Source organism: Oryx dammah, unplaced genomic scaffold (genome assembly GCF_014754425.2).
Source record: "Oryx dammah isolate SB20612 unplaced genomic scaffold, SCBI_Odam_1.1 HiC_scaffold_18, whole genome shotgun sequence".
Classification (NCBI taxonomy): Eukaryota; Metazoa; Chordata; class Mammalia; order Artiodactyla; family Bovidae; genus Oryx; species Oryx dammah.
Genome location: NW_024070202.1, coordinates 65,932,153 through 65,987,911, shown reverse-complemented (window position 1 = coordinate 65,987,911; position 55,759 = coordinate 65,932,153). Strand labels below are relative to the sequence as shown.

The window sequence follows — 55,759 nt, the reverse complement described above, 5'->3', positions numbered from 1 at the left end:
ATCTGAGGGTGAGTTAATTGATAGTGAGATTAAGCACGATGAGATTATGGGAAAGGAAAAAAAAAGCACCGACAAGCTTTTAAAAATCTTTATGAACATTCATTTTAAAATTGAGGCCAGATCTTCTATTTTGCTAAAAAGAATTCTGAAGCAGGCTTGCAAACTGGTCCACTCCATTAACCTGTCCTCTGGGTTAGTAACAATGGATGCCAGTCTTGACTTCTCTTTCTCATCCATGCCACATCGAGGCCATCAAGTCCACCTTCACTAGATATTCAGAATCAGGCCACCACCCTGGTCCAAGGCACCAGGCCATCTCCCACCTGGTCTACTGGACTCTTCCATGAACTCTTTGCTGTACCTGTACCCCATCACAATCTATTTACACCCAGTAGTCAAAGAGGAGCCCTGTGGATTACAGTCCATGGGGTCGCTAAGAGTCGGACACGACTGAGTGACTTCACTTTCACTTTTCACTTTCATGCATTGGAGAAGGAAATGGCAACCCACTCCAGTGTTCTTGCCTGGAGAATCCCAGGGACGGGGGAGCCTGCTATGGAGTTGCACAGAGTCGGACACGACTGAAGCGACTTAGCAGCAGCAGAAGTCAAAGTGGTCCCATTCATTCTAAAAACTCAGTGGCTTTTCTTCTCACTAAATAACACCCGTGTGAAGCCCCTCTGCCCCCTCCCCACCGAGCACGCATACATACGCACCCCACTGTCCTGTTGCCCCGGCACACCTAGAAGCAGCCCCTTGGCCCTTGCTGTTCAACTGCCTGCAGTGCTTTTCATCTCAATCCTCACATCTTCTCCCTCACCTCCTTCAAGACCTTGTTCAGTCGTCACCCCCATGAGCCCTCCCCCAGCCATTTCACCTACAGTTTCAACACTGAGCAACACCCTGCCTCCCTACTCAGAACGTTCAGATCCATACGCATTTCATACTCTCTTCCTTGTTCTCTTTTTCTCTTTAGTGGTTAACACTTGATAATATATTTTGCTTCTTTGTCTGTTTAATTTTCAGGGTCCCCACTGGAATATAAACTTTTATCAACTACAAATTGGCACTTACTTCTACAAGGATTAGATCATGTGCTGCTGCAGCTGCTGGTTTTCAACACCCCCTGAAGGAATTCAGGGGAGAGAACAGAAATGAGGCACACTGTGCTCCGGGGAGAACTGGCAGGACAAGTCTTCAGATAGTTAGATGTTTTCAGGAGCCAGTTTTATGAGCCCAATATGAGCCCAATTCTTGTATCGCCTCATATCTAGAAAACCATTAAAATCACTTATGGTGATGTCTGTTCCTTGTGATTAGCAGTAACCTTCACATGACTAGCAGAAACTTCTGCAAAAAATATGTGCCTGATTGCATGTGCTCCCCCTTCACCAGAATCACATATATATATATATACTGACCTTCCTCTTTGAAGCAGTTTCTCAGAGCTATCTCCTGGGCTGTAGTCCGTTTTGCCCTAAGTAAAACTTGACTCACAACTGTCACAGTGTGCATTTTTTTAAGTCAACAATTCCATGAGGACAAGAATTTGAGTCAGCCTCATTTAAGTCTATATCCTCTGTTGTGCCCAGAGAAGTGCCTAGCACTCAGTAGGTGCTCAAGAAATATTTGAATGACTTCTGAAAGCATCTTCTCGAGGGAGGCTGCCACATTCAGTATTTTGGTGCAAAAACTGGCTTACTTTGAAATGACTAGCCCAGAGATACATGTATAACTTATGTCTAGGCTTAAATTACATTACTACCATAACGTTGCTGCTGCTGCTAAGTCACTTCAGTTGAGTCCGACTCTGTGTGACCCCATAGACGGCAGCCCACCAGGCTCCCCCGTCCCTGGGATTCTCCAGGCAAGAACACTGGAGTGGGTTGCCATTTCCTTCTCCAATGCATGAAAGTGAAAAGTGAAAGTGAAGTCGCTCAGTCGTGTCCAACTCTCAGCGACTCCATGGACTGAAGCCCACCAGGCTCCTCCGTCCATGGGATTTTCCAGGCAAGAGTACTGCAGTGGGTTGCCATTGCTAAAATTTTGCAAATTCAGTGGTTTTCAGATTCATCCTTTTGGAGTCCTTAGTTCAAATGAAATCTCTCTTGAAACCCTGACATTTCCTTGGGTAGTGACAATCCAGGGCTGGGACAGACAAGGCCCTGCCCTCACGCCCCTCATGACCCAACCTGACACCAACGAGGGCCTGTGAGTGAGGAGCTGCCCACTGCCTGAAGAGGCCGGCACAGTGGGAGATACAGCCAAGAATGGCCTTGCATGCTGGTGGCTCCCAGGGCCCTCCTATGTGAGGGTGGTTGTTAAAAGTGTGAATTTCCACTCTCCATATTTTGGGAGGTCTAGAGTGGGCTCAGAAACCTGTGTGACTTTAAATGCCCTTGTGCTTCTGACCCACACCATCAACGCAGGGACTTCTTTTTTAGCTAAATTGTGCATGCTGCTGTGTGCGTGGTCAGTCATGTCCGACTGCGACCCTGTGGGCTGTAGCCCACTAGGCTTCTCTGTCCATGGGATTCTCCAGGCAAGAACCCTGGAATGGGTTGCCATTTCCCCTTCCAGGGGAATCTTCCCCATCCAGGGATTGAACCTATGTCTCCTGAGTCTCTTATATTGGCAGGTGGATTATTTACCACTGAACCACCTGGGAAGCCCACTAGCTAAATTAGAGCCCTGTAATTTTATCCTGAGGTCAGGGGCTTTTAAACTTGGATCCATGGTTCCTGTGAGCATTTGTATAGACATGCACTATTGAATACACTATATGTTTGTGTGTTATACATTTGTGTTTTTTCTAGGGAAAAGAATCCATCACATTTCCAAGGAAGGAGTTTCTCCTCATTCCTTCAGATGCAGACTTTAACATTCAACTCTGCATGTTGATGGTGCGAGGAGAGCCCAGAATCTGTCAGGTGGAGGAATGAGATGGGTCTGGAGACCCAGGGCTGGGGAAATTCATTTGCTCAGGAACTAGTGACACAGACCCCATAGTGCACCCTTTGGAAACCCTGGAAGGACGAGGTACTTGGGCTGAGCTGAAAGAATAAGAAAGCGAGGAGACAGCTGCAGGGTTGCTTGTGGGCCTGCCACTAATCTTCCCCAGAGAACAAGAGGCCGGAACTGGAGGAGGCAGGGAGAAGTGACAGGTCTTTGAATTTCTCTGCCTGCGTGGGCAAAGGAGCCTCCATGGGGATCCATGATCCAGACTGTTAATCGCTGTCAGGCCTCCAGGAACCAGAGAGGGTCTTACTCAGTGCCCTGCAGAGCTAATTAAGAATCACAATTAATTAGTTTGTTTTATTCACTGCAGAGGCTGAATGCTGATTATCTTCTGGAGTTAGATCAGCACCTCCCTCCTTGCCCCACTCATGGGTCTGTCCAACAAGCAGATACCCAAACTGGACTTGGACGCAGCCTCAGAGGTTCCTTCTCCTCGGGCTCTCTTTTCAAAGTGCAGTGGTTAACACTTGGAAGTTTCTGTACATCTGGCTCTTACTCGTTTATCCAAGCAGCCCTGTGGCTCCTACCACGTACTCAGACAAACGTGATGCAGAGCACCAGTCCTTTTTCCTGATTTTCCTCTTTGTACTGTTCGGGAGCTGTTTCTTCTCAACTAGACGTTGAATTTCTTGAAATGGGAACCTTGTCTGATTTATTGTTACTTCCATACTGGGTAGTAAACGGGGAATGACTCACTAAATGGGGAATGACTGACTGATGGACACGTGTGTGTCTAGTGTCTGGGTCCTCCCCTGCACATCCCTAGGTGTTTCTCTGTCCATCCAGGCCTCCCTTTGCGGCCTCAGTGGTGTCTGCTTCCATGTCTGTGAGCTTGTGTGTGTGTTCCAGCTCTATGTAAGTCCACCTGCTGGCACTCACTTTCTGCATCTTAGGTCCCTTTTCTGTTGTCCTGCTAGTTACTGTCCTCCACTGGAAACCAGGGGTCTGGAGGTTTCTAAACAGACCCTCCCAGGAGGGAAATGTCAGACCAGCCTTTCACTTGTCACCATCACCTGCCACGATTGCTGACATATGTGTCATTACTGGCTCATACCCCAGCAGGCACTTTGTGACCTCACTGTGATGATGAGCCAGGAGGTAGCAGACGTGCTGGAGAGCGTCTGTGGTCTCTGACAGGCAAGGGAGCCAGAAGCCTGGTGTGAGGACTACCATTGTGGTCTCAAGTCTTTCCTAGCTTTATAAATCAGGGGAGGTGAAAGGGTTAAACAGGAGAGCCTAAGGGCACAGGGGTCTGGGAACTTGCCTGCTCAAAATGTGAGTCTGCTAATGAGGCCCCTTTCCAGGAAGGCCAGCAGACAAGGGGCTGTCTACACTAAAGCAGATGCTAACAAGGATGGGCTTGGCTGTGACGAATGGGCTGAACGAGGTTAATGAATGGAGGACCCAGAGACAGGGCCTAATGGCTCTGGTGGCATTTCAAGCCAGAGCTCTCTGGAGCCATGACCAGTAATGAGGGGCTGCAGGGTCAGCACAGGACCGAGGAGGGGCCTTCTCCAAACTGCAGAGGGAGCTGAGTCAAACGGTCCCTCTGGCTAACTTTGCTGTGCAAGTGTTAGTGACTTCAGGGGTGCTCCAGGGCAGGCCCTCCAGGGAGCAGGCTGGCGGGATAATGAGTGGCTGGGACATGGCACTGAGCCTCTGCAGCTGCCCGAGTTCTCCACGCTGCTCTGACGAACACTCAGCTCCTCCAGCAGCAGGGCTCTCCAAGTGGCCTCTTGGGCCTGAGTCATTTGCTGCTCCTTGCTCTACAAGGGCCCACGATGTTGCTAATGGAAGCAGCCATTGTGACACCTCTGAGGGCGCAGGGAGACTTTCCAAGACCTGCAAGGGCTCTGCACATGGGAGTCAGGGGCCCCCACCTCTCTCGGCTGCACAGGTGTGAAGCAGAGCATCCCCCTCCTGCACCTCCCAGGGCTTAACCCCACCGCTCCCAGCCCCAGTGCTGGAGGAAGTCCAGATGCTCTGGTGCTCTGGGACCACCCAAAAAGCATATTCTCCACACAGCAAAGTCCTTGACAAGTCTGAGGTTGTTCGAAAAATGAAATTTTGCAGCCTCATTTACAGAGGACTTAATCATGTGGCCAGTTGACAGATCACCTTTGATGATAAATCACTATGCAATTTTTGGCACACATGTCAAAAAGAGTTCAGAGAATTGGGTGACATCTATTATACTTATTTGTGTGAAAGGCTTCTCAGCATGTAGAGCTATAAAAATGGAAGAAAATAAAGAGGCTGGGTCCTGATGCATCCACAGATTCACAAATAATTTCTTATTTGTTTCACTAAGATGTGTTTTCAATATTTTCCTTTCTAGGTTCAGCAATTACTTATAAAAAATTTTAGACATCTATATTGTTTTAATCACTTGTACATTATATTTTATGTCAAAAAATCAGTTGTAATAACTCAATCCAGAAGACTTAAAAAAAAAAAACCCTTAGAATGTTTTGTCATAGGAAGTTATTTCAATTCTAATTTCTAAATATTTATTTGTGGCAGAAAAGTATGATAAGGTAAGAAATAAACTTTTAACCATAAAAAATGCTGCATTACTAAGAAATTCTGTAGGGGGAATGGAATGGAAGTACAAGTTCCAAGAGAAAAGGAACATCCTAAAATTTCCAGCTGTTAAGGAAGAGCAGGTTGCATTTTTTTTTTAATAGATGAGAGTTAAATCACCACTGTTTGGATTTTATATGATGTAAAGCACTGTGGCAGTTTTATTTTTAAAATGTAAATATTTACCAAATGCCAGAAATCACATTCTTCACAAGTTTTAAAATTTATGTGAAAAATATTAGATGCCAACTTAAAAATGTACAAGATGAGATATATAATTTTTTAAAAATGGGGGGCGGCAGTATACCAAGAGCAAAAGCTCTTTCAAACCCCAGCCTGATGACTCTCCCTGCCCTTTGACTCCCACCTTCTCCTGGAGGGAAGGGCAGATGGAGGCCAAGATGGAGCCAGCCCCGGTTATTACCCATGGAGACTGCAGGGGCCAGCTCTATACCTCCCTCGAGACTCCAGAACAGGAAACAGGAACAGACCACAGCCTGCTGGGGTGCGCCTCTCCTTCATACTGAATTAAAGTGCCTTTGCATTAGCAGGAAGGGCAGACACTGGCCTGGTGAAAATAAGGGACAGACCCGCAGGCATTGGTGGAGAGGGGGAACCGGCCCCAGGCTAGGGCGAGAGTCTCTGCAAATGAGGGTGGACCCCGCCCACCATCCTTGGCCCACAGCACCTTTCCACAAAGGCATGGTTTATTTCTCAGCTAGCACAGATGTTTCTGAAGGGGAGACTGAACCCCAGCCTCAGGTCGGGGCTGAGGGATTAGTTCCAGTCACCAAAGCCAAACTTTGGTTTCTGCTCTTTCTACCCTACTCCTTCTCCCAACCCACCCCCCAGGCTTCTTCTCCTCCCCCTTTTGTCCTGTACTACCTATCTGGTTGGTCTAAGAGTATGTGCCGTCCTGGCAGCATCTTCCTCCTCACCTGCCCCTCCCCCAGGCTCTGAATCTGTGGACCAGGATGAGAAGAGGCCCCTCAGTAAAGGAGACCGCATATCCTTCTAAGAGCCCGAGGGGCAGGAGGATGGGGTCAGGGGTTGGGGCTAGGTGAGGCTTTCCTAGGTTGAGAGTTCTGGGATGAAGCCAGTGGAAGTCATCTCTTCAGCTGCTGTGCCTCCCTCCAACTGCAGGGGGCGCCACTGAACACAGAGGCAGAAGGCTTGGAGGGGCCAGCCATCACCCTGCTGCTGGTGGGAAGACCCTTAGCCGTGAGTGGGGGCAGAGGAGCCCCTGGTCTGTCATGAAAGCTCTTCCTGGCTCTGGGCCTCAGTTCTTCGTCTTATAACAGGGTGACAGTAAGGATCCAGCCAGAGGCCCGTGTGAGCAATGCCTGAAGATCTGTGACCTGCTCGTCTCTGGGGGTCCCTGTGACTTCTCAGCTCGGCTCCTTCTCGCACTGAGACCTGGGGCCCCGCTGGCCCTGGTTCCTGAGACCCCCTTGTGCTTCCCTTCTCTCTGCCCCCACCAGGGCCTGCATGGCTGGAAGAACCCAGAGAAAGGTGCTAAGGAAAATGGGGATGCTGTCCTGGTGGTCAAGTGATGGGCGAGAAGGGGGCACTCAGAGGTCATACAGCAGCTGTCTGCTTGATGCTGTGGAAGCTGATCCTCGTGGGCGATGTGGGGATGGACATGGCCCGGGCCACAGGGACTCGGAGGGAGTGATGGTCCTGCCAGCGGTGCCACCTCTTCCTAACAGCTGAGCGTACCTGCAGGGGAGGGGGAGGACGATCCTGAGGTCCCAGCCAGTCCTCTCCCCTGCCCCCTGCCTCTTGCTGGGCCATCACGGGAGGCTGAGGTGGCCCACCTGACTGCCACCCTCACACCCAGGGACGGGCTGGTTCCAAAAGCAGGGTCCTTCTCACTTCCTCTGTCGCCCTGCTCTTCTCTATGCCCCTGCAAGATATGCCCCGCTTACCCCAGCATGCAGCTGAGGTGGAGCACTACTCATTTCAAGACCTGACTGTCACTGGTGCCACTCTATTCTCATCTGCATTGCAATGGAAGAATTTTCTGCAAAATGGATCATGTCTCCCACATGCTGGCCTGCCACATGGCTAAACAGAATAAATGCTCCGCAAGCATTCACTGTTTGCTTGCTTTAGTGGCTCCTTCTCTCTCTACCCTTTAGCAACCCATCCTGGTCTCCACTGTGGACTCTCCTACCTGGGGTCTGCTTTAACTGACAGAGACCCCAGCATGCAGACCCCACTATCACCCTGTGCATGGGCAGGTGAAGGGGCCTCAGGACGTCACTGGAATTCCTCTGGGGTGTGTGGAAACTCTCGAGCCCTGGGAGGGTGTCTGCTTCCTGCCCCAGCACCCACGATGGGTCCTCACCCATCACAGGCCTGAGTGAGCCTCTCTCCTGCAAGTCTGCTCTGCTAGGATTCCGGGCTTTGTAAAGCTCACCAGGTTTCACTGGAGCCTGGCTCTCTGAAACCACCGGGAGGCCTGTTGTCCCTCAAGCAGTAGGGAGATGGAAGGGTGCACTGGTGTCTTTCTGCTCCCTGGACCATAAAAGCCTGGACGCACAGCTCACATCCTGAGCAATTCTCAGGATGCGCTCTCCTGTCATCAGCCATGTTCTGGCTTCCCTCTCCCATGAGCCCCTGCGGCCTGGGCGGCTGCCCACCCAGCTTGCCGGGTGCATTGTGGAGAGCTGGTGTATTGTTTCTGCCTGCAGAGTTGACCTTCTAAACTGGTTGGAGTCCCTGAGACAGGATTCCTGTCTCCCCAGAGTTGAGTGGTTTCTCTGGCCCTCCCTTTTCCAGAGTCAGGGACTCCCCTCAAATTGCCCTGGAGTGGGGTCTGAGGACCTCAGAGTCCAGGCCTCCCTGGGACGGGTGTCGTACCTCTCCATTGAAGAAGCAATAGAAGACAGACACAAAGAAACCCTGGGAAGGAAGAGGGAGAGGTCAGTGGCCTGCTGTGGGAGCCGCTCTGCCTGGGGCGTGGGGGTTGGAGCAGGGATGGGGTGGCTGGGGGAACACTCTGACTTGGGCCCCCAGAGGCTCAGAGCTGGGTGGGCACCCCCATCATGGAGCAGGTTTACTGGGATTCACTGTGAGCCATAGCCTCGGAGCAGGGGTTGGGGCCTGCAGTAGGCGCAGGCGAGGGTGACCCTGATCCAGTCGGGGGTGGGCCCACCTGACCCTGGGTGTGCACACACTTGTACTTCAGTGTGTATGAAGTGAACCCCGCAGGTGCCAGCCCCACTGAAGTGCTCTATGAGGGCAGGGGTACCTGAGCACGCCAGGTCAGGGAAGCTCACTGCAGCCCCATCCCACCATGCGACCCACCTGGAACGACTGCAGGAAGGAGTTGAAATAGATGAACACGATCTGCGACAGCTCGTCCTCCCCAGGGTTGACGAAGAAGAGCATGTAGGTGATGCCCAGAAGGGGCAGGAGAACCAGGGTGGCCTTCACTGCCTTCCTGGGGGGTGGAGGGGGAAAAGGTGACAAGACCCATCTGAGACCACACTGCAGGTGGGTTCTCACTGGCTGGTGTTTCTTCTCGGAGCCTGAGTGAGGCCCCCAGGTGAAACTCAGAGGGTCCTGCCCAGAGGCAGGGGCATGGCCCAGATGGCCTCCTCATTCCTTCCCTGCTGAGGGTCGAGGCACCCATCACTTACCTGTACTGGATTGTCTCTGATGTGGTGGATGCTCGTAACTTTGTCATTAAGATCCTGACAATGTTGAACAGAAATATAAAGTTGATCTGGAGGGAGAAGGGCAGGGAGGGAAAAAGGAAGAGCTATGAGGTGGGGACAAGCTGAGAGACAGCCTTCTCCCCTGCAGCCCCCTGAAAATCCATGTCCCATGCACATTCCCGTTCCACCTGTTACCCCGGCACCTCCGTGGGGCCCCAAGTCCTCTGCTCCTCCCTTCTAAGGGCAGGCAGGTACCCTATTTGCTCAGCCCCCTGTCTCCTGAGGGTTCCAAAGCCTGCTTCTCCACCCCAGGCCCGAGGGAGGAAACACAGACTTTCACTCCCTCCTAAGGCACAACTCCTCAGAGTCCCCAAATCTGTGCTCTCCCCTGGGATGCCACAGGAACCCAGGGCCCTGCTTGGCCCTCCGCCCACATTCCCCTGCTGCAGGGACCCCACGTGTCAACTGAGGGGCTCCTGGAGGTCCTTTGGACAGAGGATGGCCCTGCCCTGGTGGAGAAGATCCGGCCAGATGGAGCAATTAATAACTCAGTTGCTGGGAGGAGTGATTAATCTCTCACCATTCATTTTTTAGAGGAAAATGCTAAAATATTTACAGACACCTCTGAGGCCATGGGGATGAACAGGCTCCTGGGCTGACTCCGAGGCTCCTAGAAGGGCCTCATTTATCTTCACTCTGAGCCTTCCCTTAGCATCGGAGCCTGCCACACCCAGCCTCTCCCCAGGACCTGTCCATGTGGCCTCCCAGGGCAGCTTCAGGCTGTGTGGTCTCTGTGAGCGTGCAAGCGTCAGCTCGTCTGTGTGCTGCCCTCTCAATGTTCCATGTGGGTCTGTGCTCTGTGCTGGGATGTTTGCCTGGGAGTGTACTCACATGTGAGTGTGTATCTGGGGACACGGACATGCCTGTGTCTCTCTTCATCCATCTCCAAGTACAAGTAGACAAGAAAGTGAGCACTGTAGGCTTGACACCCCAGGAATCTCTCCCAGGAAAGAGGGAGATACATATTAGCCCAGGGGTGTCTGCTGGGTCATGTGTGTATACATGCCTTAGGATGTGTGCACACAGACACCCACCCCTCCTGTCCCAGGCCTGAGACTCTGTCATTTCTGAAGTCTCCTAAGTTCTGGACCCCAGACAGGGAGTTTGGGGATACAGACATCCCTGTGGCCTCTGGATCACCCCTAAGCTTGAGGATGCTCCAGGGGTCTGGGGTGGGGGTGGGGGTCCCTTCTCAGTCATAGCCTGCTGTTCTTGAACTGTAGTGGCACAGCTCGGTGAACCCAGGGTGAGGGATGGTGGAAACTTTCAGCCAGGGCTGCCATGGCCTAATGCACCTTGCTTCCTCTTGAGGCTCATCTAAGCTCTAGCTCCTGGGTTTCTGGTATATTCTCCTGGATCATGAGGTCACTTTGACACATAGGTAGATTCTAATTTTCTCATACAAGTGATACAAAACACTTGACCTTTTCTGATTCTTCCTAACTTCTCTGAGAATAGAGCTTACTGGAATCAAAATATATTCTCATTTCTTCCATATTTCCCTGCATTTTAAACCTTATTCAATATTCATCCATAAACCCTTTAACCAATTCAATTCAATTATCCACTCGCTTTTATCCATCATTCCTTTAATCCATCCATCCAAATATTACTTGACCATCCATTTATTAACTTCTCTACCTACCTACTCACTTATTTAAAGTGTGATATTCATCTACCCCTCCATCCATCCATCTAAATATCTATTCAACATTCCATTCATCAATTTATCTACCCTCTCACTCACTTAACAGATAACATACACAGATTCACTAACCACCTACCCACCCACCCATCTACCCAATAAGCAGTTGCTGTGCACCTTTGAGTTACAGGGCCTCTTCTGTGAGGCAAGAGCAGGACAGGGGCTGGTGTGGAGGGTCTGGGAGACAAGGCCTTATCCCCTTTCCTCATACCAGGCAGGAGTTGGTGACACTGTTCCCACCCCCATCTCAGCCTGGTCTGTGCAGCCCCAAAGTCACTCTTTCCTTTTGAGCTTGGCTCCCAGCCTCCCCATTTACAACATCTTCTCCACTCATTTAACTGCAGGCACCTTCTTCCCTTCCCCAGGGAGACGCTGACACCGCCCTCCCTGCCCCCTGCCCCACCTTCCCAAACCTTCCCTGTCTGCGCATGTATAGAGTCAGGCAGGGAGGGAGGAGGCCTGACATTTCTTCCTTCTTGGCTTCAGACATGATTCCTCTTGTCCTTTAAACCCAGGCCTGGAGAGGAAGCCCCAGCCCTTGGGGGTGTCCTCCGCATCCCTTCAGCTCTGGGTATTGGGGTGCTGCCATCACATCTCTGCTCCCTCTTCACAGCCTCAGCTTCTTGTCATGCACACTCACTGGCTCAAGCAACATAGCCAGCCTGCTAGTCCTGCCTGGATCTATAGCGTCTCAGAGGCCCAGGTTCTGAATCCAACTACATGCAGGGCCCTGTCTGGGCCACGGAGAAAGCCCGGACGACTCATATCCCTGACCACAAGGCCGCTGGACACACCACAGTTCTTCAACTAGAGTATGCACATCAAAGGTGCTTATTCCAAATACAGATCCTGGACCTACCCCAGAGATTTCCAGTGGCAGATGAGGGCCCTGGAACCTGCATTTGGGACAGGGGAAGCTGAGATGCTGCTGGGGAAGACACCATCCATGGAACAAAGAGCCGAGTCTTTTGCCAGACAGACCTCACGTGCCATCCACCATTCACCTATACCTGCAGAGGGCAGTTTCCAGGCTGGGGCTTTCTCTAGCTCAGCCAGAAACAGAGAGGGGCCTGGAAATGTGGGGATTCCAGGTCCCCAGGGCACCCTCCACTGACGGGACATGAAGCGTGTGGGTAAGTAACCTGGCTTCGCAACCGAGGGTCAGTTCTGAGACTCTTCCACTTGTTGCCCCGGGGAAGCCTGCTCATCACTTCACCTCTGTTGGTTTCCTTCCTGTCTTCTGCTTTCACTCTCATCCTTCTTCCGGGGACCACCTCCCACGTGAACACACCTGGCTCTAATTTCAGCTATTCCAACTAGAATCTGCGTGGCCTTGGGCAAATTGCTTAATTAACCTTTCTGAGCTACTGCTTCCTTGCCGGTCTAGCAGGGATTGCCACGGAGCCTGTCTGGGAAGGTCACGTTCAAATACTCATGGAGAGCACTGAGCTTGTGCTTTTCCCACGCCGACTACAGTGTCAACAGCCTCCTGCAAACTCAACCAAGCCAACTCCCTTCCCAGGACCCAGAAACGAGCACGGGTCTCTCGGACAGTTGTGAACTGCCAGGGGAGAGCAGCAGCGGCAGGGGCACCAAGCTCGCATCCAGTGGAAAGGACAATGAGACATGGTGGGTGACCCGCCCCTTGGGTCTCAGCTCAGCTAGCTATGAGTGGTAACACTGTATAGTCATTTCATCTCTCAGGTTCTTCATCTGTGAAACGGGAGCATTATCCCTACCTCCAGGCTTCAAGGATGTGAGGACCAGGAATGAAGATAGAGCTTCTGGAAGGGTTGAATGTAGAACCTGGAAGCCCTGTCCATGCACATAGCAGAGTGTGGGCTGGGTCCACGGGGAAAGACAAGCGCAGGGCCCTTAGTGAGGGTGGAACCAAAGAAGGGGGCATGGACAGGAGGCGGGAATCGGGTCTTGCATTGGGCCTTCCTGGCTTCCCTGCTGGCTCAGAAGGTAAAGAATCTGCCTGCTAATGCAGGAGACCCGGGTTCTTTCCCTGGGAAAGGAAGATTCCCCTGGAGAGGGGCGCAGCAACCCATCCCAGTGTTCTTCTTGGAGAATTCCACGGGCAGAGGAGCCTGGCAGGCCACAGTCCATGGGGTGGCAAAGAGTCTAACATGACTGAGTGACTAACACACACATACACACACTCTCTCTCTCTCTCTGGGCCTTCCAAGCCTGTCACCCTTCTCTGTGCATTTCCTCACTGCTGTCCAGCATCTTTGCAGAGGGGGCTTGCACCCCACCCAGGTCAGCTCATCAGAAGGAAGGCTCATCAGAAGGCTTCTCCCTCCAGAACGGGCTCTCAGCTGCTGGTGGGGAAGGGAAGGGTCTCATGGGGTTTTCATTCACACTGTGGAGGGGGTGGGGATCAGTGACTCATTGCAGCTGGGAATCCAAGGACAATGATCCCTCCACCTGACTGCTGACAACAAACGGCTTCCATTTCTGAAATGAATGGAGCCCTGATGGTAGAGTTTCAGGCAGTGGGTAAAAAAACCTTCTTAGTCATATATATCAAGGACACTCCAGAGAAGGGGTCAAATGAATCCTGGAGGAAGTTACAAAAGGGTGGAGAATAAGGAGATAAAAAGAGATAAACAGTCATTGTCTCTAAGGTAGACCAAAGAAACCCTCATTAGGCACCTGCTGTGTGTGAGAGGGGCATAGCCTTCCCTCTCAAGCTTCCCACAGGGAGAGAGTGGCCCTTTAAGGAAGCTGGTACATACAGGAGCCTGAAATTACCAAGCCTGAAATAAGTCTTACGTAAATGCCAAGTTCTTATGGGGCTCTTTTGTATGTTCCTTTTTTTTTTTTTAAATGTATGATATATAATGGGTTCATTTTTTTGCAGAATGCAGCCTCTACTTAAACTCTACCTTAATTAAAGCTCGCTGTGGTTTAGAGACATGGCGGCAATTATATCTTAGATGTGAATACTTTTGGCAAAGGGCGGGGTGCTGGGTAAGGAACAATTGCTCATTATGCTCTGCTTCCTTTGGTCCCACAGCTCCAGGCTGGGGGCGGTGGGCTGGGCCCTGGAGGAGGTCTCTGCGGGTGGAGGGAGAGGTAGGTCTGGGCTGAATCGAATCCTGCAGACCCTTCTTTCGTCACCAGTTGGCCCCTCTCCCCCCCCACCCCACCGCCTGGCTGTCTCGACACTGAACCTGGCAAGGGGATGTCAGATGTCAGAGGCACTAGAAATCTGCCAGTCAGACCCACTCTCTGCCCAGAGAAAGAACCCAAGGGCCAGAGAGGGGAAGGGGGCTGCATCAGAGTGTTGGAAAAGAGAGAACGGAGGGCCAAGCAGAGTGGTACTGTGTACAGAGTGTGTGGGGGGGCGGGGGGCGGGGCCACGTCCTTCCCCAGCATCTCTGTGGTGGGTCCTCTGCAGTCCTCCGGGTGCCCAGCCCTGTCCCAGTTCCCACTGAGGACCTACCAGGAGCACGAGGATGATGGGGCCCTGGTAGATGTAGTCCACCAGGTCTCCGGGCTCCTTGCCAAACCAGCACCTGCAAAGATGGGGTGGCTGTAAGTGGCCTGCTGAACCAGAGCCTGGGACCACTGCAGCCTTGGCGCCAGGATCCTCTGGCTTGATCCTTTCTGAGACCCCATCTCCATGGCTGCTCCTCCCCCTAAAGCCTGGATGGACAGCTCCAGACCCACTGACCTCCTTGGCTCACTCCTGAACTGCCTTTTGTCCTGTGTGGAGGGTCTGGTCTCCTCAGGTAGACTGAGGGAGGGTCTGGGTCTCTTTCCCCTCACTCCCCTACCCTCATCCCAGACTGCTGGGCCCAGGGCTAGACCCACAAGAGACGCATGAATGCAGAGCTGGATTCCCTCTCGCTGGCCCAAAGCCCAGCTGCCTATACCACCTGTTCCCGCATTGCTTGGAACACACCGCTCCTGGGCCAGGCACTTAACCACACAAAGCCGCAGGTGTGGAAGCAGGAGTCTTCTTCCAGTGGATGCCCAGCCTCATTCACTCAGTGGGGGAAGCCTGCTTCTACGCTGGTTGGGTATTCTCTGGGGATGCCAGGAGTGGAGAAGCTTCAGGGTCTGGGCAGGGTTAGCCCAGACCTCAGAAAGGACTTCAGAAAGTTCAATGTCTTCCACACCCTGGAGGCCACCAGTGCACACTGCCTAGGTGTGTGCGCTCACTGCTGCCCTCCTAGCACAGGGATTTTTTTCTTTGTTTAAATGCCCCCACGATGGGAAACTCACTACCTCTCAAGGCAGCCCTCTCACTCTTGGGCAGCTTTTATTGCTAGGAGCCTGGAACCTACCCCATTCCTGTCCCCGCCCCTAAATCTCATCTGTTCTCTCCAGCCTTGGAGACTGTTAGAAGACGAACATAGAGACTGACGTTCCTTGTCCTCTCTTCTCTCAGCTGGTGGCTCCCAACTTCCCCACCATTCCTTGGCTGACCTGTTGCCGCCATCTGTGCTGAGGCTATTTCAAAGTCTCTGGTGCAGAGGGCCGCAGTGTGGAGCACTGCACCCCAGGCAGAGACTGGGATGCAGAGTAAAACAAGTGTCCACTGGCCTGACCCGGGGCACCTGTGAGTGGCTCGGTGCCACAGTCTTGGATGTGCTCTGGCCTGAAACCTGGGAGTCCTTGGCCTCCTCCATATGGCCCAGCCAGGCTCTCCACACCCAACTCCAGGAGGAGGCCTTACCAAAGGCCAAGGGAGTCATGCATTGGACGCCAACTCAGTTCCACAGAGTTGACTTGACACCTATCACATGAGTACCTCTGGGTGCCGGGGAAAGTTTTTCAATTTTAAAACAATGGAAAAGTGAATCTGTCCTGGCATGGCTGCACTGCCTACCTGCTCATGGCTGGCCAGTCCTACTTACTGTTCATTCTCGTAGTAGAGCTTGCCAATGGCCCAGGCAATGACGATGGGGCAGGGGACGCCTGAAAGAAGGACAGATACAGCTGCAGTGGACAGAGAGACGGTCAGGACACCCTCCTGAAGAGCAGAGTCGGGGGACCACACAGGGCTAGGACATTGCTTCCAATCATTCAACTGCAGGCCATCTAGGACCTTGGGGGGCCCTGTTCCTAGACCCCTGCCCCAGCCCTCCCCCACTCGCAGCTATCCCCTCCAAGCAGGTCAGAGAGATGAGAGGACAGTGTGATTTTCTGAGATTTTTTGATACAGAAGTGGAGCTGGCCAGCTTCTCTTTTGAGGCGAGAGACAAAGGTCTTTGGATCAGCCATTCCAAGCAAGAAGAGGAGGACCATTTGTGGACTGTGCTCTTGGAGGGACTATTTGCCTCTCCCTCGTCTATGCGGAGGAGAGCGCCTGCCTCCTCAGGCTGTCCTGGGGATGGTAGACAGCAATGTGGTCCCGTCCTTGGACCCAAGATGAAAGGAGGTGACCCTGTCAGCAGAATCCTCTCCCCACTCGACCCTGCAGGCCCCCCGGGACCCTCACACCATCCGATGAAGAGGAAGAGCCACTTGCGCAGGCGCTCGGTGGAGTAGGTCATGACAATGGCTGTGTGCAGGTAGCAGCCCTCTACGAACATCCAGAAGAAGTTCGTCACCACGAAGTAGTTGAAGACGGTGGTGACGCAGCGACACCAGACCTGCACAGGCAGGCGGTCGTCAGCAGGTGCCTGGAGCCAAGCCCCCCAGTGCACAGCTCGGGTGCTGACAGAGGGGAGTCATTGCGTTAGGTCATGGACATGCAATTAAACACTCTCGAATCTCATTCGGGGAAACTTCATCCTTCATCATTTCTCTTTCAGTTTTTCATATTAAGGGGCCAGGCTCCCCTGGAACCAGCGTGTCTGACTTCTCCCTGGTGATTTCTAATCCCCTTTTTCATAAAAGAAAGTGGGAGTCTGGCTCTGAGCTTTCTGCAGGGAGAGGCTAGAACTGAACAGCACTGCTGTGTATCACTGTCATTTTCTCCAGCACTTGTATTGGGCTCAGTAGCCCAGTAATGTATAACTCTCTGCAACCCCATAGACTGTAGCCTGCCAGGCTCCTTTCTGCATGGAATTTTGCCAGCAAGGATGCTGGAGTATGTTGTCATTTCCTCCTCGGGGGGATCTTCCTGACCCAGGGATCGATTGAATCCATGTCTCCTGCCTCAGCAGGTGGATTCTTTACCACTGAGCCACCTGGGAAGCCTATTTTTTCGAGGATCACCTTCAGTTCACAGCAAATCAGCCTGGTTTCCATTTAGGGACGGACTATGAAATTTCATGCAGAAAAAAAATAGTGAGTCAATTAAAAGAAAACTGCTATTGAAATAGTACAGGGTCTGTGAAGGTGAGCCACAGCTCTGGAGGTGATCCTCCCAGATTCCTGGGTTTAGGAAATTCTGGGCTTAGCATGATAGCAGCTGTCTCTGGATTGGAGAAGGAAATGGCAACCCACTCCAGTGTTCTTGCCTGGAGAATCCCAGGAGGGAGAGCCTCGTAAGGGGAGCCTCGTAGGCTGCCGTCTATGGGGACATGACTGAAGCGACTTAGCAGCAGCAGCTGTCTCTTCAGGGAGACTCGCTAATGCTGGGCCCTCTAACAAGTGGCCATACCTCTCTGAACCTCACTGCATTGTAGAGAAAAAGACGATGCCATCTTACAGGCTGGTTCCAGGAGCTGGAGGTGGCAAAGGCAGGCACCACGAAATGAATGCCATTGCCACATGCCTCCTCAGTCGAGGGGAATTTGTCCTTGTCCCTCTGAGCAGTTACTACCATTCCCTCAGAGGACAAGCCTGCCCAGAGCCACCAGGCGCCACAGCCAGGGCTGGCTTCAGGCCAGACCTCTTCTCAATGGACCCTACCTGGCCATCTTTCCTGGGGATTTGTCCCCAGGGCACTCTCGGAGCTGAGAGTGAGGGCAGTTTGGGAAGTGGACTGTGGACGGCTCAGCCCCTCTCTGTCAGGCTCTAATGGCCTTGGCTGTCAGAGCATCAGCTGAGCTGATCTCAGCCTCTGTGGCTTCCCCCCATGATCCCAGCCCCGATCTTAGGCTCCATGTGGCTGTCTGTCTTCTCTGTTCTGAGAAAGTCCTGCTGAGGAGGGACTCCAAAGATCCTCTCCTCCAAACCCTGCTTTCCCCCCAAAGCTTAATAATGCCCTGTCAATACAAGCCAACAGTGGGCTGCACGACACCCCAAACTGATTGAATTCCATCGATGCCAAGGCAAGGCTCGACAAGGGGCCAAGTCAAAAGGCAAACCAGGCTGGGTGTGTGCTCAGGAGTAGCCATCCAAAGACAATGTGTTGAGCAGTCTCTAATAGTGGACAGAAGAGCTCTGTGCATGGCTCTGTTTCACAACCTGGATGCCGTTTAACAGTGGTTGACACAAATCCAGGGTGGGCAGCTAATGTGCTGTTCTGCTCAATGTCCTGATGGCCCAGTTGCAGAGGCATCATAACAATGTCATCTAACCTCTCTGAGCCTCGGTTTCCATGTCTGGAAAATTCCTACAACTCTCTGATTGGAATCAAGTGAGCTAAAGCTCAATAGAGGTTAATTTCAGCCCCCTTTCCTCTAAGGGACCTTCGGGAGGTACTGAATACACAAGACAGGGAGGGGAACAGGATAAACCAAAGTCTGGTGTCTGGTCTGAGCTGCTCTCAAGACCCCATCTGGAGCCCCATTCCCCGACCCCCAGCTCTGGAGGGACAATGATGTGGTAGAGGTGAGCTCAGGTTCAGGTCTGCATGTGAAGACGGGGTGAGAGAGGTGGGAGCCCCCAGAGCCCCCCAGGCCCAGCCCCAAACCTCCACCCACGACCTCATTGTTCTCGTGCACTTCGTGGTCGATAAGCTGCAGCAGGAACCACATAACATTCCGCAGGATAAAGGTGGTGATGAGATTCCAGTGAATCACGTTCCGCAGACAGCGAATGCTCCTGTGCGAGACCCAGGACAGCTGTCAGCCGGGACAGGCTGCACCTGGGCTCAGAGCTCAGCTGGGGCAGGGGACAGGGGTCAGCTGGGCCTGTGCCCCTCCCTCTGACCCGAGGTGAGGGAGAGACTTAGCTTGGGATGAAGGCAAGGCAGTCTTCCAGAGCCAGCACCCCTTTTGCATTCTGTATACCTGCTAGTGGTCAGTGCTCTGGTGCCTCCCCAAGCCCCTTTTGTCCACTGGCCCCAGGGTTGCCGCAGTGGAGGTGAGAATGTCTGGGAGGGGTGAAGTGGATGCCATGGCGGGGAGGGCGGAGAAAAAGCATGGGTGGGGTGGGCTCACCGCAGGGCCAGGAAAAGCAGGAAGGCACCCACGAGGGCTGCCACGGACACGCAGTGGCCCAGGTAGTTGACGATGAGTGCGATTCGGTAGTGCAGGTCATACTTCCTCTGCTGGACAGACAGACAGACACACACACAGGCAGCTGGAGGCCTGGGGCACGCGGCTGCTCTAGCGATGGCCACCCAGTGCGTCCTAACCTCGGGGGCAGAAGAAGCTCCAAGTGTCACCAGCACCCCTGGCTCCCACAGCTCTCTCCTGTCGGCCCTGCGTAGCTCTTGGTATAAACGGGTGTGGTCAGGAGTCCCGACATGCACTCTGGGGCAGATCTGAACACAATGTATCCTGAGCTAGGCCAGAGTTGCGGGGATGTAGACTCTTTTATTTTTGTAATTATTTTAATTGGAGGCTAATTACTTTACCATATTGTGGTGGTTTTTACCATATATTGACATGAATCAGCCACAGGTATACATGTGTCCCCCCATCCCGAACCCCACTCCCACCTCCCTCCCTACCCCATCCCTTCTATTTTATTTTTAATTCTCGAATGGACGTAGCTACACCTGTGTTTTGTCTCAGCTCACACCCTAGTGGGATGTGCCTCAGAGTGCATTGACCTCCACCTCTGGGACTCGGTTTTGACATCTGTGTAATCAACCTGCCCTCCCGTCTCTGAAGCCGTGAACTATGTATGGCAGGTCTGGGGGTCCCTTGGGACCGGTCTGCTCTGGGTACAGCTGTGAGAGGGTGTCTTGTCTGTAGAGATTTTAAGAACAGTATCAAGGCCAAATAAAAGTCAAACTGCTTTATCACCACTCGCTGGCAATTCTAAACAGAGGCAATGATTAAAATAGTCCTTCCTGTCAGGGCAGACTGTCCCGACACCCCACCCTCACTTCGGTTTACCAGTATTCACATCTCAAGCACTATGAGATGGAGAGTGAAGGCGGAGGGCTGGAGGGGACCACTTTCCCTCTTTTATGACCGTCCTGCTTGCCTCTCTGTGGCCTCACTATAGACCTCCTTTGGCTCACATTTTGTAGAATCACTTTCTCAGGGTAGACCAATGTTTTTTCTCTGAGCTTGGACTTCTTTTGGGGAAAAGTTACAGCCTCACTGGGGGCTGTAATGGGTGAATGAGGAGGAAGATAGAGGTGGGATGTATCTTTTGGAGTCAGGAGTGAGAAGTAGCTTCAAAGGGGAGGAGGTTGGCACCACAGACAGTACAGAATCCAGTTCCAGAGCAAGGGGAGGGGTGAAGTCTGAAGGGGACCCAGTTTCCTGCAGGGAATAGCCCTCTGAGCACTGCGCCTGTTTCCACATGGAGTCGTAGAGTCAGAATGCCAGATGGGGAAACAGGCCCAGAGGAGGGGAGTCACACAGCCTGTCAGATGTGGGGACACTGGTCACACAGTCATTCCCTGCTTGTGTGGCAAGCCACCTTGCTTGTGTCCCTCACCAGCCGAGCTCTCCCGTAGGGGGGGGCCCTATGTCCCCTTCTCTACCGCACCACAGTATCACTGAGCACAGGATAGGACATAAGGGCAGAGACAAGAGGTACAAAAGGGGTGGGTGGTTGCCACAAGGACTGGTTCTGCCCCCCTTGGAATCCTCTGTGCTCAGTCTGAGTCCTCCTACTTATACAAGGACCGAGGGTGGGGCAGGTGGGGACACTCACCTTATCATCCAAAATGGGTTCACACTGTGAGTAGTTGATCCGCGAGGCCCATGTCCCATTCTCTAAGCACTCTCGGTAGGCATTCCCTACAAAAGATGCCAAGCACCAAGCAGGGGTGGGGGTCATTTCTCCCCTCAAGAACTCTCCCTGGCTCCCTGGTACCCACAGGTTAAGGTCCCTACGTTTCAGTCTCTCTAGACCTGCAAACACAACACGTCTGACATTCACGTGAAAGTCATTGATGTGAAAAGTGCATAGAAGGCTTACCACCCAGGGGAGCTAAAAGGCATGATTAAAACCCATTTCTGATACAATCTTTGACTAGCAGTTTGTACATTTCCTTTAATTTTGTTCAAAACTGAACCCCAGGGACTTCCCTGGTGGTCCAAGGACTAAGCCTCCACGCTCCCAGTGCAGTGGGCCCAGGTTTGATTCTGGTCGGGGAACTAGAGCCCACATGCTGAAACTAAGAATTTGCACACCACAGCTAAAAATTCTGCATGGCACTACTAGAGACCCCACATGCTTCAGTGAAGACTGACGATCCTGTGTGCTGCAACTAAGACACGGCACAGTAAATAAACATTAAAAAAAAAAAAAAAGATTGAACGCCATTGTGAGCCCTGGGATGTGGCTGAAGATTCACTACTTTTAGCACGATGAATAGCTTCCAAACTTATCACAGTCATTTTATGCTCCCGAGATCCATACTTTTCCCATCAGCACCAGCACTTCCATGTGCAGCCCAGTCACTATTTACACAGCAGGTGTCTGCCCCGTGCCAGCTCCTCTTCTAACTGCTTCATTTACACTTGCCCATTCAATCCTCACAGCAACCCGATGGAGGAAGCACCAAGATTAACCCATTTTACAGGTGAGAAAAGTGAGGCACAAGGCAATCGAGCAGCTTGCCAAGGAGACAGAGATAAGAAGATTCCAACCCAAAAGGTTCAGGTCAGGGCTTCTGTTCCTAACCGCTAAGCCACTGGGCAGTGTCATAGGAACGACGGCAACGTGGGGCAACCAAACTGTGCGGCTGACCCTGAGCTGCAGCTGCCTGGGAGGCCACCATGTGATCTCTAAACGCTTGAGAACTCGCCTCTGTGTTCAAGTTGGAGTGTGATGTGCAAAAAACACATTTCAGAACATCTGTGTCTGATATAGAGATGGGAGGGGTTTATTGAAGGGGGACGTACAAAGTTCAAAGAATGCTCCTATTTTCTCTAAATCCTAGCTTGACTGTCAAGATCTAGCTCCCAAGCCACCCTCTCCAGGTAACCCACTGTCCCCTCCAGCCAGGAAGAACCTCTCATATCTGATAACTCCGAAGCCCTCTGCGGCCTCTGCTCGGCATTTTGCTGTTTTCTGTACCTTACCTCCCCCGCTTACTCAGAAACTCTAAACCACCCATTGTTTACCGGTAATTTGTACCAGGGTTCTGCTCTCTGGCTAATGGGCAGTTGTCTGTGGATTTTTCTTTTGCGCTTATGTTTGAATCACAATACAAAGCTAATTAAAATAAATGGTTCACAGAGCACAGAGTCACAGAGCTGGAGGGGGGAACCTTAGATTGTTTTTGGAAGCAATGAATTCTGAAATAATTAAGTTACTTTAAAAATCCACTTCCGCTGAGCTAACAGTGAGTTAAAAGCAATGAAATTACGAAGGCATACTTGCTGAAGAGCAGAAACAATGGCGGAGATTCTATTAGCCTAATTGTTTTTTAATTTGCGCTCATAGGTTTTTCAAATTTGGGGTTGTTACTGGCCCACTGCTGACTCCTGGGCCTGTCACCTGTCAGCGAGGTCCCCGGCCGGGGTGTGAGTCAGTTAGGCCAGTGTTGGTCTGACACCGACTCTGACCCAGGGCAAGGACACCAGCTCCTTGCCCCTCACCGTGGCGCCCAGCCCCAGTGGGGTCTCTCCCCCTACAGGTTTGTTATACACAGGAAAGCTGTATGTGAAGAGAATGTGATGCATAGGCTCAATGATGTCACTGAACTAAGGAAGCCTAAAGGGTGAAGCCAGTGTAATGGCGTTTTGGGAGGGTGGGTGCTTGTATTAAATGAACAGTCCCTCCCTATAGGGGTTTAGAGTCCCTCTCAACAGGCCTGGGTGAGATGAGACAGACTCTGATTCTGGCTAGAGTCCAAAAGGCAGAAAATTTTATCTTCTATGGATGTGTTCTTAGATGTTATCCAGCCTTCCAGAAGTTCAGTGCTAAGCTCCTTCCTCCAGGAAGGCCTATTTGATTGCTTCCATCTAAACAGTCTCTTTCTCCTGAGTCTCCCAATACCTCCATGCTCCTCAGTCCTGACAGCCTGAGCCCCACACTTAAGCTCTTGCATATGACCTGGACCTGAGTTGTTCAGGTGCATGAGTCTGGTGTCTCAGATCAGTATGGGGCTCCCTGAGGATGTTGTCGTTATTTAGTTGCCCGATCATGTCTGATTCTCTGCGACCCCGTGGACTGAAGCATGCCAGGCCTCCCTGTCCCTCACCATCTCCCAAAGTTTGCCCAAGTTCATGTCCATTGCATCAGTGATGCCATCCAGCCATCTTATCCTCTGATACCTTCTTCTTCTCTCAATCTTTCCCAGCATCAGGGACTTTTCCAATGAGTCAGCTGCTCACATCAGATGACCCAAATACTGGAGTTTCAGCTTCAGCATCAGTCTTTCCAACGAGTATTCAGGGTTGATTTCCCTTAAGATTGACTGGTTTAATTTCCTTGCTGTCCAAGGGACTTGCAAGAATATTCTCCAGGACCACAGTTCGAGGCATCAATTCCTACCCCTGAGCTGAGAACACTCATCTCCCAAGTACGGTATCTTGTGGTGGTACTGACCATGGGTGGGCTTGAGGATGGGAGGGGTCAGGCTAGAGAGGCTGCAGATCTGAGACCTTTCTGGTCCTTTACATCAATGCCCTTCAGGTACCACGCTCTATGGAATTCTGTCTCCTCCTTTATTTCCCCCCACCCTGGAGTCCACCCCTCTCCTGTCCCCCCTCCCACCTCCTCTCTGGTCATCTTGCCTGGACCGGTACAGCAGCCTCCTCTCTTGCCTCCCTGCCTCATCGTTTGTCCCCCTCGACCCTCTGTCCTTTACCCCCATTTCATGTTGGCATCTAAATAAAAGCCATCTGCTGCTGCTGCTGCTGCGTGCATGCTCGGTCATGTCAACTCTTTGAGACCCCATGGACTGTAGCCCACCAGGCTCCTCAAACTATGGGGATTCTCCAGGCAAGAATACTGGAGTGGGTTGCCATTTCCTTCTCCAGGGGATCTTCCCAACCCAGGGATTGAACCCATATCTCCTACATCTCCTGAAATGGCAAGCAGATTCTTTACCACTGAGTTACCTGGGAAGCCCAATAAAGGCCATCAACAGCTTTTTACCACTCTGGAGAATAAAGTCCAACTTTCCAGGTGTACTAATCAAGGCTCTTAACACTCAGGCCCCAGCAGAACTTGCCTGCCCTCCACTACCCCTCCACGTGGCTGGTGATATTTGCACCAGGAGGCCTGGCACACACCACCCCTCGAGACTCTCACCCAATACTCACTGACAAACTCCCACCTCTCTTTTAACCCCCGGCTCTAATGCCACCTCCTCCTGGAGGCTTCCCCAGTACCCAGGGTACTAATCTCTTCCTTTTCCCTCTAAACACCTCCTTTATGTCTTCCCATTTCTTGAAACATAGGTCTTCACACTCAATTATTGCCCTTGAACTACAGCAGCACATCCATTTCATATCATAGTCCAGCGCACACACACACATATCTGTCACGTGACTAAATCCAGGTTCACAAAACAAATTTTATCTTACCACAGCTACAATAGTTTCTTTCTATTCTTTTCTAATGAATTATATGTATTTTATACCTAAATGCTAGTCACGATCCCCTAAATTTACTTCACAATCTGCTATAGAACAACACAGTTTGAAAAAGAAAAATCTTCTAGAGCATCTGACATCATCGCTATGGGCTTCATCTCTGTAGAATTGATCCTTCTTTTCTTTGCTACTGAACTTAAGCTCTCTGGGGACAGACAAGTATGCAGAAACCATGGAGTCAACAGATCCTGCCTCGGGAGTGAGCCACTGAGTACACGTGGGCTGAATCAAATTAACTCAAATCTGGCAAAACCTAGGAAAGCAGGGTCTGAGGTGTGGGATGCAGTGGTGGGAGGGGGGCTTCCCCTCTGGGGACCCAGTCATGCCTGGGAATAAGGCTCTGGTTATACACACTGAGTACCAGGAGGCTGGAAGACAGATGCTCCCAGCACTTCAGGAGAGTTGGCTAATGAGGACACTAAACCCTCAGGCACAGCCTCGAACAGAAGAAAGGAAGATTGGAAGAGTCCCCCCTGGGAGCCAGAGGAAGATGGGCACAGAGAGTCTCAGGGCAGGTGGTCAGGCCAGAATTGTGGGGATGGAGGCAGCAAGGCGGGTGCCTGTTACCACAGCAACACAGGTGCCCCCACCAAAGGTCGATGCCAGTGCTGTGCAGTGTAGTCTTCCAGGGGCACCAAGGTCTGTATGATGCAGGCAAGGTCTTCTCTTCTAGGGCTCTGTGGTGTGGGAAGCCCGGACTCTAACCCTGGCAGTATGACAGGACTCTGCCCCCAGAGCGGCCCTGGCCTGTTGAAAGCCCTTATTACAATATGCTCTCTCCCTTTCAGAGGCTGACACTTTGATGAGAGTTTCTGGTTTGGGCAGTCACCTGAGTGGTCCAGGAGCCTGGCTGGGAGAAGATGGAAACCTACATTCTAGCTGTAGTTTTGTCTCTGGCTGATTAAATGATGTTGGTTAAGTCCTACCCCTTTCAGCCTCAGCTTCCCCACTCATGAAAAGTAATGTAAACTGCTTCTCAGTGATGCTATATTGGCATTTCAGGTGGGTCAAGTTTTTGCTGCATGGGACTTTTCAATCTGCTAAATGGCCAGTAGTACCCTCAAGCCCTTGTAACAACCGCAGACATCCATATGTCACTTTTAAGCACTCCTGAGGTTGGCACTTCTATCTCTGATAGTTGAACTGGCAGTCTATGGGAGATGGGGGTCATGAGGGACCATTTTTTTAGTGGTAGTTATGAAACAGAGTTGAAGAGTCAGGCGGGGTGTGAGGATGAGTGAGCCTGTGGTGGAGGAGCAGCAATGTGGTCATTGGCTGTCTGGAAAGAAAATGACAAGAAGTGAGGGTGGAAAGGTGCTGACAGGTAGACGGGAAGGGCCAGAAGCAATATTTACTGAAGGAATGAGGTCACTGTGCGGGACTGAAACTTTCAGTACCACGGATAGCAGAATGCTACCACTCCCTGCTTCTCACCGTGGAGGCAGCTTCAGTGAACTGGAGAGCTCCTAAGATCTAACCCTAAGCAGCCCACCCCTGTCCCACATTCACCTTCAGCCCTGTGCCAACAGCAGTTTCCTGGAGCTACCCAAACAATGTGCGTCTCCCTGAGTTAGGCCTGCACATTTCCTGTCTTATTTGATTACTGCACGTTGCGGGGGGTAGAGGTGGGGGCAGCTGGTGATGTTGACCCAAACTCAGAACCCACCTGCCGCACTGAGAGACTGAGAATCTGCCATCATCAAGCCAGTCATCAGGTTAGGAAGGGCCTCCTCAGGGCCACCTGCTTGTGACAGAGGGGAAGGGAACCTCTTTCCCATTTTTTCCGTGTTGTGTGGACACTGCTCTCCAGACCCCACCATCACTCTGGACCTCCCCAAACCCCCAGCTCTCTATTTCTGCCTTTCTGTCCTTGAGTAGGTGTGGGAGGGGTAAATGTCCACTCCTACAGCAGAGAGTGGGGAAACTGAGTCAGGAAGGCACAGTGCAGACCCCACTGGGTCCATGACAAAGGGAAGAGGTGTGAGTAGAATCCAGCTCACTGTGTGAGATCACTGGCCTCTCCAGGGAAGGGGCAAGTGGGAGGAGGCGCCTACCCTTGTTCGGGCCGCTATTGTGCAGGCTCCCTCCTTCCAGTCATGCCTAGCAACGCTCCATCGGCTTGTCGCCATGACGCCGGCCAGCAGAGGGAGGCTGGGAGAAGGACCCTCGAGGCAGAGGCTGCTGTAGAGAGGAGGATGTCAGGGGAAGGGGGCCCCGAGAATGCATCCAGCTCCCCACCCACCTCATACAGAGAAAGTGAGGCTCAAAGAGGAGAAAAACCTGCCCAAAGGTGAGATGAGTAGAATTAGAACTGGCTCCCAACCATCGTTTCTGTGAACTGATGGGGGGTGGGGCAGGGCATCTCTGGCTGGCAGTCTTTTGTTCTCCTGTTAACACAGGGGTCTCTGGGGGCCAGGGGGTCACTTCTCTCCGGAGACCTTTGGGGATCAGGTCCTCTTAGTGTAGACAGACTGCCCCCTCTTGGCGCCCCAAGACACCATCCAGAGACCACACAGCTTGGTGCCTCTCAAGGTCAATAGAATGCCACACCACCCCAGTAGGAGGACAACTATCCTTAGTGTGAGTGGGACCCTCAAGGACACGATTGCTCCTCCCTCCAGACCCTAAGCCACACTCTACTCCCCTTGCTGAAATGGCCTACTGTGCACAGGGAGTCCCAGGCACAGGCTGGGACTGTCTCCAGGTGCATAGGCTGTCTCTTGGTTGTGACAGGGGCCCATGAGGTCAGTATGTTTCCTGTGTCCTTCACATGGATAAGGAAACTGAGACTCAGATGGGGTTGATCCCCCACCCCATTCACTCAGTGAATCCCAGCACAGCCAGGACTTGGGTGGGCTCCCCTGAAGCTGAGTCTGGGTCCCTCCTGCTATTCTTCATCCCGAGCCCCACCCCTGCAGGTGCTGTAAAGGGAAATTCGGGCCAGACTCTGGAGCACCTGGTTTGAGGTGGGTGGGCTGCCTTTAGGGTCCTTTGGGGTGGTCCCTGAGAGTCGCCGGGGGTGGAATTTGCTGTGGCGGTTCCCGATCCTGCTGGGGTTGCCAGGGTGGAGGGACAGCGAAGGATGCTGCAGCTTCTGACTTAACAGCAGGAGGGAAGGCAGGAGAGGGAGAGGGACAAGTTCAAAGTTCTCAGCCAGTCTGGATTCATATTTAGAAGGTACATCCTGAACATCAAGCAGCACCCTTCGGGAGTATTCCAGTCCTGCCTCACGATGCTGTGCATGAGCATCTGGGGTCTGAGTAGCGTGAGCAGAGCTGAAGCCCATGCCCTGGCATCCAAGGCCTCCACGATCTGGCCCTGTTCCCCCCCTCCCTTCCACCTACATCACTGGCCCAGTTATCCAGGGTGTGCTCCACAGCACTTGCTCCATGAAGTCTTCCCAACTTGCTTTCCCTTCTTTTTCGGAATCAACTTTCTTCCATGTATTCCTCCAGCCTTGGCTGTGCTATTTCACTGAAGAGCAAATACCAAACAGTTCTCTTTAAACCTCTCTCTCTAACAAAGGGGACCCTGGAAGGCTGATTCAGGTCTTATGCCTCTTTCAAGAGCTTGTTTCTAGTGGAGAAAGGGAAACATATAAACCCAATGAAGGGATATTAAGTGGAGGATTCCTGGTGAGGGGGTGAGGGAAAGTCACGGGAGGCCGCACCTTTGGTCTCGCCTGAGATGAAGGGTGCTTAGGCAGAAGGACAGCTGGGAGTCCACTGTAATGTTTCTCAGTGGTTCAGGCCCCAAGCATGCAGATGTGGAGTGTGGGCCAAGAGCTCTTAGAGCTAGCAGAGACTGTTCAGGGCCCTGGCCTTCTGTGGAACCCTGGGTAAGTATCTTTTACTCTCTGGACGAAGCATCTCCCAGTCTTAAGCAGCAAGGGAGGGGAGTGCCAGACTCAGCACAGAAGTTCTCACGTGTTTGGATGGCTAGAGAGGTGTCCTTTTCTGCTATCTTTCTTTGCTCCTCTTTCCCTCAGCCAAACCTTCAGTGATAAGCATCCAACTTTCCCTGTCTCCCAGCAGGGGACAGTTCTCAAAAGGGAACTGCTGACCCTTTGGCTTCATGGCTCAGGGTGTGGTTGGGTCTCACTAGGGACTAGGAATGCAGACATGAGTTCCTGGAGTCACAGCTTCTACTTCTCAATGCAGAGGGCTATCTTCCTGGGACTCTGGAGCTGAGGCTCCACCCTGGCACCAGGTCTGTCCTCAAACAAATGTGATGTCCCCACTACTTCAAGATCTCAAGAACCAGCCCTGCCCACCCCCCTGGAAGCCTTCCAGGAATGCTCCAGTGCCCACCAAGCTTATCTTTCTAATCCCTTATGGCTGATTTGGGTGAGCTTGGTCTTTAAGCACCCTGGGGCTCTCTGATAACAGGGCTTAGCCTTTTTCATCACCCCTGGTTCCCAAGTACAAGCAGGCAGACCCAGGGGGAAGACCCCTGTGGCTGGAGACCATCTAGTTTATGTGTTCCCATTTTAATACAACCAGGTCTTCAGCATGTCTCTAGAGTGGGGTACTGGGAGTTGGGGACCCCAGTCCTCCCCATGGGGTTGAGTTAGGTGGGGTGTCTCTGCCCCACCCTGGCAGATCCTTCAGTATTGATGGGCCTGCCATTCTCAACAGGACCTGGTGAGAGCCTGAGGTCAAGAAGCTGAGGCTGAGCCAGGCTGGGCTTAGAGATTCCACAGGAGGAAAATGACCCTGCCCATGTGGTTGCAGGACCCTCCTTTGCCATCCCCACCCCCTGCCGAGGACCACAGTGACAGCCAAGAGGAGGTGTCAGAGCAGGGCAGATAGAGTGAGCAATGGGAGGAAGGAGAGATAGAGGATTTGGGAGATGGAGGGGAGTACAGAGAGGGAAGATGGAGCTAAGGTGGGAGAGAACCACACAGATAGAAAACAAAAGAGAGACTGAGAAATACACAGAAACATACACACAGAAAGAGACATGGAGAAAATACACCCAGAGACAGAGACAGAACCAAACACAGAACCAGAACCAGTGATAGAGTCATGGAGACAGAGAAGCACAGAGAGACTCGCGTACAGAGACGGGCACCAGAGAGAACGCAGGTGAGAGGTGGGGGGAAAATGGAGTGCAGTGCCCACCTCCAGCCAAACCACCGCCGAGCTAAACCACTTCCCTTCTCCCTGGGACAGGGGCACTGGGGCCTGAGAAGGGGGTGGGACTTGCTCCAGGTTCCACTGTATATGGACATTATGTTAGTTTCAGGTGGCCCAGAATGTGAACCTGCTTCCCATATGGGCACAGGGAAACCTGGGGGGAGGGGGTGTGTGTATGCAGAGAACACCTCCTGCCATAGAGCTGAAATGAAAGGCCCTCCCCTTCTGGGCTCCCCTGTAGCCAGAGCTGGACTGGGGAATCCGAGTCCCCCTTCCCCCACTTCCTCAGAGGCTCTGGCACCAAGGAAATCAGTGAGCTGGGAGCCCACAAAATGGAGGTGGGGAGAAGGCTTCCTGAGGACCACTGCAGGAAGCCTGAGATCCTAAGGGAGTGATGATGGCAGGGCTGAGGCCCGTCTGGTGATCAGGGATCACGGCATTGTCAAGGCCCACTCAGAGAGAGTGGAGGTTCCCTCGCTAGGCCAGCTCTGCTCTCAGTTCTTGGCTGGGGACCCCATATCTGATTCTCCAACCTATCCAATAATTACATAAACTTCCTGATATCCTTTCAACAAATCCCTTCTCTGCTTAGTCCGTCAGAGTTGCTTCCTTGGAGGCAGCAGAGCCTTGGCTAGAATCCTTGTCCTGTTATAAGCTGTGTGACTTTGGCAGAGTCGCCCTCGGTGCCTCAGTTTCCTCATGTGTAATATGAGGATAATACTATGTCTCTATCATTGGGTGATTGTAAAGATCAATGTGTTAACGTAGGTCAAACGACAGTACAGACACACAGAACCTGGGCCACTGAAGCAGTGACGTGGAGTGGGGAGAACAGTGGAGGGGACTCAGACACACGGACACTTAACTTGGTTCTGCCACAGACTAGCATAAGTGGCCTTGAACAAGTCTCTCCTCTTCCCTTGGCCATTGCTGCATCCAGAAATAGTCTCTGGGTAAGAATAACAAGGCTCTGATCAAGCCTCCCACACTCCCTCCTGTGGCTGTTCGCTAATCACATAAGAACTCTCGAATACCTTGTCTCCAGCCCAAGGCGCTTGCCTGGGCTTCCCCATCCAGCCAATTGCCTTCTCCGCTGCATCTTCATTCAGAAGTCCCTCCAGGTCCCCAGAGTCCACATATACTCATCTGTGCTCGTTGATTTCCTGGTGTGGTCCCTGACTCTGCCCCCTTCCTGTCCCTCTAGTCTTGTGAGTTACAGATGTGTCCTTTGCATCTGCAGCCTCCCCTTGACCTAGGTCAGTTACAGTGGCTCCTAGCCCCTCCTCTTGTGGCCAGAGACTCTGAGCCCTGAAGCTGAACTCCTCCCTGTACAAGCGGCCCCAGGCTCCCTGCCACACCAAAGGTGAAGTCCTATGCGACCCCCTACATCACTTGACCATCACCCACTCATCTGCTCTCATTTGCTTCTTTCTCCTACTACCTGTACGCCATATAACACCAGCCAGTTCCAAGGCACAAAGCATGCTTCCATCTCTTCCCCTAGACCTACGACTCTTTCACCTGCTAAAATCCCATTCACATCTCTGAGCCTCAGCTTTCTCATCTGCAATATGGGCACAAGAGCAGTACATACCTCAGGGGGCCTTAGGGAGGTGGGAACGTGGGAGGTCATGTATGCCAAGCTCTCTCAGTGGTAGCTGGCACCTGGACCATGGTCCACATTTGGGAGTTTGGTTGCCGATTCTCTGTGCTCAGCTGAGTGGGTGAAAGTTCACCAGGACTAATGCCTAAGCTGCTGTCCCACCTGGACAATGCCTGCCCTCTAAACAATGAGGCTTCAGCAGCGATCTGGCTGCAGCATAACAAAATTGGGCAAGAAGAGAGCCAGGACCCCTGTACCTCTTCCCCCAGGCTTCTCATAGGACCTCTTTTCCTCCTGTGTCCTTCTTTGTCCAGAAAAGATCCCACTGAAAAGGCAAACAGAGCAGAAAGAAGCAGTGGCCAGGAGGCAGGGGAGGAGAGAAATCAATCATTGCCATTGACATTAGCTGCCTCGGCTCTTCACACCTCAGCTGTCACACTGATTAATAGCAATGCTCCTTCTGCCCCCATGCTTCTCCCATTCACCAGGAGTCAGACTGTGGGCAGTACTTTGGTCCAAATGAAGACAGTGGTTCATCAGTACCAGGGGCTAATCAGCACTACGTGTGCCAACCTTGGTGGCGCCCTGACCTTTTCTTGGCTTCTCACCTGACATGGTGTGAGTGGTGTGGGAGGTGCTGCAACACCTCCTTTGGGAAGCCTTCCCCATCTCCCCTCCCACTTTCCTCCTCATCCACAGTCCCCTTGCACTCCCCCATCATGGCATTTCTTACTCTGTATCCCTTTGTCTGTTGCAATTGTGAGTGAGGGCCTCAATGCCAGTGCAGTGGCTGGCACATAGTAGCTGTTTAATAAACTGTTTGAAGCAAGGAGACCCAGTACCAGTCCCTGGGGGCTCCAGGTGGGTTGGGGAGAAAGGGGACAGCCCAGGCAGGGGTGGGAACCAGAGCAGGGCTGCCCCAGGTCCACAGGCTGAGGGGCAAAGAGCCACATCACCTCACTTAGCGTTTATCTCTGGCTCAGACTGAATCAGGGACCCTGATCTCCACTGCCCCACCCCACAGAGTGCACAGGATCCTAAATACACAGTTTTATAATCTCAGGACTGGCAAGGAGCATGGAAGCCATTCCTTCTGCTTGCGCATCTCCTGGATCGGGGACCTCACCTCCTCCCTGGAAGGTCTATCTTAATCATGGGTAGGAAGCGTGGTCAGATGATGCAGAAATCTTCCTCAGCAGCCCCACTAGGTCTCCCACCCCCTTCCATTAGGAGCACCACTGCCATTGGACTCCTCCAAGCAAGCTGCTCTCTGGGCCCACGAGAGCCCTCCGCTGGTGCAGACCGGGCAATGCTGCTTAGCATTAGATGCAGAGGCTGCGGTCTAGCCCACTAACCATCTCTCTGGGTGAAGGTATGAGTTTGGACAGACATACATGTTTGTGTGTGTGTGTGTGTGTGTGTGTGTGTGTGTGTGTGCGCATGCGAGAGAGCATGCATGAGTGAGCTGATGGGGGAGCTATGCCACTATCCAGACACACAGAGGTTGCTATGATGTTTCCAGGATGAGGGGCTTCAGACAAACAGGTGCCCTCCACTGCTGCCTAGCATCCCGAAGGCTCTTTGCTGCTGTGGGTGGGGCTGGAGATGTGAGTGGCCCTTCAGGGTGGGCTAGTGATGTTGCGTCCCACACCTCACAAGACACTGCCACTTGGCTCCCATTGGACCTTCCACAGGGCATAGACTCAGGCACCCCCTTCCCCTCCCAGAACCCATACGGAACCACCCCACCTGGATGCTGTGTGACTCCTGGAGCATCTGCTGCTGTCCTCCACACAGTGGCAAGCTAGCCAGTGATTTGCCAGGAGGAAGGGGGACACAGGCCGTTCTCCCCAGGAGGTGGGGGTGGGCCTGATTCAGACACCACGCTGGGTGGCAGGAGTAATGCTGACCACTGCCCCTGACTCACAGCCCAGAAAGCCAGTCCCAGGACATCCAGGTAGGGAAGAGACTACACCCCACACTCTGGTTCAGAAACAGCTACACTTCGCATGCCCAGCCCCAACATAAGCCTCACCCCATCTTTCCTGCCTCTTGCTCTCCCCTTCTCCCACCGTAGATTCTGACCACCGCACTCACTCTGGGGGTTGGGAACATATCCTAGGCGCCCCATCCCTCCCCACCGCCCCGGGGAGATGCGGGGCGGAAATCGGCTAAACAAAGAGAAGCCCTAACTGAGAAACTTCAGGCACCAGAGTATATAATGTGGGAGAGATATCTGTCTTCAAAAGGAAGGATTTCCTTCTCCTCTTTCTGGGTTCTCAGCGCATGGAGCACGGGAATCGTGTGCAAATCACTGTCTTACCGAGGTACGGGCAGAGAGAGCGCCCCTAATATTATGTCTTTAATGCCGGCGCTATGACCGTGCCGTGGCTTTCAGGTCTTCGACGCTGGCTTCGGAGCCTTCGCTACCCTCTAAACCGCCCTCCTGGGAGCCAGGTGTTGAGCCCGCGGCGGAGGGTCCCAGGGACACTCACGGGTCGTGTTGTACTTGACTCCGTTGAAGTACTCGGGGCACGGCCTCTCCACCAGGGCTCCGGCCGCGCTCCGGGGCCAGCACGTCCCGATCTGGTCCAAGGTCGTGTTGCAGTAGGAGTAGGGACCTGGTGATGGGAGAGAGCGGAGCGGGGATCAGAGAGGTTGCTGGGGCCCGCGGGGCGCCGCAGGACGCAGGGCGCGAGGCGCTCGAGCGCGGGGACCTGGGCGCACCCAACGCGCCAGGCAAGGAGTCCGCGCCGCCCGGGTCTGCTCGGCTCTCGCCTACCCTCGGAGTGCAGGAGTAGCCCCCAGCCGTCCAAAACCAGCTCTTCGGCCAGCTCCAGGCTGCAGTTGGCCTCCAGCAGGCTGTGGAGCAGTGCCGCGTCCATTGCGCCCCGGAGCCGCGCGCGGAGAGGGAGTGTGACTGCGCGCCCAGCGTGGCTGCCAGGGGCTGGGTTCTAGAGTGAGCGGCTGAGAGAGCGCAGTCTTGGCTCCTCTCGCCCAGCCCCGACCTGCCAACAGCCTCCCGGCGCTGCGCTCGAACGTCGGGGACTGCCAAGTCTGAACCTTAGCGGAGAGGAGCCGCGGAACGTACCCGGCTGCGGGTCCACCCGCTCGGTCGTGGCCAATGGCTGCATCAGGGGGCGGGGCCGGGAGGCTCCTCTCGGCCAGGCCCAGGCTCCCTCCCTCGGCCCACCAGTCCAACCCGGAGTCCGCCTTCTCCGGCTCACACCAGGTCTGGAGGAGGGCGGCGGGAACGGACAGTGTGCGCCTTGGGTGGCGGATGACCTGCCCGAGGGTCGGGTTCCGGGGGCTGCAGGGGGCAGGAAAGCGCACCCGCCCGCCCGAGAAGCTCGCCTCGTGTTTCTTCTCCTTCGATGTCTCGCCATTTGTTTCTTCTCCTTGAGCGAGGACACTGGAGGGGATGACAGGGAGTGGAGAGCCCACGAGCAGATCTGCACTCTAGAAAAGCCTCCGTGGCCTCTGGGAAAGGAGTGGATTGGAGGGGCGTCGAGGGAATCAAGGGAGCCACGAAAGAGGCTGGCGAGATCAAGAGGCTTGAATAGATGCAGACCTGTACCAGCCCATGGGGGCTGGGGTGGAGAGGGATTTCGGGGAAAACCAGCCCTGGTGAGGCAGGACTGGAAAGAGGGATGGGTGGGTGGCTTCCAACAGGAGCCAGGAGGCAGGGGTAATGCCAGGTCTCCCGCTTGGGTGACTGGGGGCAGGAGTAGCGTTGCCATTCACTGAGATGGAGAAGTCCAGGGGAGAAACTGGCTGAAATTATCTGGAGAACCTCAAACACCCAGGTCTTACTGCCCTGGGTTTCAGAGGGAATAAAAGGAGAAGTGAGAATCTCTTTTCCTCTTGGCTTGGGCAGGGCAACCTGAAACTGGTTTCTACAGCAGGGTGTGTGTCTGTGTTTAAGTAAGTGTGGAGGGGAGATCAGACCCCACAGCAAGTGTGGAGGAGCTGAAAACCTTTATCTGGAATTTGCCCAGGCCCCTCAGGACTGCCTGCTCCCTAACTCCCTGTGGCTCCATTCTGAGTGCGAGGGCAGGTCCACTGCTCAGGTCTACTGAGGTGGGTGGGGGTGGATCTGGGATACAGGGCCTGGGATGTGGTTCACCTCAACTCAGGCTGGATTCAGGCCTGCCTTTGTCTCTGCTCTCCCTGCATGTTAACCCAATTCTCACCCTCTCTTCTGGGGCAGTTTCTCCATCAGTGAAACGTTCTCAAAGGCCCTTCCCAGCCCTGAGACTCTGGTCCTGAGTTATGAGATGCAAAGACTGAGGGAGATGTACATGTGTGTGAATGTGTATGTGTGTGCTTTTATCTTTAGAGGGCAGGGAGAGCTGGGACCCAGTCCCAGCTGGGCTGGAAGCCCCAGGGTGGCTGGTCCTTGTCCTTCTTGGATTCTTTCACTGGGAACAAAGCTGCAAGGCAAGGCTGAGAGCATCCTGAGCCAGCATTATTTCCTGAGCAGGGAGAGGGGAGAGGCACACTGGGCTGTGTTTGTGTGCTCCAGTCTCACCAGCCTCCATATTAATGCTGCTCTCATTGCCCAGGCAGAGCCAGAGAGCAAGCACGGGAATCTCTCTGGGGCCAGCTGATTGGCAGGTACGAGGTGCAGACCAGCCAGCCAGGTCTATCCTCTGCCTTTTAAATGGACAGAGCCCTTGGCTCAGCTCTGGGCAGCTGCAGAGGCAGAGGTCCCTGACTGTCCCTAATAACCAGTGCCAGGAGCAGGCGAGGATCAGTTGGGTCCCAACCCCAACCCTAGGCAGAGTCCTGCCACCAGTGCCAGGCTGAGACTCGGGCTGAGTCCCAGACCAAGCCCTGCTGCACAGGGCTTGTCCCCCACAGGCTAGACTGTGGCTGGCAGGATCAGCCCATTTCTTCATTGGGAAGTAGTCTCATTCATGCACAAAGGAGGGTGCTCCACACACTGCTCCCAGCACAGAGGGAAAGGAGAGCCCAAGCTAAAGTTATTAACCTGTTCATCACCAGAGCCACCGCACAAGAAAAGCAGCTGTCTCAGGGGGAGGTGAGTGCCCAGTGACCAGAGGCCAAGGACTTAATGTCTCACATGCAGGATGGAAGGTTGGCCTGGGTGACCTGGACTGCTCTTAACTGGAGAGCACATGTGATAAAGGTTCCTCTGGGAAGTGACCATTTCAGGGGCAGAGCTAAAGACCATTCTGCATCCTGACAGGACAGTCGGGACCTGAGCACAGGCCCAGAGACCCAAGGCCCCCTGGCCTCCAGAATGCAGTGGCATTTCATTGTGGAGTTTATTATCACCAGCACAATTGTCTGCTATTCTAGATGTGACAGAGAGGAAAATGAAAAAAAGGGGCAGCTTTGGAACAAATGCATTTTACAGCTCGTTTTAGTGTTTGCAAATAAGTAAATGAGGAAGAAATTGTAAAGAGCAAAAACTTTCCTCACCTAGATGAACTCCAACTACCCTTAAAGTTTGGGCCTTTTTGCTAGCTAAGGAAGCAGAGGCGGGTGGCAGGTCCCTGGGATGGAGGTGAGCTCCCAGGCCAAGCACTGGGGCAGAGGTATTCAGGACAGTCTGTATGCCCCTAGGCTGGTGGGAGAGGTAGCAAATAAGTTGTAGGGAAGTGTGACAGGTGCTGGGGGAGACACCTGTGTGTCTTGGGCTTCGTGGGGGCAGGTACCTCTGGCCCACCTCTGATGGCAGCTGCAGTGGCAGTCCAGGTGCTCCAGGGCTCAGCTGAACACCGGATAGGTGTGCAGAGCATAATGGAAACACACACGGCATCTCACATAGTCACGGGTCTGCACAGTACACACTTTCTCTTACTCATCCCACCACCCATCAGATATCCGCTAGAAAACAGGATTTAAGGGGACAGTCTGCATGTCTGAGTGGCTGTGCTCAGTCAGGCTGAAGAGTATACAGAACTGGTACAGGCTGTGGGGTTCACTGTAGTTACAATGGGGCTGCTGAGGGCATGGAAGGCTTGGGAGAGGCCAGAAGGTGCCCCCACTCTTGCCTCGTGGCACGGGGGATGGTCCCTGAGGCCAGACCAGATACTCCTTCCTCATCCCATCTCACTTCACCTTGGCACAGTGGAGATGGCCTGGTGTCTTCAAGTGGAGCCAGGGACCAGGCTGCAGAGCAGGAAGGGCTCCTGGCAACTGTCCAACTCCACACTCTCATTTACAGATAGCCAAATGGAGGCCCAGAGGAAGAAAAGGAATTTCCCCCTCCAACCCCTCCCAGGCCACCCTCCTCTCCACAGCAGCCAGACTGGGCTCCTTGCCTCCTCCACTGGGCAGAGGAAGTGATTTTTCTAAGATCGTGTGACTTCTTGCAAGAGCAGCTCTCCACTGCCCTTGGGATGAAGCCCAGCTCTTTAGCACCGCAAACAGCGCTCTTCATGATTGTCTATTCCCCATCCTCTCCTCTTGCTTAACTTGAGATGCCCTGTGGGTCCACTCACCATTCCCTTGGAACAGTCGCTACCTCCACACCTTCACATGTGCTGTTCCCTCTGCCGGGAACGCGCTTACCGCTCTATTGCAGCTACCCCAGCTGACTCCCGTCCGCCCTTCTAATGCTCAGCTTAGCCCCCACCTCCTTTGTCTCATCTGGGGGGTGGCTCTTCTCCATGCCTCGGTCTGCTGGGGGCTAGTCTATATCACATCAAGGTTATTAGTTTTTCTATTGTGGAAGGCAGGGCTGGTCATGTTCACTAACCAGTCCCCAGCACCCATCAGAGTGCTTCATGGTTGTGCTCAGCAAATCAACACTGAAGGAATGGATGCTTTGGCAGAAGCCCTGTCTCCTGAGATCCAAGGGTCTCTTCACATATGACCAGTCCTGGTGTGTGTGTGTGAATGTGCGTGTGTGTGTGTGTGTGTGTGTTGGATTAGGGAGTTATTTCCAAGGGATCCTTGATTCCATTTGGACTTTACATTGCCTATGGACTAAAAAAATAATATGCCTTACAACTTACAGTATATGCTCTATTAGATTCCTCTGTGATGAATAAAACAGAAACAATCCATTTAAAGCCTGTCTGAAGTCTCTTGTGATTATGTGGGTTGTTTTTTTTTTCTTTATTTGGACCTTAGGGTCATGCAATTTAATTGATCATAGTCTTTGATTCATGACCCTTTGTCATCATTAGCCTATACATGGCCCAACTTTATTTCATTTTAGTCTTTTCTGTTATGGAAGTTTGTATGTAGTAGCACATATAATGATCTATTGCCCAATCCAAAACTAGATCATTACCAATCACTTACAAATTTATCTATACCACTCCTTCCTCAGAGGGAACATTCTTTTGAATGTTGCATTTATCATTCCTTTGCTCTTAATTTTTTCAGTTTTATCACACGTACATATATCTAAACAGTAGGTTGTTTTACTTGTTTCTGAGCTTCCGTCAATATGTATTTTCTCAACTGGTGGACACCTAAAAGGAGATACCTATCATGTGGGGACCAGAGAAACTATTCCTGAAGTTCAAGGGCATCCTAACAGCCAGTACCGCCCACTGCAGGGGCATGGTTAATGAGGGATGACGCGTCCCCACCGTGGCTGCTAGGCAGCACCACCAGCAATGTGGTGGATGAATAATTAATGACACAGGGGAATGTTCACTCTGAGTTACAAGAAGAAAAAGCAGGTTACAGAACTGTAGACACAGGATCATCCTGGTTTTGTGGAAAAAGAAAAAAGAAAAAACATGAAATTCTATGGTGTGATAAACTTCTGGCAGATAGAAACATTAAAAAATTCCTGGGTTGTGGGATAATGAGCATTAATAGTCTTCTTCGATTTTTAAAAATATCTTTTTCCAAATTCAATATATACATATATTACATATTCCATTTATAAATTTGATGAATGATATTACAAGTCAACCAGGGGAGGTCTTGTGATTGTGTTGTTTAAACTACAGTCTGTGGTATTTTACAGCAGCCCAAGCAAATTAATGGGCTTCCCTGGTGGTTCAGACGCTAAAGAATCTGCCTGCAGTGCAGGAGACCGGGATTTGATCCCTGGATGGGGAAGATCCCCTGCAGGAGGAAATGGCAACCCACTCCAGTATTCTTGTCTGGAGAATTCCATGGACAGAGGAGCCTGGTGGGCTATAGTCTGTGGGGTCACAAAATGTTGAACACGACTGAGTGACTAACAAGCAAATTAATATGATGGGTCGGGTGACTTGTTCAGGGTCATGCAACTGTTAGGTAGAGGAGCTGGGATCCAGATCTGGGATCGGGTCTGTTGGACCCAAGCACCTGGGCTCTTGACCACCCCATCGTAAGGAGGGCAGACGGCAGGGTTTTCCTCTCTGGTGCATGACTCAAGCTGTGTTTGGTGCTAGGTCCCAGCTCTTGCCAGCACTCCTGTCTCCTTTTGCTCTGGCAGTAGCTCCAGATCCCGGGGACACTGCAGCCCTCCTCCTTCCTTGCTGCCTCTGTGGCTGCAGCCCTGAGAAGGCTGGGACATTGGACGGAGCCTTGGGGACGTCTTTCCAGAGCCCGTGAAGACCCAGGGCTCTTCTGAGCTCCGCAGTGGCTGCCCTATGACTCTGAATCAGCTGCCAGGAAACCCTAAGGGGTGAGAACTCAGGGACCCAGCTGCTACTCCACAGGTTCTTACCAGGAGGTGACACCTGTAGCCACGGCAACGGGGAACGTGTTTTACACCCTCTGCTGGAGTTTGCCGCAGAGTGGCGCTCCCTCCTTGGGCACCTGAATGCCAGCCCAGCCACTTCCTTAGGCACAGACATAGGGAGCCGGGAGCTGGAGAGGACTCCTGGCCAAGCCCTTCTTCATCAGCGACCTGTGCTCCCAGTGGGGAAGGGGGCTGCCCAAGGACAGACCCAAGGCCCAGGCCTGGAAGCCAGTCTCTATCTACCACCTGCTGAGCCTGGCTTGGCCCGCTTCTCCCCCAGGCCCAGAGGCTTGCCCTCATTTCCCAGGGTCTGCTGCAGGTGGTGGCAAGGGGCTGGCATACCTGAGAGGTTGGCGAGGGTCTTGATGGAGTGGCAGTACTGTTCCAGCAGTGCCCACATGGGCTGGTCTCTGGGTGCCTGGCTGGACCCCACCTAGAGGACAAGAGGGATGAAGGTTAGGCTCTGGCTAGACAGTGACAGCATATGTCTACCCCTCCCTGCTCCCTGCCCCGCCCTGTCCTGTCCCTTACTCGTCCATATGGTACAGAGGAAAAAAGAGGAGGGAAAGTTCAAGGCCCCACACAGCAGACCAGCAGCCTGGCCAGGCCTGGAACCCTGAAAAGGCCTTAGAGGCTTGGTGCCCCAGGGAAGAACATGCTCTGTCCATCCCTCAACCCCTAAAGGTTTCCTCCCCAGGATGGGATGTGCCCTGTGCTCTTCGGTTGGCAAAGCTGGAGTGGGGGTGTCCACCAGCCCTTCAATCCCCCAGCAAACACTGTACAACCCCGACTGGGTGTCAGGCTAGGGGACTGGCTGGGGGACACAGTGGCATCTTCAAAGTAGTCCCAGGTCAGGTAGGGACCCCCTAGACTTGGAGGCTCAGAAGAGATGGGAGAAGAGTGGATAGTTTGTTTCCCTGTCACACAGGTAACCAGAAAATTACAAAGGTTAATATGTGAAAGAGACTCCTAACTTGAACTTGGGAAGACAGGGGAGGCTTCCTGGAAGAGGTGGCATGTTGGGGACAGCCAGAAGGACGAGTAGAGGAAAAGGAAGGGACCATGGTGCCAATGTAGAGACTTGCTTGGGAACAAATATGGTTGTTGTAACAATGGCAATGCCATCCAAAAAAGAAACCACCCAGGATCACATCTCCTGAAAAAGTCATGAGGGAATGCTAAATATGGAGAGATAAAGTAGATGTGGTTATCTCTGTCCTTGAGGGGACCATCTTCTGGTGGGAAAGATAGATAACCAACTTGTTACAGGGTCTATAATTTGGTTAGAAGGAATGGGGTAGCATTACAGAGGAAGTCACACTGATGTGGGCTTTGAAGGTTGAGTAGGAGTTTGCCCAGTTGATAAGGGTAGTGCTGGGATAGAGGTGGTGTCATAAGGGTAGGGGTGGTGTCATAGATAGACAACACATGTGCAAAAAACAGAGAGGTTGGGAAATGCATGGTGTGAGACTGAACAAAAGCAATGCCCTCTACAGTTCTAACCATCGTCTCCCATTTTTTCCAAGACCACCACTGTTCTTATCCTATGACCAGTGTGTGTGAGTGTGTGCACTTGCGTGTGTGTATATGAGAAGACTTTTGTACCACCCCAACACTGATATTCCTGATTCTAGAAAGGACTGCCCCTGAAGCAGGCAGCCCCTCCCCTTTCTCCTGCCTGTCAGATGCTCCCTCCCTGGCAGCTGGGTCAATGTTTGTCCTACAATATTCCCAGGACCAGAGCCGGACAGCCCTCAAACATCACGTTCCTCACATCAGGCTTAGTCCATTTCCTGTGCTGGGGCTGGAGGCCACACGCTCACCCTCACCACACCGGCCTGGAGCTCCTAATTAATGACCCTGCTTGGTCAGATGGGAGAGTGAGAGCAGCATGGCCAGAACCCACAAGCACTCATTGCTCCTAGGTTCTGTCAACTGTCTCCACGGGGCTAAGGTCAGAAGGAACTGCTGGGGAGCCGAAGTCCTGTGTGTGAGGTCAGTGTGCATAAGGGGTATGTGTGCGGGGCATGTATATGTCTGTGTAGGGTGTGTGCTTGTGTATGTGAATAATATGCATATAGTGTGTGTGCGCTATAAGGAGCTTCCTGAGCCATCAGCCAGGAGCTCTGGCCATTTGGCTTGCAGGACGATACCAGGGGCCATGGTCCTCTTGTTCGCATATTCCAGGGACGCCAGGAGCTACCCAATGTCAGCTTCTTGGGCATCAGGAAGGCCCGGCTGCCCAGAGAGCCACATGCCAGGGGTGAGGTGGGCTGGGGAGGGACACTCTGGGTCCCAAGATCCTCCAAGAAGAATTCTGGTGTCCCACCCTCAGCTGGTCTGGGGAAAGTGCGGGTCCTAGGCCTGACCCATTCCCCCTTTCCAGCCCCCTTCTCTTTGTTTGAGAAGCAGCTGGTAACAGTTTATTTGGGGGATGGGGTGAGTTCCTAGGAAGCCCCCAGCCTCTGGAGGTCACTGGAGGAACAATGCTCAATACAGAGGCTCTCGGCATTGATGGTGGACTCTGACTGACCAGAGTTTGCAGATGCAAGCCCCTTCTCTCAAAGCCCTCAGAGGCCACACTATGGCCCAGTTATGCAGGCATCTCGTGTTCAGCTTTAGGTGGGAGTCTGAACATGTGTGCTAAGCTCACGGACAGGGACACAGGACATCCTCCAGTGGGATTCAGGCACGGTGGAGCTGTCCTTGTATCAGTTGCTGTGATCTGAGGCCACAGCTGAGTCTTCTGGCTGAGTAAAGCAGGGGGCACAGCCACTGTGCTCAGTATCGATGTGTGCTGTTCAAGCGTGGGCAAAATGGCAAGCAGATCAGAAAGGGTTTGGAATAACTCCCAGATCTGGGCTCCCTCTCCTTCTTCGCTGGTCCAATAAGCTGTTAAAGACATTCATTCTCTTCAAGGGGCCGGTTGGCTGGATCTGACTCAGCTCAAACCTGCGGCATACTCTGGAGGTGCCTATTTTGGACACAGCCGCTGCTGTGGGTGGTGGTGAGCGATAGGTGGGCAGGAAGGAGGAAGAAGAGACTGGTGCCCTCAGAAAGCACACAGTGGGCCAGGGAGAGCAGAGACAGCCACGAATAAATACCCCCAAGGGCTGGGTGATGAGCTCTCAGAGGCGGCAGACTGCGAACCCGCCCACATTTAGGGCTCTGGGAATGCTGCTCCTCAGTGCTGTGGCCTTGGCCAAGTTATTCAACTTCCTTGAGTCCTGTCCTCCTCCTTTGAAATGAGGATAATACAGGCCCCTGGGATTTGGTGTGCATTAAACAAATTACTGAATGTCAAGAGCTGGCACATAGAAGGCACATGTTCCATGGAGGCCCTTGCCATGGACTCTATGAGGGCTCTAGTTAGAGAGTTCAGAGATAGAGGATTCCAACCCCATTAGAGGGAGTCCCATGGCCTGGATCAAGCCCTTCTCCTCTAGAAAAACCTCCTGGGAACCCTGTGTTCCACCTTCCAAACTCTCCAGCCAGCGCAGCTCCCCCTCAGCTCTCAACAGCCCCTCTTCTACAGACAGTGGCCCCTGAAAGTACATCTGTACCTCCCTCACTGGGCTCACTGCTCAGCAGTGCTCAGTGGATGCTGGGTGAGGAAAATGGGCATGGAAGCTGAATCCAAGGGAGGAGGAAGGGTAAGAGGAGCAGAAAGAAATTCTAGGGGCAGGAGTTGGGCAAGCAAAGGCTGAGAGGCAGGGAAGCACAGGGCCTGCACAGGAAGCAGCAAGCTTCTGGTCTAGGGATGCTATTAAGAGGGTGGGACTTCCCTGGTGGTCTGGCGGTTAAGAATCCACCTGCCGATGCAGGGCACATAGGTTCGATCCCTGGTCCAGGAAGATTCCACAAGCTACGGGGCATTTAGGCCCACAAGCCACAACTACTGAAGCCTGCCTGTCCTAGACACCCATGCTCTGCAACAAGAGAAGCCACTGCGATGAGAAGCCAGCACAGATCAACAAGAGACTAGCCTGTGCTCACTGGTTGGAAAGAGGCTTCTTTGATGTGTAGTCAGCATTTCCTACGTCCTAGATGAAGCTCTGAATGCTTCAGCAAAGCCCATTTAATCCTCACAACTGCCACTGAGGTCTCTGTAATGATCCCATTTTACAGGTGAGGCAACTGAGGCCCAGAGTGGTGAAGTCACAGCTCAAGGACACACAATGAGTGAGTAAGGGGCAGAGGCACGATTGGACAGATAGTCTAGTAGGTTACGAGTTGGTCAGGTACACACGGACGAGCTGGGTAAGAAGGTGAAGGCCTGTGGTCCACAGATGCTGGGAGGACCCTGGCTCCAAACAGGGTGAGTAAGAAGCTGCTCTCACCACTGGAGTGGGGGGCTTCAGGCAGAGAGCTAGGTCATGGCAGGAGAGGAGGCAGACCCAGTCAGTTGGGCAGGGCTGTGCTCAAGAGAGACAAGAAGTCTGGCTTCTGGAACTGACTCTGAGCCCCCTGAAGACCCCTTTATCTCTTGTGTGTCATTAGCTCTTGGCTGTTACAGCAGCAGAGAGCTGTCCTTACACCTCAGTCCTGCCCACTAAGCTACAGGCTGCCAGACCTCAGGGCCCATGTCTGTTTGACTCACATCCAGGTCACAGTTCCCAGTCCAGAGCCTGGCACACAGCAGGTGCTCAATAAATGTCTGTGTGGATGAGACCATGGCCCCCTCCACCAGGTAGAGTGGCACCCTGACCCCCAGCTCTGGGAACTCAGGCTCTGGGGTTTTCCTGCTTGCCAGGCAGCCTTCTTTCTGAATTTTCCCTTTGAGAATGGCTGGGGTCCTAGTTCCAGCCTCGGTGTGTCTGGAATCGGAAGCTTTCACCTTAGACGGGGGCAAGGGAGTCGCCCTGGCAGAGGGAGGAGGCAGTGGGTTGAAGCCAAGATGCCAGCTGCTCTTTCTCCACCCTTGGGCCCTGTTCAAGCAGAACCTGTGCCCCAGGGGACAGGCGGGCTTGAAAGGTGCCATCTCCCTGGAGCCAGGGGGTCTGGCCCAGCCTAGTGCTCCCTCCTGGCTTGGTGACAAGGCTTCCTCTAAAATTAGCCACTGGTCTAAGCCTGGGAGATTTGGGACCACAGGTCCTGCAGCCAGGCTGCCAGTAACTGGAGGGGAATGGGGTAAGCTCCCACCCTGCCTCCTCCCGCTCTGCCCAAGGTCAGAGAGGACTCCTCTGGGAGGGGGAGGAGTCCTCCCCAGGGTTCTCTTTCATTCACTGGTTTCATTGAGCCTGAGCTAGGAATAGAGGCAGGAGGAACTCAGTCCCTGTCCCAGGGAAGGAGGAGGAGATGAGGGCACTGGGGGACAGGGGAGGAAGGAAAGAGGAGAGAGGGAAGAAAGGGGAGAGGAGAAGAGGAAGACTAGAGGGAGACAGAGGGGCAGAAGAGGGGGGAGAGAGGTGGGGGAGAGGAGGCTGAGCCTGGGCCCTGAGCAGACACAGTGGAGGCCATACTGGAGCTGAGGCTGGCCGAGGCAGAAGCTGAGGGACTGGTAGTCAGACGAAGGAAGTAGGTGATTATTTTCTGGAGTATCTGGACAGGCTTTCTGGAAGGTGCTCTGTTCTAAAAAATCAGCTGCCCAGGTCTCTGAGTGAAGAGCCCAGGAGTCCACAGCAGCCTTCCAGCCAGATCTCCCTTCCCCACACGTTCCAGCAGGTCCCTCTGCCCAAGATGTCCCACTCTCCCGTCCAGTCCACCAGCTTGCCTGGAGAAACTTCCAGACCTCTCCTTGCCAAGTGCTCTCCCTCGTCTCTGAAAGCCCGTGGCGCCTTCCCACCTCTGTCCCTCTTCCCTGTCCTGTGTCATGCCCTGATCTCTGCACACAGATGTCTAAGGGACCAGCAGGGAGGAATAAAGAGGGTGGGGAGAGGGAGGGAAGGCAGGAACTGCCGGAAGAGGTCTCATAACAGGCCACGAGGCCTAAAATGCTCTCTTAATGATCAACCCATCTAATGTCAGTTTGCCTAAGAGTTACCTTTTTCTGATTGTGTTGGTATCTGAATATCTTACATTTTCCTTAACAGAACTGAATCTGCAGTCAGTCTATCTCCTTTGAATCCTGTCCCTACTACCAGTAGATGACTGACCACGTGAATTTGCCTCAACTTTCTCATCTGTCAAATGGGGGTAAATGATGGTCTTATGCCCCAGGGCGGTTGCGAAGCTTAAAAGCAGTAATGTGTGTCAGGGCTTAGAACAGTATCAAGCATGTGGTAAGCCTGGTGCACATGCTAAAGAGAATAAACAAAATAAGCTTATGGAATAATATACCCCTCCCTCTGGAAGATTTGAAATGACATCTTGTAAAAATAAAATTTTGGATACAATGACCTGAGACAAACTGACTGAGGAGTCCTAAAAATGCTTAAAATTAGATAAAGTAGAAAATGACAGTTAAGAGAATACAGAATAGTCCCGTAATTCATAAAGTGCTGCAAATCTGAGACTGACTAGGAATATGAAATTAAATGGGCATTGCCCTCAGACAGATGGGTTTTTTAAAAACATCCTAAAACATCAACAAAATGGCAAAAATGGAGAGACCAAATTAGCTGATTAAGTTAGAAAACACTCAGTATTTGAATTTGGGGGAAGAGTTATTAGATGAATTAGCTTCTGGTAAATGGCCCCTGAGTTTCCCCACCCCCACCCTGGGTATGGGGGGTGGGCGGGGGTGTGCAGGGTCCTGGCCTTGGTCTTGGGGAAGGGCTGTGCAGGTTAGGGAGAGTCCAGGCTTCTGGACTCTGTGTTTTCCCTGTTTGCTGAGCCTTCTTGGGACAGATGACCCCACCGGAAGCAAGAAAAGTTGTTTTGAGGTCCTGAGGGAGTGTCTTGTTGCCCAGAAATCTGAGGATCTGGACCCAGATAAGACTCTTGGGGTCTTCACAGAGGGCGATGTTGTTGATGTTTCGTCGCTAAGTCGTGTCCGACTTTTTGTGACCCCATGGATTGTAGCCTGCCAGGCTCTTCTATTCATGGGATTCTCTAAGCAGGAATACTGGAGTGGGTTGTCATTTCCTTCTTCAGGGATTCTTCTTGACCCAGGGATTGAACCTCTGTCTCCTTCATTGGCAGGCGGATTCTTTACCAGTGTGTCACAGAGGGCGAGGCGGTTTTAATCATGGATTTTGGAATCCAGCACCATATTCCTTAGCCTTACTTGCCCTCCATTTCTGTCTGTAAATAAATGTCCCCACCTTCCCACTGTTTTAGTAAAGGGCTTGGCATGGCGCCTGGTGCCCAAGAAGGCTGTATGATTTCAGCACTGCTTTCAAAGTAGCTTCTCAAGGGCTCAGAGGGCAGCCAGTAGCACCAGAGTGAAGGCTTGGCTCCTCCAGGCCCTTGCAGTGGGGGCTGGCCCAGGGTATCCTCACTACTCAACTGCCTGCTGGAACTTTCACAATTGCAATTGTGAGATCAGCCTCCTCCCCAAGTCAGCGAGCCCTGAGTTCCCCAGGGATAGAAATCAGGTCCCACCAGGACCACCATGCTCCCTGGAGCCTCACACCATCTCTTCTCAGGGTTGGGACCCTGGCGCCTTCCCTCTAGCTTGCTCTTTTCTCCGTCCCTATCCCGGACCGCCGCATCTCCACCCCTGCCATCCTGCCCACCTCCTACTAGATCTCCTCCCAGTTCTGGCAGAGGCTCTTACATCTGCACACACTTGTTCTTAGCTCCCATGTGTGTGCTTAGTCTCTCAGTCCTATCAGACTCTTTAAGACCCTTTGGACTGTTGCCCAGCAGGCTCCTCTTTCCATGGGATTCTCCAGGCAAGAGTACTGGGGTGGGTTGCCATTTCCTCCTCCAGGGGATCTTCCTGAGCCAGGGAATGACCCCATGTTCATTCTGCATTGCAGGTGATTCTTTACTTGCTGAGCCATCAGTTCTCATGACCAGCTAGTAAATACACAATTAATTCTTCACCATTATTTTCTTCCTGCTCATGTCTGCTCTAGGCTATCAACTTCATAGGGTAAAGGCTGATGTTTTCACCCTTGTGTCTTTACCACCCATGATCGTCCTTAAATACTGGTTGAATAAAGTATTACTGAATAAATTACTGAATAAAGTATTACTGAGGGCTGGAGGCCAGGTCCCTCATGGGTTCTCTTATTTCCCCACCACCTGCTCCAGGTCACTTACTCTATTTCCATAGACAACAGAAATCTCAGAATAATTGGAAAAGGATCCAGAAATAAATAGCATTACCACGAAGACCAAGAGCAAAGAAGACTGCTCTTTAGGGCTAGAGAGACCACAGTGCTCTTTGGCAGTTATGCAATGATACCTTTGGGTGGTTAACTAGTCTCTAATCTTGGGCTATCCAGGGGGCTAGTGGCAGGGCCTGGGTGGACTCTAAGGGGAGAGCAGACTCTTGCCTCTGAGGTTCCCGGTCCTGACATCCCTGGGACCCAGGGTAACCTCCCACAGACTCTTCCATCTGCGCTGGAGTTTGGGGCAGCAACCAGCAACACTCTCCATCTAACCAGCTTGGGCAGTTGGCATCATGGCTCCCAGAGGGGCAGGGCCAAAGGGCAACGCTGGTCCTCACACAGGCTCTCTTGGAAGGCACCCACCCAGGGAACAAGTGCTAGGGGGCAAAAGAGCTCAGAGAAGACAGTAGGAGTAGGAATGAGAGGCTGTGGGTGGCAGTGAACCTACTCCACAGCCTCCACCGCTCCCTGCAATGTTGCTAAAAGGACCTGGCAGGCCCAGGGACTATCTGCCCATTGGGGCACTGACCACACCTTGGCACGGTGCCCCGACCTGTCTTCCACCTAACCAGACCCCCTGGAAGGGCAGGGCCCCTCGTGTCTTCATTTCAAGTACCTGGTACAAAGCCCCAGCTGTGTTTACTGAGTGCTAACTCTGTGCCAGGCACAGTCACAACCATTCCTCATGACAACCTTATTCATTAAGCACCAAAACCGTCCTCATTTTACCCAAGAGGAAACTGAGGGGAAAAGTGAGTAGCCTGCCGAAGGTGACACACTAATCAGCAAAGCAGGGATTTGATCAAGTCTGTTGGCAAAACCACTTTGCCACAGACAGTGGATGCTCAAGGAGTCCTCTGTGACATATGGGGATGGGACCAGGCCTCCTGACCTCCATCCTGGCTCTGACCTTTGCCCTGCATGGCCTTGAACACTTTTAATGTCGTGGCTCTTCATGAAAAGTGTGGCCTTCCCTCTCTGAACCTCAGTTTCCCCATCTGTAAAATGGGGAAAGAGTTAGAGATCAATTCCTCCCACATCCATTTCTGGGTATCACTCCCTCCCAACCTCACTCCCACTTCTTCAGCTCTTTCTGTGCAGCTCTTCTCCATCTCAACACCCCCAGCTCCCACCTGCAGACCCTGACTCTGGCCAGTGCACACACCCACAGCTTTGGGCATGGGGGGATACTTACAGCTTTGAGAAGTGCTTGGCAAGGTTGGTTCCCCCAGGTGTCCCCTTTGCTCCATTGCTCATTTGATACGGAGGGCTGCCTGGTTTCAGGCACTGAGAAGAGGGTGGGGACTGCCCTGCCTGCAGGAGACAGGGGACAGCTTTCTGGGGATCCCTTGTGGAGAAGGACCAGTACTGGGATGGGGTGAGGAAGGGGTGTGAGGCTACTACAAGGAAGAGGCGTGCAGCCCATGGAGGAGGGGCAGAGTGGACCGAGACTAGGGGTTCCTGGACCTGAGGAAAGAGCATGTCCTAGACACTAGGGCGTGTCCCTGCACCCTCTGCTCATCCACAAGGGCTGCTAAGTCCCAATCCTAGCTAGTGTTAAGAGTTTCATCTCCCTCCCCTTCCCCCTCATTTAGGCAGGACATCTCCATCCCATCACCGGATGCAGGGATCCTCAACTCCATGCCAGCCACCAAGCCCTAAGACCTCTTCCATCCATCTCCTAACAGGGCTGAGTGAAACTAAACCCAGTAACTAAGCAGTGAGCCCCCCACCCCCCACCTCCGCCCCGTCGCAGTCAGGAGAGCACAGAGCTCCAGCTCCCGGCACCCCCACCCTGAGAACAGCACCCCCCACCACACCCCACACTTACTTTAAGCAGTGGCGGGAGAAGGCAGAGCAGACAGAGGACACAGTGCGGGACGTGGAGGAGGCGTGGGCCCCCCGCGGGACCCCCCATGCCCTGTGCGGCCGCGGACAGGAGCGCACCTCCCAGCGCGGCCGTCCAGCCCCGCCCGCTGACTCCGGTGCCTCCCACCCTCCTCCGCTACCGGCCGGAGCGGAGTGGGCCCCTCCCTCCCCAACGCGCCGGGGCGGCCGAGGTACGGCCCTGGGCACTGGGGGTATCTCCCGCCTTCCCCGCCCGCAGGGACACCGCCCCACGGCCCGCCCCCTCCAGGTTATTTATAGCGGAGCCGGGCAGCGACTTCTGCCTAGGCAGCCAGAGCCCAGACTCTGCCCCCAGAGAAGGGGTTAATGCCTTTTACCAGCCGGCCACCTTTGCCAAGGCTGGAGCTCCCTGCTCCAGGGAGAGAGGAACCGAGAAAGGGAAGAGGGGATCTTGGCGGTGGTTGTGGCCAGAACACTGAATAGGCTGGGTAGATCGCATCCCCACCAGGCTTTCCAGCCCTGCCGGCATCTTCTAATTGTCCTGGGGAGCTTTTAACAGGCACCATGCCTACTGGAGACTTCCCTGTTGGCTCAGACCGTAGAGGGTCTGCCTGCAATACAGAAGACCCAAGCTCAGTCCTTGAGTTGGGAAGACTTCCCTGGAGAAGGGAAAGGCAACCCACTCCAGTATTCTTGCCTGGAGAATTCCATGGACAGTGGAGACTCCTGGGCTACAGTCCATGGGGTCACAAAGAGTCTGGCATGACTCAGAGACTAACACTATGCCTATTGGGACAATTGAAATTCCTATGTGGAGGCCAAATTAAATAATAGCTCTGTATCAATGTTCAACTTGCTGATTTTGATGACTGCACTGTGGAGTCTTGTTCTTATGGAGTAATATTTAGGGCTACAGGGGCACCATATCTCAAACTTATTTTCAGATGCTTCAGAAATATACATACACGTGCACACATAAACACATACATAGTGATAAAGAGAACAATATACCAAATGAGGCAAAATGTAAATAATTGGGAAATGTGGGCAACTACATGTGTATTCTTTGGATCATTCTTCCAAGTATTCTGTAAATTCGAAATAAAAAGCTAAAAACTGTATTAAAAAAACAAGGACAATAAATGCAGCGATGCCAGGCGCCGCCCAGAGCTTCTGTGTTTATAAGTTGGGATGGGGCCCAGGCATTGGCATGTTTCAGTAGATTTTACAGGGATCCCGATACCAGGCAGGGCTGAGTGATGCTGGTCTCAGATGGGGACAGGCCCGGAGTGGGGCTGGAGGTGAGGCTAGTTCTCTGGGAGCCCTTGAAGCAGCCTCTGGAACTGTCCAAGCAGGTGGGCCTGGTGTGCAGAGTTGAAAAGCTTAAGCAGCAGTTCCAATGTTGTTAGGATCTGAGGGGAAAGCATTTGAGGAATGTGATTAGTGAGGCACTGAGCTTTCCTGGGAGGGTGCAGCCCAAGTTACAGAAACTTAGACTGTTTATGTTCACTCTGGTCTCTGCCTGGGACACTTTTCTGTCCCTCAAGTCCTCCCCTTCTCTACCCTCTTCCTCCAGGTAGCCCTTCCTGACTGTGCCTTCAGCTTCCTCATCGCCCTCCCCTGAAATCTTAGGGCCTAAATCTGAGCCCCTGGCTTCTCTTTGATGTGCATTGTTTGCTGAAGACCCTTGAATGAGGTTGGTCTCCAACCAGCTTGGTGGGGAGGCTGGAGGCACTTCTTTTTATTTCTTCCTCTCTTGCTCCTCTGTTGTCCGAGTCTAGCTCCTGTGGTGCAGAGGCATCTTTATAGGGAAAGCAAAGGAAGAGTCAACCAGACCTCCCCATTCATTTGAAGGTGACGGGGTTTTGGAGGGGGAAACCCTGAGACAGGATATGGCTTTACCAGACCCAGTCAGATAGGCTTGGTCAGAGAGGGCTCCTGGCAGGAGATGACCACTCAGCAGGACTTTGACTGAAAGACAGTTGATGGGTCATCATGAGTATCACCAGTCCTTTTCAGCCGTGTTACCAGAGCACCTCCACGGCCAGACTCACAGTGGGTGCTATTGAGCAGAGAGCAGAGGCTCTGACCTCAAGGTCAGCCTCGTTGCCTGTGCAGAGAGTGCCAGCAGAGGGAGCAGATGTGGAGCCAATGAGATCTGGGTGTAAGTAACTGTGAAGGGAGCTGAGAGATGGCACAAGGTGCGTGGCAGCTCAGGGAGTAATGGGGGGACTCCAGGGAAAATGTGCTACAGGAGACCTTTGAATGATTTAAAGTAATGAAGAAGGGAGAGATCTTTCCAGAGGGGTGTTAGGGAGGGTGGAAACTAGGAGATAGGCAATCACAGCTGGCTGGCCTGGGCGTCTGGCTGGGGTAGGGACAGCGGAGGCCCAAGGGGTGGAGGACAGGCCACAAGGAAGCTAGATCTGCTCTAGTTCTAGGAAGGTCTATAGAGCAGGCGGGGTGCTGGGTCCTGATTCCTCTCTGGCCAGGCATTCTGTATGTGCTTCAAAATCGGTGCCCTTCCGCAGCCTGGAATGTTCATAGGAGGGCATCTCTTGGACAACTAGAGCCACATTTTGCACCAATGTAGGAACTGATCCCCAGGAACCCAGGGGTTTACATCTTCCAACCCCCAAGGGCTTGCTTTGCCATTGACTGGCTGGTGCTCCTTTGCCTGGAGGCAAACCAACTCCAGATGTAATTAACATTTGGGCTCCCAGGCATCTCACCGCTGCAGGTCTCCTTTCCCCTCTCTGTCCTGCTTTTCCCCTTCTCTTACCAGTCTCTTCCGGGAGCACCTCCCTTATGAGCAAAGGATTCTAAATTGCCCTGATAGACCCAAACACCAGAGAAGGGTATGGCTTTTTCCCAAGACAAACCTCAGCATGTGAGTCAGAACAGAACCTCAAGTCTGTTTCAGAATACATGACCTAGCTAGAGTCATGAGTGCTGTATGGGAATTCTCATCTCATCGCTGGAGACCTACAGGAGCCTAGAAGGTTAGGAAAGTCTGGACTTGGCCCTCCTAAATGGAATGGGTTAAAAACATATAGCAACAACAATACAAGACAGACAAACATTTTCGAGCCCCTAAATTGTACCCTGGACAGCTCTTCTCTGCTCTCAGAGATTGTTGGTGGCAGAAGAGAGCCTGCCTGAAGCTATTGATCTGGGCAAGGCTAATACAAAGAGTCATTTATAAGCTTTCTGTTCCTAAGGGAAAACTGATGCAGAAGACACTTTATTTATGAAAATGCCTTTGTGGCCCTATTTTGATTATGAAAGATGAACTGAGGGTGGTCTAGAAGGGAGGTGGGTGATTTCTTCGTAAAATAAAGCAGTGGAAATTCTGAAATTTAGCTCAGGTTTGCATCTGAGACAGTGAAAGGAGTAGAAGGGCTGGAATCTGAGTTGAGGGTTGTCCCAGAGGCTCAGAGAGAAAAGGGGGACAAGGACCGCAGGGCAAGCCAGGTCTGAGGAGGGGCGGGCTGGAAGGGCCTCCTAGCAGTGTGAATGGTCAGTGAACATTAGCGATGGGGCTGTAATTACCCTCCTCCTCCGCTACCCTCACCTTTAGAAATAGTGCATTCTACGAGAGAGCAGGTGCCAGTGGTGCTTGGAGAACGAGGCCAGGTGCTGGGCCCATGTGTGGACAGAGCCAGACAGGGGTCAGCAGAGGCAGGAAGTGGGAGGGTATTGGACATTTTGTCTGGATTGGTCTTGTCCTTCTGAGCAATGCTCCATTCTCTGTCCTAGTGTTTTTCAATGTATTTCTTCATTATCACTCCTCCCCCTGAAAGGAGGCCATTTTAGATTTCCTTTTTCCTATTTCCCTCCCTGCTATAAAATTTTAATGCCACAGACATACTGTGTGTCTGTTTACATATTATAGTTCTTTGGTGGGCCATCAACCCTTATAATATCTTGCCTTCCAAGAACTACTGTTTGCTTCCTTAGGAGCATGATTCTTCTCCTCCGCCTTCCCCCAGAGTGCATGTTCTAATTCAGCCATGTGATTGCATTGGCCCAGTGCAATCCGTCAGGCCGGACAGACAAGAGGGACTCACCCCACTGAGCACAGCTGGTTGGTGCAAGAGTGGGCAGCTGATGTGAACTGACCCAATCAGAGTTCTTCCCTTGGGTTTTTGAACTTTGCATTTAAGAGAAAGACTACTCATCTCTTGGAGAAAGTGACAGATGCAAACTGCAGCAACTGCCAGGATGTTGACCGTTGTCTGGGGAAAGCCAAGCTGAAGGAAAGGGAGCAGAGAAAAGAGGAGGGGAGAAGGTCCTGGTAACCTTTGAGTCTCTGATTCCAGTCCAGCCAGAAACCCACTGTGCCTCTGCCCCCAGAAAGGAACTTTCAGTAAATCTTCTCTGACATCCTGAGCTAATCTGAAGTGTGTTTCTGTGTTGACAATCCAAGGAATTCTGATCAACACAGAAGGGTCAAGAACTGAACATAGAAACTTTCCTGGTGGCCCAGTGGTTAAGACTCTAAGCTCCCAATGTGGATGGGGTGGGGTGGGAAGGGGCTGGGATCAATCCCTGGTCAGAGAACTAGATCTCACCTATGGCAACTAAGAGTTTGTATGCCGCAACTAAGGCCTCATCCACACAGCTAGATAAATGAATAAAAAGAATTGAACAGTAGAGTTTAGAACAAAAGGTGAGCAGGAAAATGGAAAATACCCCATCCTCATGTCTGGGAACTAGAACTGTTAGGGAGAGCCTGATTTCTGTAAGTCTAATGGGCAGGGACAATCAGGTCATGGTGTTGGCTGTGAAATGAAAGGTGATTTTGGAGGACACTTGGGTTGCACGTGTCTCTGAGCAGGTGAGGGACAGGGCTGGATCTGCTTCTAGAACACTTGCTTGAGCAGCAGGGTGGTTGGTTTTGGGTCAGAGCAACAAGTCTGAAGTTAAGGAGAAAGCAGATGGGGCATTGGCCCAGGCAAGAGATAAGAGGACATCTCAGTCCCAAGTCTGTTGGGAAGGCAGGGCCTGCAGCACAAAGGGGACGTTGGCCAAGCTCCTTGTCCTGCCTTGTGGGGCCACCGCCCTGACACCATCTCTCATTTTGCCCCCTAGTCATTTATGACACTATTTCCTTATTTTAGCTGTGCTCACACCCATTTAGCCTCAGACTGCAGAGTATGCTTTTGTGATGCAATTTCAGAACACAGTGTTATAGTGCTGCTGAAAGAACAGGCATTGATTTTGCTCACTATTTGCTTTTATTTTTTCTGTGGGTTCTATGGGCTATTACTTTGGTCTCTCTCTTGGTCTTTTTTTCCCTCCCAAATCCTGGTTCAGGGAAGCCAGATCCAAGTCTGAGTTATGATCAGCTTTGTTGTCACTCGTCTCTAAAGGAAAACAAGTCATCATGTTTGATTAATGGGGATTAAGTCAGCTCTGGCAGAGTTCTTACCGACTCA

At 52.6% G+C, this 55,759-nt stretch overlaps 1 protein-coding gene across 2 annotated transcripts; it reads right to left on the bottom strand.

Annotated features, from left to right (window-relative positions):
- Positions 1-5,485: 5,485 nt before the first annotated feature.
- CRHR2 (corticotropin releasing hormone receptor 2) lies at positions 5,486-50,421 on the bottom strand. Of its 2 annotated transcripts, XM_040259694.1 has the most exons (14): positions 50,302-50,421; positions 40,591-40,681; positions 34,079-34,204; positions 20,944-21,029; positions 19,266-19,375; positions 18,810-18,927; positions 16,490-16,643; positions 15,906-15,966; positions 14,486-14,558; positions 9,249-9,334; positions 8,914-9,049; positions 8,467-8,508; positions 7,186-7,320; positions 5,512-6,169 (listed from the first exon to the last, which is right to left on the bottom strand). In XM_040259694.1, the coding sequence occupies exons 1-14, from the start codon at positions 50,386-50,388 to the stop codon at positions 6,146-6,148; spliced, it is 1,329 nt and encodes a 442-aa protein (XP_040115628.1). In that variant the 5' UTR covers positions 50,389-50,421; the 3' UTR covers positions 5,512-6,145. The 2 variants fall into 2 exon arrangements, with proteins under 2 accessions (XP_040115629.1, XP_040115628.1); XM_040259695.1 differs by having other exon boundaries at positions 5,486-7,320; positions 19,266-19,372; positions 50,302-50,408.
- Positions 50,422-55,759: the final 5,338 nt, after the last annotated feature.

Excerpts from the sequence above, each read along its gene's own strand:
- CRHR2 (XM_040259694.1), bottom strand. The coding sequence starts at position 50,388 with ATGGGGGGTCCCGCGGGGGGCCCACGCCTCCTCCACGTCCCGCACTGT. Across the intron at positions 40,682-50,301 it reads TTCTCCCGCCACTGCTTAAA|GTGGGGTCCAGCCAGGCACC; the intron begins GTAAGTGTGGGG and ends CTTGTCCTCTAG. Across the intron at positions 19,376-20,943 it reads AACCCATTTTGGATGATAAG|CAGAGGAAGTATGACCTGCA; the intron begins GTGAGTGTCCCC and ends CTGTCTGTCCAG.